Source organism: Polyodon spathula, chromosome 14 (genome assembly GCF_017654505.1).
Source record: "Polyodon spathula isolate WHYD16114869_AA chromosome 14, ASM1765450v1, whole genome shotgun sequence".
NCBI classification, from domain to species: Eukaryota; Metazoa; Chordata; class Actinopteri; order Acipenseriformes; family Polyodontidae; genus Polyodon; species Polyodon spathula.
In genome coordinates this window covers 13701109-13773197 of record NC_054547.1, presented here as the reverse complement: position 1 = coordinate 13773197, position 72089 = coordinate 13701109, and the positions used below count along the sequence as shown (strand labels likewise).

The 72089-nt window shown below is 36.2% G+C and overlaps 3 protein-coding genes, 1 long non-coding RNA gene and 1 pseudogene across 5 annotated transcripts in view; all 5 read left to right on the top strand.

Moving 5' to 3' along the window:
• Window positions 1–10982, top strand: part of LOC121327389 (regulator of G-protein signaling 18-like) — an 11842-nt gene extending 860 nt beyond the window's left edge. The window contains exons 2-6 of one of the 2 annotated variants that reach the window (XM_041271411.1): window positions 1035–1094; window positions 1451–1555; window positions 1960–2021; window positions 3958–4121; window positions 9511–10982. In XM_041271411.1, coding sequence (XP_041127345.1) covers window positions 1467–1555; window positions 1960–2021; window positions 3958–4121; window positions 9511–9765 — 570 coding nt within the window. In that variant the 5' untranslated portion in view covers window positions 1035–1094; window positions 1451–1466 and the 3' untranslated portion in view covers window positions 9766–10982. The remainder of the gene's footprint in view (window positions 1–1034; window positions 1095–1450; window positions 1556–1959; window positions 2022–3957; window positions 4122–9510) is intronic. The other variant, XM_041271410.1, reaches the window with a different exon arrangement.
• An 18026-nt stretch (window positions 10983–29008) lies between these two features.
• Window positions 29009–31002, top strand: LOC121327117 (annotated as a pseudogene).
• Window positions 31003–31714: 712 nt separating this feature from the next.
• On the top strand, window positions 31715–39011 carry LOC121327295. Its single transcript, XR_005951541.1, has 3 exons — window positions 31715–32041; window positions 33337–33407; window positions 38971–39011. It is a non-coding gene; the product is annotated as an uncharacterized LOC121327295 (long non-coding RNA).
• A 981-nt stretch (window positions 39012–39992) lies between these two features.
• Window positions 39993–45441, top strand: LOC121326550 (regulator of G-protein signaling 21-like). The gene is made up of 3 exons (XM_041269887.1): window positions 39993–40387; window positions 42337–42503; window positions 43301–45441. The coding sequence occupies exons 1-3, from the start codon at window positions 40264–40266 to the stop codon at window positions 43472–43474; spliced, it is 465 nt and encodes a 154-aa protein (XP_041125821.1). The 5' UTR covers window positions 39993–40263; the 3' UTR covers window positions 43475–45441.
• Window positions 45442–63157: 17716 nt separating this feature from the next.
• LOC121327400 (regulator of G-protein signaling 21-like) lies at window positions 63158–66814 on the top strand. Its single transcript, XM_041271443.1, has 5 exons — window positions 63158–63349; window positions 64119–64190; window positions 64781–64839; window positions 65170–65336; window positions 66057–66814. The coding sequence occupies exons 1-5, from the start codon at window positions 63261–63263 to the stop codon at window positions 66228–66230; spliced, it is 561 nt and encodes a 186-aa protein (XP_041127377.1). The 5' UTR covers window positions 63158–63260; the 3' UTR covers window positions 66231–66814.
• Window positions 66815–72089: the final 5275 nt, after the last annotated feature.

Genomic DNA, 72089 nt, shown 5'->3' with positions numbered 1-72089 from the left:
GTGCTATCTATTGTCTAAAAGTTTGATCAATAGCTGTTTGCAAGCCTATAAGCTTACAGGACTTAAAATTATGTCATGAGACACACATGAATAATCCATCCACTGCTCTTTAGTTACCTTTTACATACATTATAGTTTCAGGTTGGCCATATAAAAAGTCAATACAATCCAATGAATTCAAAGTCATATCTCTAATACTCATTCCAGTCTATCCTCAACAAAAGATGAACAAATGTAAGTCACCCTGGGTAAGGACATCTGCTAAATAAATAAATCATAATAATAATAATAATAATAATAATAATAATAATAATAATAATAATAATAATAATAATAATAATAATAATAATAATAATAATAATAATAATAATAAAATATTATTATTATTGTTAAAGGCTTTTCCGAAATCAGTACCTGTCATCAATAGTTATTTCTACAAAGATGATTGGGATTAATATGGATTAATATATAATAATATATAATAATATAATATATAATTAATAATAAATTATTATTATTATTATTATTATTAATTAGTAATTTAGCAGATGCTTTTGTCCAAAGTGACTTACAGAGACTTGGGAGTGAACTATGCATCAACAACTGCTGCTGCAGAGTCAACCTCGGTTTGAAGTCTTATCTGAAGAATAGTAATTGTATGGGTTTGTGGATTAAAAAAGTGACAGGGGGTGACATTGACTATTCTTGAGCAGGGTCTGAAACAGTAACCACAAGCTTCTGTAATTCTATCCAGCACTGCAGCTGCACACATTCACCCATGCATTGCCTTCCAACCATAACTACTGGCCACAACGTTTTCCTGTTTGATAGTTTTGATGCTTTATTACTAAGTCATTTACCAAATACGGTTTAGGGCCTTTATTTACAAACATTATATAAATACTGTTTTGAATAGCTAAATAATTACAGTCAGTATGTGTGACTGTTGTTAAATAAGATAATAACAGTCTAGAAAAGTTTCATGAATATCAATGTTTATTTAATTTAGCAAAACACTTTTTTTTTTTTTTAAGTAACTCTTGAGTTGAAGCTTTCTGAAGGCCCTATATACTCCAGTTGGAAGAACAATACAAGTCAGTAGCAACATTCTGTTGGTTGTACAATGTTGAATTTAAAGACAGTTTCTGATGGAAATGTATAGGGTTACCATCGTTAGTATGGCAGTTATGGTTGTTTTGGCAGCTTTTGTGAAATTGTTGATTAAATTGGAGTCTAATAGCCTTTTACTTTTTAATGCATCTTGATAAGGTTTGTGTTGGGTAATTATGCTTCTCCATTTGCGGCAGTAGAACATTTCCTTGGTTAGTTATGTTATATGGGGAAGAATGCTGATGAGCTTAGATTTGTTGTTTTGTTTTTTTCCAGTGTTTATGACGTTAACACAGTAAAAGGGTGGAAAAGTTCAGGATTTTTTTTTTAAATGTTGTAGGGTAAAGGAAAAAGAGATGAAGAACAGACTGAGCCTCCTACTGACGAAATCAGAATCTCATGAAAATGTCAACCCACAATCCATGAAAAGCCTAGCGACTGCAAGGTGAGCATTTCTGAAACAAAGCTGAAGGGAAACCCCCTCGCCATTACAGGTAGTTAGGAGTAGATTTGTGTTTCTCACCTTTGAAATGTCAGAAGTAGAGATTACAGACACAACACGTACTGAGTCGTAGTGTATCATTGAAATATGAACTGTTTGATTTCCAATGATACCTTGGTACATTTGACAGATGTTCCACTTATTTTGTGTTACCTTATATAATAGTACTATATAGTTAGAATTTTCCCATTTTGTGCTTTGATGACACATACAGTATGATACATTTCCCTTTGTTTCCTTGGTTTTGAGTATTCCCAGCTTACATTAAAATATTTTATGCTGTGACAAAATGCAAACACATTGTGATTTGTTTACTTATGTCAATCAATTATCCTTTTTATATGCAGCATATCCCCTGAAGAGGCTTTGAAGTGGAGTGACTCTTTTGAGAAACTGCTTGCTAATAAAGGTGAGTTTGTTTTTCTATAATACTTCTATTTAACACAAGGTAGTGTATTAAGTTTTCCAAGACATACATTTCAATTGTTTATAATGACCTCAATTAAAACTTCATGGGTATCTGCTTTGACTGCTTGCTTCAACTTTAGAAAACACCAAAGATAGTTTCAGAAAGAATTAGTTTAAAACTCTTAAAATTATGTCATGAGACACACATGAATAATCCATCCACTGCTCTTTAGTTACCTTTTACATACACTATAGTTTCAGGTTGGCCATATAAAAAGTCAATACAATCCAATGAATTCAAAGTCATATCTCTAATACTCATTCCAGTCTATCCTCAACAAAAGATGAACAACTGTAAGTCACCCTGGGTAAGGGCGTCTGCTAATAAATAAATAAATAAATACATAATAATAATAATAATAATAAATGTTAAAGGCTTTAACATCATCCGTCCCTGATAACAATCATGTGTTTCTACTAACCTAATTCAATTATTATTATTATTATTATTATTAGTTAGTAGTAGTAGTAGTAGTAGTAGTAGTAGTAGTAGTAGTAGTAGTAGTAGTAGTTTTAGTATTAGTATTAGTATTAGCATTAATGTTTATTTGAGAGCTGTAGATATTTCCCAGCTAATACACCTGGGAAATGTGTTTCTTTAAAGTGCTTTTTAAAACACAAAAAGTAATGACAAAAGCTAAGGTTTACAATTTTAGAAAGGCAAACTATGAAGGTATGAAACAGAGACTAACAGAAGTAGATTGGAGTAAAATAGAGAAAACATCCACAGAAAAAGGATGGCTGTTTTTTAAAAATGTAGTACTAGAGGCGCAAAACAATTACATCCCAAAAGTAGACAAATCTAAATCTAAAACTAAATTGCCAAAATGGTTTAATAGAGCAATTAAAAAATATTCAGCAAAAAAAAGGCACTTTACAGAGCGTTTAAAAGGGACAATATATAAAGTACACAGAAAGAGTACACAGAACTGCAAGCGCAAGTCAAAAAGGAAGTTATAAAGGCCAGGAGAGAAATAGAAATAAACATTGCTAAAGGGGCTAAAACCAGAATATTTTTCCAATATTACAACAGAAAGAGAACATTCATAGGGGAGGTTAAATGTCTAAGATACAAATGGCAAAATCATAGACGAAGAAAAAAAAATAGCAAATATATTAAATGATTACTTTTCACAAATTTTTACAAAGGAGGATATGGACAACATGCCCCACATGTCAACTTGTTCCTATCCACTTTTAAATAACTTTAGCATAACATAAAGAGTAATACTTGGATGTGTACTAGATAAGATATCTCTCCTACAGCGTATGTATACCCTTTTCAACTTGGGGACACATACATGTAGTGTATTAAAATGATCCCCTGGTACAAATGAATAAATGTACAAGCTATGAGCCAGATGATGTGTGCCCAGAGGCTGTCAGCCAAGGTTCTTGAAGGTGGAACACTCGTTCCACCTACTTTAGAAGCAATTTTAAGGGAAATCTACAAAGCTTGAGCGAGTATCATTGACACGGCAGAGAAGGCTTGCTTGATTATTTGGTACCACTTTAGTTTAAGGACTTGTTATAAACTATTAATAATGCATCCATACAATGTGTTATAAATAACATTAGACATTCCATAGCACACATAATTAAGTTATTTATAAGAACCCGTATTACTTTCTAACATTACACAAAGCTTTAAATGAGTAACATTTTTAGTTAGAAACATTTTCTTAAACATTGTTGCAATAAACTGTTTTTTCATGTCAATAATTGTCAAGATATTTAAGAACACATTTCTTGATGTTTTATTAATGAATCTTATTGATTGTTTCTTGGAATCTCATTTGATCTCGAGTGCTCTCACGTCTCCCCTCTTCAGATATATTTGTCTAGCACCTTCAATAACACTTACAACACTATTACAGATGGATTGGACACCTTTACTACATTCTTAAAGAGCCAGTTTAGTGAGGAGAACATTGAATTCTGGTTGGCCTGTGAGGACTTCAAGAAAAACAAATCCACTAAACTGGCCTCCCAGGCTAAGAAGATTTATTCAGTTTACATAGAAACAGCAGCTCCTAAAGAGGTATGTTATGGGTCTTCTTACCAAACAGTGTCCAATTGAGTGGCCATAAGGATACCATTGTTCTTTGTGTGGGATATCTTTCAGGTGAAACTTGTGTTGCACCTTGAAGCCTACATATATTTCTCTTTGAGTAATACATAAAATGTGCATTGAGAGTGACATGAAGAATATTTTGTTACTTGGTTACTAACACTAAAGTAAGACCATGTTTGACTTGGAACTTGCTCAAGTCAAACTGAAGCCTTAATAATTATATTACAGAAGTACATACTTCTTACCAGTTGGACAGTAAGACAAGGTCCAGGAACTGACTTTGTAAAAGAATGAGGTAGCCATCTTAAGCCAAAGTAGTATTAATTAAAATGTAATATTTGTTTCCTCATTTAATCAAACTTCTGACAGCGGAGACGTTTCATCTATCCTGATAAATTTCCAAAGTCAAGTCTTTAATCTTGGGATTTTAAATTACTTATGCCATTTAAATGTTACTCTGCATAAAATATTGCTTAATATTGAAGATTTGGTGCTGTTATATATTAAGCAAATCTAATTTGGGATGTTTTCCAGAACTTTCTTGTTAAAATCTTAAGAGCCTGAGCACAGCTTTGTGTGAACAAAAGCCTTCCTTCAAAGAATCTACTTATTAGATGGAATATATATATATATATATATATATATATATATATACACACACACACACACACACACACACACACACACACACACACACACACACACACAGTGCCTATAGACACACCATACTCCACACTGTTAAGGGGAAAAAGTTTTTTATTGAGAAAAAAATTATATATTAAAAATACAAACTTGAAAGATCTAATTGGATAAGTCTCCACCCCACTGAGTTAATACTTGGTGAAAGCACCTTTGGCAGCAATTACAGCTGTGAGTCTTTTGGGATAGGTCTCTACCAACTTTGCACACCTGAATTTGGCAATATTTGACCATTCTTCTTTACAAAACTGTTCAAGCTCTGTCAAGTTCCCTGGGGAGCGTTGATGAACAGCAATCTTAAAGTCATGCCACAAGTTTTCAATTGGATTTAGGTCAGTTCTCTGACTGGGCCACTCAAAGACATTTACCATTTTGTTTCTTAGCCACTACAGTATAGCTTTGGCTGTGTGCTTTGAGTCGTTGTCACGCTGAAAGGTGAACTTCTGTCCCAGTTTCAGCTTTCTTGCAGATAGCAGCAGGTTTTTCTCAAGGACTTCTCTATACTTAGCTCCATTCATTTTCCCTTCTATCCTGACAAGTGCCCTTGTCCCTGCCGATGAGAAACATCCCCATAAAATGATGCTGCCACCACCATGATTCACAGTAGGGATGGTGTTCTTTGGGTGATGCATTGTGTTTGGTTTGCGCCAAACATAACGCTTTGCATTTATGCCAAAAAGTTCCATTTTAGTTTCGTCAGACCACAAAACTTTTTTCCACATGTCTACAGAATCTCCTGAGTATTATTTTGCATACTTCAAACACGATTCAAGGTGGGCTTTCTTGAGTAATGGCTTCCTTCTTGCTACCCTATGATACAGGTCAGATTTGTAGAGTGCTTGGGATATTATTGTCACATGCATACTTTGACCAGTCTTGGCCATAAACGCCTGTAGCTCTTGCAAAGTTGCCATTGGCCTCTTGGTAGCCTCTCTGATCAGTCTCCTTCTTGCTCGGTCATCCAGTTTGGAGGGATGGCCTGATGTAGGCAGGGTCTTGGTGGTGCCATACACCTTCCACTTCTTAATAATCGTCTTGATCATGCTCCAAGGGATATTCAAGGCCTTTTATATTTTTTATACCCATCCCCTGATCTGTGCCTTTCAACAACTTTGTACCAAGGTGCTTTGAAAGCACCTTGGTACTCATGGTTGAGTCTTTGCTTTGAAATGCAATACACAGCAGAGAGAACCAACAGAAACTGCAGAATTTACTCTGGAATCATGTGAATCACTACAATTTGACACAGGTGGAGGCCACTTAACTTGGTGTGTGATTTTGAAGGTGATTGGTTACACCTGAGCTAATTTAGGATTGCTATTACAAGGGTGGTGGACACTTATCCAACCAAGCTATTTCAGATTTTATTTTTAATTAATTTTCTACAAATTTCTAGAATATTTTTTTCACTTGGAAGTTGTAGGGTAGGGTAGCATGTGTAGATGAAAAAAATATATATTTTAATGCATTTTAATTGCAGGCTATAAGGCAACAAAAGATTTTGAAAGGGGGTGTAGACTTTCTACAGTCACTGTATGTATGTGTGTGTATGTGTGTGTGTGTATATATATATATATATATATATATATATATATATATATATATATATATATAATATACAAATTGACCCCCACAAGGTGGGAGTGTGTGTAAACATTATACATTTAATAGCTCACCCCGTTCTATTTATATATATATATATATATATATATATATATATATATATATATATATATATATATATATATATATATATATATATATATATACAGTGCCGAGAAAGTTTGTGAACCCCTTAGGATTTTCACATATTTCACATATTTTAAAGCTAAAATGTTATTAGATCTTAATGTAAGTCCTAATAATAGATAAAGATAACCTGATTAAACAAATTACACAAAAACATGATACTTTTTCAACATTTATCCACAAATGATTCAACATTCAATATCCATGTGTGAAAAAGTATGTGAACCTTTAGATTCAGTAATTGGTGGCACCCCCTTGAGCAGCAATGACTTCAGCTAAGCGTTTCCTGTAACTATTGGTCAGTCTCTCACATCGGTTTTGAGGAATTTTGGCCCATTCCTCCTTACCAAACTGCTTTGAGGGCTTCCTTGCATGGACAGCTCGCTTCAGGTCCTGCCACAACATTTTGATGGGGTTAAGGGACTAGGCCATTCTAAAATGCGGAATTTCTTCTTCTGCAGCCATTCTTTTGTAGATCTGCTTGTATGTTTAGAATCATTGTTTTGCTGCATGATCAACTTTCGGTTCAGCTTCAGTTTATGGACGGATGACCTGACATTCTCCTCTAGAATCTTCTGATACAATGCAGAATTCATGGTCGTGTAAATGATGGCAAGTGGCAAAGCTGGTAAAGCATCCCCAAACCATTACACTCCCACCACCATTCTTGACGGCTGGGATGAGGTTCTTCTGTTCGAACGCATTGTTTGGTTTTCGCCAGGAGTTTACTTACTTTTTCACGTACCCCGAATCTTAATTACTGGTGCTCATTGTTTGTTTAATTCATACATCATTTTGTTTCAAAAGACATGGAATTGGTTTATATAAACCCTATTGGATAGTAAAGAAAAGAAAACTATGGAATTTTCATGATTATCATTGGGGTGTACAAACTTTTTTTTCAGCACAAACTTTTTTTTCAGCACTGTATATATATATATATATATATATATATATATATATATATATATATATATATATATATATACACACACATACAGTGCCTTGCAAAAGTATTCAGACCCCTGACCAATTCTCTTATATTATTGAATTACAAATGGTACATTGAAATTTCGTTCTGTTCGATATTTTATTTTAAAACACTTAAACTCAAAAGCAATTATTGTAAGGTGACATTGGTTTTATGTTGGGAAATATTTTTAAGAAAAATAAAAAACAGAAATATCTGGCTTGCACAAGTATTCAACCCCCACACATTAATATTTGGTAGAGCCACCTTTCGCTACAATAACAACTTTAAGTCTTTTGGAGTAAGTATGTACCAGCTTTGCACACAGTGTCAGAGTGATTTTGACCCATTCTTCTTGGCAGATTTGCTCCAGGTTGTTCAGGTTGGTTGGACGACGCTTGTGGACCACAATTTTCAAATGGTGCCACAGATTCTCAATGGCATTGAGATCAGGACTTTGACTAGGCCACTGTAGGACATTCACCTTTTTGTTCTTGATCCACTCCAATGTTGCTTTGGCCTTGTGCTTGGAATCATTGTCCTGCTGAAAGGTGAATTTCCTCCCAAGCTTCAGTCTTTTAGTGGACTGAAGCAGATTCTCTTGTTGTATTTTGTTGTATTTTGCTCCATCCGTTCTTTCTTCAATTGTAATAAGATGCCCAGTCCCTGCTGATGAGAAGCATACCTACAGCTCTATCTTGGTCTCATCTGACCACAAAACCTTTTTCCCACATCGCAGCTTGGTCTCTCTCATGCTTTCTGGTAAACTCCAGATGTGCTTTCAGATGGTACTTTTTGAGTAACGGCTTCTTTCTTGCCACCCTCCCATACAGGCCAGTGTTATGCAGAGCTCTTGATATGGTTGACTGGTGCACCATTACTCCACTCCCAGCCACTGAACTCTGTAGCTCCTTCAAAGTGATTGTTGGTCTCTCTGTGGCTTCTCTCACAAGCCTCCTTCTTGTTTGAGCACAGAGTTTTGAGGGACGGCCTTTTCTTGGCAGTGCCTGGGTGGTGTGATGCAGCTTCCACTTCCTGATTATTGATCCAACTGTGCTCACTAGGATATCCAATCACTTGGAAATTACTTTGTACCCTTTCCTTATTCTATGCATTTGTATTACTTTATCTCTAACTTCTGTAGAATGCTCTTTGGTCTTCATTTTCCTTTAGATTCACAGCCTTACCAATGATCCTTCAACAGTGGGGTTTTTATCCAGAAAATGTGACAGCAACTTTAATGGTTCACAAGTGGAGGCCAATGGTAAGGTAATTGTGTTCTCATTAGGGCAATTTCTTTCATCGGTACAAAATGGGAGTTTCCACAGCACAGGTGTTGAATACTTATGCAAGCAAGATATTTCATAACATAAAACCAATGTCACCTTACAATAACTGATTCTGAGTTTCAGAGTTTAAAAATAAAATATCAAACAGAATGAAATTTCAATGTACCATTTGTAATTTGGTAATATGAGAGAATTGGTCAGGGGTCTGAATACTTTTGCAAGGCACTGTGTAATATATATATATATATATATATATATATATATATATATATATATATATATATATATATATATATATATATATATATTATATACAACTGACATTTAAATTTGTTGCATCTTAACTGAAAAGGAGAAGTAAATTATATAAACAAAACCCAGTTTTACCTTGAATGTTGTACAGTATTAAAGGAAACTGCAATGAAAATCAGTAATTACACTACAACAGCAGAATTAACAATGAAACGTGAAGCTTTCTACAATTAATATATTTGTATTGTAATAAACTGTTATTTATATGACACACACAACATACAAACCAAGGTAAAATGTACTTGGTTATTTTGTTCATCCAATACAGTTTTTTGTTTTTTGCAGAACACTGCCCAGTGCTAAAATGATCTTAATTAACATGCTTCTCTTTTTCCAGGTGAACATCGACTTTTCTACACGCCAGATTATTAAACAGAATGTCCGGAATCCTAAGCAATCTTGCTTTGACGCAGCCCAGAGCGTAATCTACAGCTTAATGAAAAAGGACTGTTACCCAAGGTTTCTAAATTCAGACATCTATTTGAATCTGATCCAGAAGAAACCACCCAGCAACATGTTCAGAAGACGGTCACGATCTTGTGTCTTCAATGACCGCACTGAAGCAGAAACTGACTTTGGAATTTGGCTGTAAGAGCTGAAATAGTCACCATATATTTTTACATATACTGGCTGTATTATAGTATACTGGATAAGCACATACTATTTGGAGAATTATTTTGAAACCTTTTCAAAGTACCAACAGTAGTATTTTGAACAGAAGGTTTAACTCTAAAAAGCCATTTCTAAGTACAGTGGGATTGTGCCACTAGAAATAATTTGTTGTAGAAAACTTTGCCTGCACTCAAACTTGCCATATAAAGATTTCCTGTCGTTTTGTGATGTGATTCTGTAAAAAAGAATAGGGTGCAGAGAGGCATTGATGTTCAGGTTCAGTGATGCAGAATATGTTATTCATATGTTATTACCTTAAAAACATCAAAAGTGTTTGCTGTTTTTAGAGTATAGTATTACACGTTCCTTAGGTTTGTTTGAACAATATTTTGGATTGAAATTTGTCAATGAAGGTGAAGATGTGTTTTTACTGAATTTAACTCAAATCGCTGGGAATAGCAAAATTCCTGACAGTTCTGAATATCAATTTGTATTCGGGATCTGCACTACTTACTTTGTAGCACAAATCAATGTGGATGCCAGCAGTGGTCCAACAGATACATTCAGTAATAATCAGAAATAAGATTGTCCATCCAAAAATATACCTCAAGGGTCTATACTTTATGTTAGTTTTTAAAATAAAGGACAAAAACAACAATTATTATTATAACCAACCGGATAAATATGTATGGCGTTTTGAAATACAATTACATGTAGCACGATCTCTGCTTAAATGCGTGCTCTATACATATATTATTATAAATGCTTCATTAATATTAAGTAATATTCAAATTACAAAAGGCATACAGCCAAACAGATATCAGCAAAGCTTTCATAATGAGATCTCATAATGCAATTATTTTTTAACATGTAATTAATGCTAAAATATGTCAATGTTATTAAATAAGACGTATTTTTATTTTATAAAGCTTTCAAAATAATTTATTGCTAATTGTATAAACATTGTAATGTTTTTATTAAATTATTTAAGGGTTGTAAGCAAATCTTTCCATATTTTTCCATTTGTCTTCATATATACTGATTCTAACAAATTATCTTTAAATGCAGATATACTATTTTGTTTTTTGTGTAAGGATAAACATGTCTGATTGATGTGAGTGTGTGGCAGAGTGTCCCGCCCCCCTTTATGTTTATAAGTGTTTTCTGTTATATGTAGTGTGTTTAATGTTGGTGTTTATGTATAAAATACATGGGATATACATATGGGTTAAGAGCACAAGTGTTTAAAATGTATTTTTTTGTATTTAGGCATGAGGATTGCACAGCACTGCACGTGCAAGTAAAATATTATGTGAGTACGGGGAATTGCACTTTTATTAGTTCACGTGCAGTTGTACCACGACTCCAATTGAATGATTGATTAGCAATCGAGTCTCGGTACAGCTGCATAAAAGCTGCATATTTTCAATCACTCGGGGTTGTGTGTTGGTGAGTGGAGAACGGGAGAGAGAAGGAAGTTTTGAAATAACAATTGCTACAGTGTGCTGGAAGTGCCAGCACGGTACTTGTTTGTCTGTTCGTCCTCTGTCTTGTTTAGTGTTGTCTGTTTTGTTTACCTTTTTATTTTGGCCTCAAGTGCCATGTCCTGTTTTGTGTGCTTTGTTTAAATCTTTTTGTTTATTATTTACAATAAAACCCTGGACGCCGTCGTGTCACAGATTCACCACATTCCTAATTGTTGGAGTCTGCATTTCTGGTCTGACGTCACCCCTACAAAGCCATCCTCTTCACAGGGTTATATAACATATAGAGTTATGACTGCTCAAAAATGTATTGCTTAAAATATAAAAATATAAAACACCTGTATAAGATTTGTAATTGTGCAGTCTGAAATCAAACCTCTGGATTACATATAGATTCAATTCAGAGTTCAATATAAGATTGGTTAAAAGCATATTTCAAACATAAAATACATGAATCTAATAATATGACAAGAGCCACTGTCTTGGTGCTTTCATCACACAGACCATGGACCAATATTCAACCTCACAATGATCAATCTAGAATGCATGTCAGTTTGGTATCATTACATTCCCCAGAATGCCACAGGAGTGGGCCAGGACAAGATGCACTTAATTCTGATTGAACATGGGACACCTGCCTGTTATTAGGCATGTGTGTTAATGTGTGTTCAGGGCAGTCTCCAATCTGCATGAGGAGAGAGGCTGTCATGGTAAAGAAACCTGTGTGTATTTTCTGAAAAAGTGTTTTAATCGATAAACAGCTTAGCCAGCTGATTTTAATTAGAAACCAAAAGTAAAACGTTTAGTGTGTGCTCCAAAACAGAGAAGGGCAGGGCTTAAATACTTGTCAGAGAGAGAAATATGTTGCCAAAGCAAGGTAAAATCATCCTCCTCCTTTTTCTCCCAACATATTTTTTACAGACCCCTGGCAATTTTATCCACGCATATGTATATTACAGGACATCTGAGTTTAATGACAATTAACTTGTCAACATGGAAATATACTAGGGAACACACTTATTGTGATGTCTATATAATTTATGCTAGATTATTTATTTCTGTTTTAAAATTGAACATTTGCCTGCATAACACAATCTTTATATAAGTAAAAAAAAAAAAAAAAAGGTGTAGTATACGTGGGATTTAAAACTATAACCTTCAGTTTCTATGCATGTTGTAACTGTCAGTGCTACACGATTAGTTGAGACAAGCAGTATTTTGAAAGATAGTCAGCCAGCTGAGAATTCTCAGGACACACACACTTTTTTTTTCTTTTTTTTTTTTTGAGCCATCATTCATTTTCCTCATTTTGATCTTGAGCTCTGAACATTTTTGGTTTCCTGTGAGTGTAACGCTCTTTGTGGTCTCTATTGGCACAAGGAAGTATGGTTTCCTCTTTCGATACTGGTTAATAAGAGTAATACTATTTGTGGTCCCCACTGGACAAAAAGGAACATTAATTTCTGAGAATTAGCTATGCTGATGTATAGATTATATATTTGGTAAAAGTAAAACATAAATAACTAAATACATTACTATAAATATTGAAGTAAATTAATACAAAAATGAATACATATACATTTATGTATTTATTTCTTCATCTTCATATTTTATTTTATTTTTTTTCACTATCACATAAACATTGCCATTTAAACACCATGAAACGAAAATAAATATTCAACAGTTCATGTTCAATTGTATATTAGTGAAGATTTTTGTACATAAAGGTAGTCATGCTTTTGTATATTTTTACTTTCAAATTAAAAAATAGATTGGAACAACCCGGACAATTGCTTTGTTGCAGGACTTGTTGTCTGTTCAGTTTGTCTCATCTGTCTTTTATATCTGAAACGAGGCAGTTTTCCCAGCGACAGCGAGTGGAAGCGACAGCGAGTGGGAGAAGTACAGGCGTGGAAAAGTACAGACCAGTTTAGAAGCAGTAAGGAGAAATTGCATCTTGAATTGCTTTAATCAGAAAACAGAGGACATTGGGGAAACACAGCAGCAGCTCAAAGTCAAACAGCCGCGTGTGTTTTTCTGATAACAAACAAGCTGAAACTCGGAGCAGCTGATTCAAATTCAGCGCCGTTCTGAGACACGGGCGAGGGGAGGAGCCAACAGCACAGCAGAACAAAGCAGTTAAACGAGGCAGTCTTCCCAGCAACAGCGAGTGGGAGAAGTGCAGGCGTGGAAAAGTACAGAGCAGTTTAGAAGCAGTTTGAAAGCAGGTTAATGGCTGCAGAAGAAACTAAACTTCAAAAAAAAAAACCTCAACATGGTCTTCAAGCCAGTAATCTGTGACACCTGCTTGATGTGGGAAATCCGAGAAAACCCAGCGGAGCTAAACCAAGTGTGCGTAAAGTGCCGCGCGATCCAGGATTTGCATAAACTAGTAAGTATGCTAGAAATGGAGCTGGAAGAAGTGAGACAGCAACAGGATCTTGAGGAACTGGCACACCTACAATTCATGGAAGTCTGCATCACCCCTAACAGACTGAAAGCCACCAGGGAGATAGAAGGTCAGAACAGCTGAGTTCAGGTAGGTAGAAGCAGGGAAACAAAGAAAATTCGTCAAACACAACCACCAGAAATCAAAACAACCAACAAATTTGAGTCACTTCAAAATTTTGATGAGCAGAACCAACAACAAGAGAATGAAAGGAACAACATCCAGGATCCCATTGACAGTGGTGACCAGACAGCAAAAAGAAGGGAGGTCATGATTGTTGGGGACTCCATATTGAGAAACACAGCAAGTTCAATTCGCAGTTTGGACCCCCTTACTACAACAGCGTGCTGCCTTCCGGGAGCCTCGGTCAAGCACATCACTGAGAACGTGGACAGGCTCCTAGAACAAACAGGAGACGACCCGATAGAAGTCGTCCACATCGGTACAAACAACATTGGAAGAGACATACCAAAATCCCTGCAAAACAAATTCAGAGAGCTAGGAAGGAAATTAAAAGAGAAAACCAAAACTGTGGTATTTTCTGGTATACTACCCGCACCTTGCAAAGGACCATATGGACAGCTGGAAATAATTAATCAAAACGCATGGCTGAAGACGTGGTGCACACGGGAAGGCTTCACCTATCTTGATCATTGGACCACATTCTACAATGAGGACTATCTGTATAGACGGGATGGACTGCACTTAAATAACAAGGGAACCAGTCTACTTGGAGAAAAGATCCTCGAGCAGGTTCAGAAGCATTTAAACTAGAAAGGAAGGGAGGAGAAATCAACAAAAAAACAGAACGGAGACCGCATCAAAACAAGAACAACAACTCAGGTAAGACAACCATTAAATGTATTTATCTAAATGCTAGAAGTATCAGAAACAAAATTCTAGAACTTGAAGCTACTGCACTAACAGGTAACTATGATGTGATAGGTGTTACAGAAACGTGGTTGTCTGAGAGTGATGGGGACGAATATAATATTTGTGGGTATACACTGTATAGGAAAGACAGGCAGGACAGAAGAGGAGGAGGGGTAGCGCTATACATAAGAAACAGTCTTGAAGCCCAGGTGTTAAACCTGGACAAAGAAAATAAAACCGAATCAATATGGGTCAGAATAATGGACAAAAATTCAAAGGGCATAATAATAGGAGCATGCTATAGACCGCCAGATTCAGATGGTGAGCACAATAATCTGTTATACAATGACATTAGAAATGCATGTAGCAAAGGAGAAGCCATACTAATGGGGGATTTCAACTTCCCCCAAATAAAATGGGAAAACCCGGTGGGTAGCACGAAGGATGAAATAGAAATGGTGGAAATGACAAATGACTGCTTCCTAACACAATTTGTCAAGGCACCGACTAGAGGGGAGGCATGCCTTGATTTAGTCTTTTCAAATAACGAAGATAGAATAACTAAAACAGAGGTCAGAGAACCACTGGCAAACTCAGACCACAACATGGTCTCATTTGAAGTGTTTTTTAAAACCCCAAAAGTAATGACTAAAGCTAAGGTTTACAATTTTAGAAAAGCAAACTATGAAGGTATGAAACAGAGACTAACAGAAGTAGATTGGAGTAAAATAGAGAAAACACCCACAGAAGAAGGATGGTTGTTCTTCAAAAATGTAGTACTGGAGGCGCAAAACAATTACATCCCTAAAGTAGACAAATCTAAGTGTAAAACTAAATTGCCAAAATGGTTTAATAGATCAATTAAAAAAAATATTCAGCAAAAAAAGGCACTTTACAGAGCATTAAAAAAGGACCAAAAAGAAAGTACGCAGAAAGAGTACACAGAATTGCAAATGCGAGTCAAAAAGGAAGTTAGAAAGGCCAAGCGAGAAATAGAAATGAACATTGCTAAGGGAGCTAAAACCAATTCCAAAATGTTTTTCCAATATTACAACAGCAAGAGAACATTCAAAGAGGAGATTAAATGTTTAAGAGATACAAATGGCAAAATCGTAGATGAAGAAAAAAAAATAGCAAATATATTAAATGATTACTTTTCACAAGTTTTTACAAAGGAAGATATTGACAACATGCCCCACATGTCATCCAGTTCATATCCAGTTTTAAATAACTTTAGCATAACCAAGGCAGAAGTGTTAAAGGGACTGGGAGCTCTTAAAATAAACAAATCCCCTGGGCCAGATGAGATCCTCCCAGTAGTACTCAAAGAAATGAAAGAAGTAATTTACAAACCGCTAACCAAGATCATGCAGCAGTCTCTTGACACAGGGGTGGTACCGACAGACTGGAAAATTGCGAACATAATACCGATCCACAAAAAGGGAAACAAAACTGAACCAGGTAACTACAGACCAGTAAGCCTGACTTCTATTATATGCAAACTTATGGAAACTATAATGAGATCCAAAATGGAAAATTACCTAAATGGTAACAGGGTCCTGGTAGATCCAGTCAACCAGGTTCCAGTCAACATGGTTTTAGGAAAGGGAGATCGTGTCTAACTAACTTGCTTGATTTTTTTGAGGATGCAACATCGATAATGGATAATTGCAAAGCATATGACATGGTTTATTTAGATTTCCAGAAAGCTTTTGACAAAGTCCCGCACAAAAGATTAATTCTCAAACTGAACGCAGTTGGGATTCAAGGAAACACATGTACATGGATTAGGGAGTGGTTAACATGTAGAAAACAGAAAGTACTGATTAGAGGAAAAACCTCAGAATGGAGTGTGGTAACCAGTGGTGTACCATAGGGATCAGTATTAGGTCCTCTGCTATTCCTAATCTACATTAATGATTTAGATTCTGGTATAGTAAGCAAACTTGTTAAATTTGCAGACGACACAAAAGTAGGAGGAGTGGCAAACACTGTTGCAGCAGCAAAGGTCATTCAAAATGATCTAGACAAGATTCAGAACTGGGCAGACACATGGCAAATGACATTTAATAGAGAAAAGTGTAAGGTACTGCATGCAGGAAATAAAAATGTACATTATAAATATCATATGGGAGATATTGAAATTGGAGAAGTAATCTATGAAAAAGACCTAGGAGTTTTTGTCGACTCAGAAATGTCTTCATCTAGACAATGTGGGGAAGCTATAAAAAAGGCTAACAAGATGCTCGGATACATTACGAAAAGTGTTGAATTTAAATCAAGGGAAGTAATGTTAAAACTGTACAATGCACTAGTAAGACCTCATCTTGAATATTGTGTGTTCAGTTTTGGTAATCTCGCTATAAAAAAGATATTGCTGCTCTAGAAAGAGTGTAAAGAAGAGCGACCAGAATTATTCCAGGCTTAAAAGGCATGTCATATGCAGACAGGCTAAAAGAATTGAATCTGTTCAGTTTTGAACAAAGAAGACTACTTGGCGACCTAATTCAAGCATTCAAAATTCTAAAAGGTATTGACAGTGTCGACCCAAGGGACTTTTTCAGCCTGAAAAAAGAAACAAGAACCAGGGGTCACAAATGGAGATTAGACAAAGGGGCATTCAGAACAGAAAATAGGAGGCACTTTTTTACACAGAGAATTGTGAGGGTCTGGAATCCACTCCCCAATAATGTTGTTGAAGCTGACACCCTGGGATCCTTCAAAAAGCTGCTTGATGAGATTTTGGGATCAATAAGCTACTAACAACCAAATGAGCAAGATGGGCCGAATGGCCTCCTCTCGTTTGTAAACTTTCTTATGTTCTTATGTTCTTATGAAACAAAAACACATTGGAACTTTGAAAAAATGATAAGTTATCAAAAGTGCCCAGCCATTTAAAGTGGAGATATCAGAAACACAAGCCAAGTTTCAAAAAACCATTGGGGCAACCTTGTTTAAAGAGATATATTTAGTACAGTACAGTCATTTTCACAGTTTCACAGTCTAACATAATAGGTCTTGAAATTTCTTAGGCACGTGTAATGCCTTTGCAGGACATTTTAGGGAAGCTTTGCAAGTATTGTTCACCGGCTTTTTTGGTTCCATTTTGTTGTTAATTGTTACTTTGTTTCTCAGAACGTCCTTCTAAGTCAATTGACTTCCTTCTATTGACATCCTTTAAATTGTTATAGAAAATTACTCTCTCTGCTTTAGTGATGAGAATACAGTACAGTAGCTTTTGTTTTGAGCACTAAATTTCTCCTGTTGGTAATTGCTGCCTGGGTCATGTCACAGGAAATCAAAGGTTGTGGTTTAGCTTACGGAAGTAGAAATAAACAGATGTCAGACCAAAAAAGAAAGAAGAAAAATAAATAATTTATTATTGTATAATAATTATTATTATAATATAATAATAATTAATAATAATAATAATAATAATAACGAATAATAATAATAATATAATAATATTATTCTCTTTCTCTCTTAAATTTTTGTCGAGATATAGGTTTAGTTCAGCTCGAAACCGATGTCAATATTTGTACACATAAGTATTATTTTTTCATAATAACTATTAGGAAATGATATCCTTTATGAAATTGAATTTTATACTTTTAATTCTTAAAATTTCATTTTATATATTATATATATATATATATATATATATATATATATATATATATATATATATATATATATATATATTATATGCATGATTGCATTGTGTGCATTGAGAGTTATATAATAATAACACATTTATCTTTATATAGCACCTTTCATATTGGACCACCATAACAAAGGGCTTTACAGAGAGTCACTTACAATAGGTTGTTGATTTAACATCTCACCCTCAGTAAATGGAACACAGTGAGGTTAAGTCACTTGCTCAAGGTCACACAGTGAGTCAGTCAGTGGCAGAGGTGGGATTTAAACAGGTGACATTCTGGTTACAAGCCCTGGACTTTAACCACTAGACCACACTGCCTCCTAATAAGTTATACAACGAGTGCAGGTTTGTGTACTGGCTGTGACAAGTTGTCCATTTTTATGGACATCAGATGGGAGCTTGGTGCCTGGTGAGCAGTCACCTGCAGGGCTGGCCTTGATTCTTCAGGAGTCAGCAGTGTCTGGGGAAATTAAGCTTTATCTGTGAATTTGGCCAGAATGCCAGATCAGTAACCCAATATCTGTAAAGTGCCAGGAGAACGTTAATGCACATAATTTCAAGAAAATTACTGAAAATAGAGAGAATTGGCGAGCTTAAGGAACACTGTGTTTGTGTTTGCGTGTGCGTGTGTGTGTGTGCAGAAACAAAACTCAGACTTTCTAACTCACAGCTGTGGTTTCCTGTAAACTGCTAATTTCAAGTTTCTATTTTATGGAGGATGTGGTTATGGCGTTGTTTCCATTCGAGACTGGTAATGACGTAAAACTCCTGGTATATATGTAACATTTCACTTAAAATATGAGCATTTGAGAATCTCTCTTTAAGAGGCTGTACTATTACTGGAATATAATTTAATCATTAATCATTAAACTATTTTTAAATAGTTATTTGAAGTATATTAATATTACTGCCTAATTGTACATTTCTACTACTACTGCTGTTAATTTAACAACTAATAACTATTACACCTGAAAAAAAAAACAATTCAAGCTCCATATTATTTTTTCCTCACTCATAGGACAAGTGACCAGACAGATTGTCAGAAGTCACCTAAAAAGTGTATGTATTTTAGTGGTATGAAAGTCATAGAGTGTGTTATGTAAAGATATTTCAAAGAGCAGTCTACATTTTTTTCTTTTTTTGTTCCACAATGTCTAGCCCAAGCACACCAAAATTCAAGTTCAGCTCATCAATCATTAATCAATACAACCAAAAGCTGCATCAGAAAAATATGGTCAAAAGGTACAGTTATAAATGAAATGATGAAAATCAAGATACTTTAGGTCAAAACTAAGCAAAATTGTAGGTCATATGCTTATAGCAATGTCCTACTCCTTTTGGAAGCAATACTTTATGTGAAACCTTCACAGTGATAAGACATGTTACAAGTATTGTACTGTGGTGAAATACTTGATCAATGTTGCATCATACAGTTTAGCAGAGCCACTGCAGTTAATGATTTTGCACTGTCATTCAGTAACAACAATGTAAAATCGAATTTGAGACCCAACTCGCTTTCATCCAGTAGTGTAAAGTTCAGCCTTGTGTGCCTCAAATGGATTGGTATTTTTGAGAGATATATTTAAACCAGTACTGGAGTCTGACCCTTTTTTTTCAATACTTCTGTGGCAGAGCACAGCTCTACCCTTTAGAAATTGGCAGGGATGGGGTTAAATACCCCTACCTGCCTAGGTTCATTGTGTTCAGGTGGCTGGGGTTGATTAGATGATTAGTTTATTTAATGATCAATCAGTGCCCAGCCACCTGACATAAAAAGAGGCCTCTGCTTCTCATTTGGGAGGAGGGAGTTGAGGAAGCAGGTTGGTGTTGGTGTTGGTGTTGGTGTTGGTGTTGGTGTTGGTGTTGGTGTTGGTGTTGGTGTTGGTGTTGGTGTTGGTGTTGGTGTTGGTGTTGGTGTTGGTGTTGGTGTTGGTGTTGGTGTTGGTGTTGGTGTTGGTGTTGGTGTTGGTGTTGGTGCATTGCCCAGCTTGGAAACCTTATTTTTTTGTAAGTTTTGTTTTTGCTTTATTTGTGTCTAAAGATCTTTGTTTTGCCCTTGTGCACTTTATTTTTGTGTGTTTTTTTATAATAAAATTCGGATTTTTTGAACTGCAGTCTGTCTCTGGGCCTCTTTCCACTCGCCAGCCTGCCACAACTTCATATACAATCTATATTTTCAGAATATGTATTTTCTTTCTTGTTTAATATCCAAGTAGTTGGGTTCTCTATCGTCACCATTGTTTTGTTCTGCTCTTATTGATAATGCTTCAAACTATTCCAGCAAAAAAAAAAAAAAAATATATATATATATATATATATATATATATATATATATATATATATATATATATATATATATATATATATATATATATATATATATATATTTTAATTAAATTATTCATCTGGCAGTAATATCTTTAGAGAACACAGGTTCCTTCTTCTTTTTAATCAGAAACCATTTTCAAATTATTTAGCAGTGCCTTAAACATATCAGCAGCCCAGACTTCATCTCTTATCATGTTATTGTTTCATTACATTTCCCTTTCAATTCGAAAATAACCATCAAGGATGGGATATCGCCCCCATGCAGTAGGATTTAGCTGAGCTTATGTCAAAGCTGCCGATAGGCTGTTGCACGCACTGACTGCCCCCTTGTCGGCTTAGAATACACAGTGCACGCAGCATCACGTTCTCCTTTGCTTTCAGCCAGGTAGGTATAAGCATGTAAGTATTTTTCTCTCTGAGAATTACTTACACCCTTGTATTACACTGTTGTACTCGTTTTAGCTTTAAGCTTGGGAAGCTGTTTACTGCCCCTTCCCTGAGTTGATTCAGTGTTAGCTTGCTGAGTGATTAAAACTTTGTTTTTCACTTTTCAACGCTTGCTCTTCTAGTGTTTCTATCCGAAGTTTGGCCTTCGGCCGGCCGTCTTTTTTACATATTAATATTTTATTAACATTGTATATATTTTGGTTGTTGTGTTTTTTGATCTGTTCGCAAAAAAAAAAAAAAAAAAAAGAATAGATCTTAGCAGGTTACGCTGCGTGTCCTGCTGACTAGGCCACGAATTGCAGCCTCAGTCTTGAGTTTCAAGCAGCCCACAGTTGGAGCTCGCTTGTCAGCCAGCAGGGTGCTATCACCCGCGGCTTATACTAACTCACCGCATAGTAACTATTAGCTTAGCTACGCGTTGTGCATTGGCTATAGTACCCCTGCATTAAAAAAAAAAAAGAAGGCAACCACTACAACCATATTTGTTGTTGTGTATACCTTATTGTATTTGCATTTAAAATTATACAGACGGGTCTGTAGCACCTTACTGAAACATACTATCTGTTCCTCCACAGGACCTCCCAGAATGACACTCTGCGTTCCTTGAGTTGGGTTTAGTTGACCAATTATTGGTCAAACTGGCCCAGTTGAATGCTAGGGAGCAGGATCGGAGTATAGCTTCGTTGGTGGTGTCTAGAAGGCAGCTCTGGATATCGCAAGCGAGAGTTCAAGAGACTGACATGGTTCCCTTGTTAGATGCCCCTATTACACCGGGGTTTGGCCCAGCGGTGGAGGACATGCTCCAACGATCTGCTAAGGCCTGGGAGGCTTCTAAGCAGTTGGTGCAAATGTGGCTGCATCAGCAGCAGCAGCGGTGTAGGACACCACCACACCAGCTGGCTCGCCCAAGGGGTAGAAAGCCCTCACCAGATAATACTGCAACGCGCAGTCAGCCTGTTTTAAAACGGACCGCAGTGGGGCGGTTGGCGTTCTAGAGGAGGCAGTAGACCACGTCCTCGTGGCCCCGTGCAGACCTCTCAGGACCGGCCACAGGTCAAAAAGCCCTGAGACATCCAAGTAGCCTCCAACCCACCCCTACACCCCTCCACAGCTCCAGTTCTGGCAACTATGTACCGACGATATCTGGGTACAAAAAACCGTAACTATCGGTTATAGCCTTCAGTTCCAGTTAACCCCCCCCCCCCCCCCCCCTTTTGTGGAGTGGTGGTGACCGCAGTGTAGGATTTCAACCAGTCTTCAGCCCTGGGTATGGAAATTCAAGCCTTGCTGAGCAAGCAAGCAAGTCTGTCCGGTACGGCGACTTGTTTGCCACCGTGGACTTGAAGGATGCATACTTTCATGTACTCATCTGTCCCAGTCACAGGAAGTACCTGCGTTTCACCTTTCAGGGCAAGGCATATGAGTTTCGTGTTCTTCCAATCGGCCTATCACTCGCTCCTCAAACCTTTTCGAAGTGTATGGATGCCATTCTGGCCCCTTTGCGGGTGCAGGGCATCTGACTGCTGAACTATCTAGATGACTGGCTCATCTGTGCGCAGTCATGGAACCAGTTGGTGGAGCACAGTGTCCAGAGGAGGTCCCCTTGCAGGCGAATGGCGCCTTCACCCTCAAGTGGTAGCGCGCATTTGGGAATGGTTCAGTAGAGCGCAGGTGGATCTCTTTGCGTCGCGAGCATCCACGCACTGCCTGCTGTGGTTCTCGGTGAAGGACCTCAACAGCCCCCTAGGAGTCGACGCACTGGCCCACGTGTGGCCGCCAGGGCTCCTGTATGTCTTTCCCCCAAAATCCAATGCTCCCTACCTTCTTAGAGAAGGTCAGGATAGAGCGAGCGACAGTGATTCTGGTTGCCCCTCGGTGGCCTCAGAGAATATGGTTTTCATGGTCGTCCGAGGGAAGTCCCTCTCTTATCCCAAGCCCAGGAAGGGCTGTGGCATCCGAGCCCGAGCTGATGCAGCTATGGGTTTGGCCCCTGAACGGGAACGCCTGTCCGCCTTAGGACTGTCGACAGTGGTTATTTCGACTATTCAGAGTGCGAGCGCGCCCTCTACTAGGTCCCAGTATACGTACAAGTGGCAATTGTTTCAAGATTGGTGTCTGGCAGGGGGCTATGACCAAATATCGTGCCTGATGGCAGTAATACTACAGTTCCTTCAGAAGCTTTTAGATGAAGGGAAATCTCCCTCTACACTGAAGGTGTATTTAGCCGCCATGTCAGCTTGCCACGTACGTATTGAAGGGTTGTCACCAGGATGCCATTTTTTGGCATCTCGGTTCCTGAGGGGAGCAAGGCATTTGCGACCTCCAAAACGGACCAGCTTACCGTCGTGGAGCCTTGATGTGGTGCTGGAAGCCCTTACTAAGACCCCATTTGAGCCTCTCCACAATGTGGAGTTGAAGCTTCTATCTGTAAAAACCTCATTTTTACTAGTTGAGAGGGTGAGTGAGTTACACACACTATAAGTGCATCCCTCTTGTACTCGCTTCGCAGGAGATGGATCTTCGGGTCTCCATGCGTCCTAATCTGGCTTTCTTGCCGAAGGTTATATCCCCGGCCCATGTGAACCAGTCGGTGGAGTTGATGGTGTTCCATCCTCCCCCTTTCTCTTCCCTACAGGAAGAACGGTTACACATGCTCTACCCAGTGCGGGCATTACAGTGTTTTATTGATCATACATGAGGCGTGAGGCAGACACAGCAGCTGTTTGTGTGTCATTGGCTAGGCGTTATCAAAGAAACGTCTTTCCCATTGGATAGTAGATGCTATTAAGTTAGCATATGAATATGCAGACCTTCTGCCACCAGGGCAGTTGAAGGCGCATTCCATTAGGGGAATGGTGACTTCCTGGGCCCTCTTCAGAGCGGTGCCCGTGTCTGAGATTTGCGCTGCAGACAGTTGGGCTACATCGCATACATTTACGAGGTTCTACAGATTGAATGTGCTGGGTTCCTCTGCTCCATCATTCAGAGCATCTGTTTAAGACTCTCTCATGCTGCACAATACGGACACGTAGAGGGACTAGTACTTTTTGGTGGTGACAATTCTACCTTCAAACAGGTGTCATTTCGAGCATAGACGCTGAGGCTCTTCTCCGCACATGCGTAGATGGACGCCTATGCAGTTGCGTTATGACGTAAAACTGTTCTGCTGCCGCGATTTCTCCCTCGCGACGGCTTGGGTACACTGTTCCAGGCTTAGACATCAGTGTATGCACCAGCCTATCGGCAGCTTTGACATAAGTTCAGCTAAATTCTGCCGCCTGGGGGCAATATCCTATCCTTGATGGTTATTATCTCTTTCAGGGAACCGGGGTTGCATCCGCAACCAATCGATTTTGTTTTTATATCAACACCACCAGCCTGTAATAGATTACAGAGATGTATACTTTGGAGCAAACAAGGCTGTGACTGTAAATGGCTACAAGATGGTCAAAGAGGCTTTAGTCAACCAAGTAGAATCTTTTGCAGATAGTCTATCAATTCCTATGTTTGATGGCCTCAACAAAGGTCTAAGTGAACATATACTTTTTATTACCGGTACTGATTTATAAGTTTATACCCTATATTTGTGAGCTATTTCACCGTGCAGGTATTAATATTCCTCATGTAAAATGTATAGCAGCTTATTATAATGAAATGTAATATTATTTAAATCTGATAAAGATATACTTTATTCACAATATAAGGATCCTGTGAAGATATGTGTACATGGTCATCTTTTCATTTTAAATATTATAATGGGTTGTGAGATAGAGCCCCATAATAGATGGATTAAGCTAGGTTTTGTCGCATTTTAATGTATACGTTTTGGAATTTAGGTGTAGTGGCTTTGAATGGATACATTTGGAAAGAGCAAAGAAGGTTTGCTTTATCAACATTAAGAAAATTTGAGCTTGGCAAGAAGACTATAAAATACTCCATCATTGAGGAGATTAGATACCTTAATGAGGCTATTAAGGAGAAACAGGGTAACTATTTCAAATGTTCCTAAAATGTTCCATTATGGGTTCCTAAATCATGAACCCAAGGTTTAGTAATTTAATATAATAAATATATATATATTAGATATATATATATATATATATATATATATATATATATATATATATATATATATATATATATATATATATATATATATAAACCTACCAGCTTCATGTATGGAACTGCCTTCTGGTTTTCCTGAAGCTGTGTCTTATTATCAGTCATGTCATCTGTGTGATTGATTCTTGCTCATTTCGATTTTGGATCGATTTCATGGAGTGAAGACCAGAAATTGTTGAATGTTATTTGAAGTACTGGTTATTCTGTTGGCTAAACTCTAGTAAAGCAATGCAACCATAGCTGTGCTGCTGTGAAAATCTGGTCGAAATTAATTTCCCAGTTTCTCTGATATACTGGGTGTTGCATATACAGTCGTGCAGCAGACCTGACACACAGTTTGTGGTTTGTCAGTCAAAGAGGTCATTTAGAATTCATTGTACTGTAGCTGCCCTTTCCCATAATTATACTTATGTTGATTTACTTTGTTGTAAATCTCCCTCCCAACCTGTGAGGGTGCTAAGCAGCGAGAATATTGTTCCTTGGGTGGGCTGTTCTGATAGTTCTTTCCCAGGGTTCAAGGGAAGTCAGCCAGCCAGGAAGGGGGTGAGACGCCGTTGCAATAATGCATTGACTCAGAAGGGAAATGACGTGGCAGCCGCAGATTGGGGAGGCGGTTGCACTCGCTTACCAAGGGGTCATGTGTGACAGCATAAAAGGGGATGGAGAACTGTAATCTGTTCCTTTGCATTGGTTTACATAGAGAGAACCAAGAAGGACTGTGAGAGACTCCGTTTAAGAGTATTGTGAAAAGTATCGTGAGTGTTTTTTGTTTGTTTGTCTGTTAGCACTACTTCACTCACCCAGGACTGGTGACTGTGTATGTATAATTGTGGGACAGATACACATGGTTTATTATTATTGTTTGGGTCTGCAAACCCATTATTGTGTATTGTTACTGTTATTGATCACCAGACCTGGATGCAAAAATAAAATACCCATTTTTCAAACTGGATTAAATCTCTCTGTTTCATTACTGCATTGCATCACCCCTGCACCTGCATCCACTCAGCCCCTTTGTTCCTCGTAGCTGGTTTAACTAATTCAGGCTAATCAGAGGTTAGCCAGATTCGATTAACCCGATAATTGAAGTCTGTTGCTCGATGGCGAATACAGGCTAAAAGGGTCTTGTTAACTCCATTCCGACTTAAGAAATCTGGATAATTGCGTGTACTCATGCTACCTCAAAGGGAGAATCGCAGAGCACTGAAACAATGATCTTCACAAAAGATGACGTTGAAAGAGAGAGCAACTTTTTTCAGCCTGACTGAGAAGAGCTTATCATGGAAAGTATTGAAGAATATAAAAGCATTATCACAACTAAATGCAACACTGCTGCTGCTGCCAAGTCCAGAGAAGAAGCTTGGAAAAAAATTGCAGATAAGCTAAATGTGTAAGTTTTTTTTTTTTTTTTTTTAATTTGTGGAGCACCGCACATGTGACAATGATGCTGCAGGATCTGTCACAGATCATCTGAGAATAATTGAGATCAAGTCACGGATACAGTATTATCCAAAGTCTGACACCTACTGTCTAGCACTGGCATTGTATAATTGTCATTAAAATGTTGGATTATTTGCATCATTTGCTGAATTGTAGCTCATTTTTAATTTCATGTAAGTGATAACGTCATGCTGTGAAAGGATTTCCTGTTCACAAAATCTGTCTCATTTGGTCCTGAGGGTGCCTTGATGGGGATCTGACTGCAGTCCACAGCACCAATGACACTGGGGAACTCTGCATAATAATGTAGCCTACTTAATAAACGATAATGATGGAATTACCTATTCATTAAATTGCATATAACCTAGTAAATGACCTACAACTTCATAGAAGCCCTCTTTGATGGTGTTTCCCCTTGTATGACCCAGAAATGTGATGAACACATTAAGAAATATCTTTAGGGCGAGATAGACCCTTCAGACTGCACGGCATGCAGTGGCTTTGCTGATATTTTCAGCATCGCCAACTGAGTATAGAAATGTGCCACTAGCAAAAAAGCACAGCCCTATGCATATAGTCTGTGTTACTGTCAACGCACAGCTGAGCCGGGTGGTATGGGCAATGGCTCAAGTAGATTTATCAGGTAAATGATACCTTGCCAACCAAATCTATAGCGCTCAAATACAAAACATCTGAATGATGTAAAGGATCTTGGTAATCTCTCAATACTCTTTCCCTACGAAAAGCTAATCTAATTAAAATTGCTTAGTGATCAGTGAGATCTCTAAGGAAGGGCGCTGCCATTTTAGAGGGGTGTATAAAGTGCTTTCATTGGGTAGAAGTATAAGTTTTTATACACAGATCCAGCCAACTTTAAGTTAGCCTGCACTAGATCAGGTTTAAGATTAAGGATGTGTTGCTATGGTAACTTAGTCGACTAGACTTTAAGCTTGCTTCGAGGAACGGAAAAAGCCAGACTTCTGTCAAGTTATCCTGAAAGTTATCCGGCTAACTCAGTTAGCCAGCTACGAAGAACAGGGCCCAGGACTGATTCAACGGTGGGGTTTGTTGTATATAAAGGGAATGTGTGGTTGAGGGAGTGCGTCATGCTGGGAAGTCAGTACAGAAGAGAGAAGCCCGGAGTCTAAACAAATTGTAATATAAATTGTGGAAACTAACCTGTTTGGTTTAAACAACAGTGCCTGACTAGTAGCTATGGAAACAGGAGCTTGTGGAAGGGTGCCCAGTGCGTATTTTGTGTTTTGTATTTTATGTTGTCTGTTATGTGTATTATTGTAGTGGTGCACGGAGTGTGGGTTATGTAGCACAGGTGAAGTCAAATGTATATTTGTATTTAGACACGGGGAAAATGCACAACCACTTCACGTGCAGATTAAATTGGGTATTTGTATGGGGGTAAGGGGCTAGGATTCAAGTGAATTAGTTCACACGCCAGGATTCAAGTTAATTAGTAATTGAATCCCAGCATAGATGCACAAATCACTCACTCGGGATTGGGTGTACAGTGAGTGATTGTTACTTGTGCTGGAAGCAACAGAGCTGTACTTGTTGTTTGGTTGAGTGTTCATTTTATTTTGATTGTACAGTGTTTGTTCTCTTTTGTTAAACTTTTTATTTTGTTAATTTATTATTTACAATAAACCAGCGCAACAGCGTATTTACTCATAGTACTGTTGTCATTACTTCCTGGTCTGACGTCACCACCATCCAGCCTGTTCACACAGCTACTTTGGGACTGTTCCGGAACCTGCCGAGTGAACTCGAGGAGAATTCCAACACGTGGCTACCTGCGTCTGGTTTCCTTCACAAAGATAGGATAGCTCGCAAATATACTAAAAGGAAATTGAGATAAGCAATATAGAAGATAGAGAGACAAGTGAACTTTTTGTTGTTGTTTATATTTTTATTTAGCCCTTCCCTGTAAAAGCCCCTTGTTTAAACAGTCACAGACCGAGAATAAAGAAAAGCTGCTTAAAACCACATTTATTTTTGTTGGACTTCCAGTTTGTGTACTTTGTCTCCATCACCGACAGATGCTATCTCCCACGTGCGGTGTCAGAGTGAGATTGTACTGACATAGCACCCTGATGGATACAAATACACTCACCAATTTCATACAGGAGCAGGAAGAGCGAGAGTCCAGCTAACAAGAACAGCTAGCGCAGCTCTTCAGTACCTTGGTTGAAAAAATGGCATCAGCTAACCTCGAAACGGCTATAGCACGGCTGTTTGCCATTCACCCCAAGTTGATGAAGATGACAACTGAAGAGGACCCATTCAAGCAGATTGTTGAAGCTGCGCAGTGACAAAGAATGAAATGAAAATGAAAATTCTACCTGGATGGCACAACACAATGTTTTGTAGCTGGGAGAAGAGTAAAATGTTTATGAAATCAATGATTGCAAAACATAGGGAGGAGTGGGACCTCTCAGCACCCAAAGATTACATTGACTGCTACCTTGGAGAAATTGAAGTATTAACTTTTGCAATGAAAATGCTGAATTGCACTTTTTCAAACTGAACTGCTCCCTTCGGTGTAAAGATGACATGGCAGCTGGATTCCACAAGGAGAATCTGTGTTATTACACTCTTGATCGGTTTGTGGCTGGGACTGAAACAACATGCTACTACTCTGCGCTGGGCTTTGCTCTACATGATTGTACACCTAGAAGTACAGTGTAGGTTATGTAGTTCTGATAGTTTTCAGCTAATGATTAAATTTTTTTAACTCTACCGTATGGTGAACGGCAGCAGAACATTCAGATGCAATTTCTAGCTTAAAAAAAAAATGAAACAAAAGAAAAACAACACAAGATTGAAAAGATAATTAAATGTGTCATTTAAATATGTTATGCTGCAGATATTTTTGGTTCACAATGTGGTTCAAAATAAGCAAAGCAAACCAAAATGAAAGTTAAAAGAAAGTTATGTAATAAATCCTTGAATGACTTTGATCTTTGAAATACATGACCTCATGGCTGAATCCAATTTCACACTTAAATTATGTTTACTAGGTGTTGTGTATTTAACTTAGTTAATTTTACACAAACTATAACTTAGGACTAACACATACAGACCAGTAATTATGGTCATTACTATAGAAATGCATGGTTCACATGAACAAGACATATTTAGTTCAATGTGCCTCCAATTACACATGTTAAATGGAGAGCCTTACACCTGAAAGTAGTGCCTACAACTAATGGCAAGGGGTACATACATTACACCAGGACAGTCCTATACAGTAGTTTTAGTTGTTGTTTTCTAACTGACAGAGAAGGTCCAGGAGGAATTAAATAGAGTGATCGGACAAGCATGGCAACCGTTTATAGAAGATAGGCCTAATATGCCACACACTGACATAGTGATTCATGAGTTTCAGAGAATGAATAATATCGTTCCTCTGAATGTGCCCAGAAAGACCACTAAAGATACAATACTGGGAGGATATTTCCTTCCAAAGGTAATCAGAACATACTGCGAGTGAATGATGAGAGTGGTGTTTCCATAAGATACATTCAAAGGTTGTGTTGCAATCATAACGGTCACTGAACTAGTGTGGTAAATAAAATTAGAAAATATAATACACCCTTTTGTGGCATGAGAATGGTACAGGGTTAGCTGGATAATGTATCAGAGGTAGCTATGAAAGTGGACAAAATTACAACATGAAACTGTTAACTATGTTTTTTTTGGGCAAGGGAATAGAATGTGAATATTAGGGTTAGTTATCAGAGTATGTGTTTATCTAACAATAGTATGCTATTAAACAGTAAAGCTGCATGGCTGTGCTAAATGCCATGTGTATTGGGCTTCAATTTCCAAACACTTGTATATTGGGGATTTTGAAGTTGATACACACAGCTAAATTAACTGTAGATAACAGAACATTGATTTTTATATATTGAACATTAAAATGGTGTAATCAGATATTAAAACACCAACATCATAATGTCTTGAACCATCATGACTTGCTGAAAACCTGCACAACTACAATCTGTGACTAGCATGTATAAAAGGAATGGAGCCTTGCTGTCTGGGCTCCTTGGCCATTTCATCTGTACTCATTTTAAACGCACATCTCAGTCAGCTCCAATTTTTTCCAATGTATCTAATTTATTCAGATCACTAAGATAAGTAGTTGATACTGTATGTATTCAAGAAAATGGTCCTTGTAGATAGATTGTTATGGCACTTTGAGACTATTGATGGTCGCCTTGATTAGGGTACTCAAGTGGTCCCGAATCTAACTTCAGTGCTGTTTGACAAGACTTAGTGGCAGACACCAGACACGTTTAATGCAGGGCACTTTCTGATGGAGATGGGATATTTGTGAAAAGGGATGCATTCCTGCCGTTCTCAGCAGGAGGATTGCATTTTGTGTCCTAATTTAATACGGTACATGTATAATGCAACAGCAATTTATAGCTTAAAGTGAATATTTAGAGGGACCTTTATTGCCATATACGTTGAAATCCGTCAGAGAAGACACTCATAATTTCCACATCATGTTGACGAATATGCACAAGTCTTGATCATTGTTTTGTCTATAGAAATTTTAACAGTTTTATAGATCTGGAGGAATCTGCATGATAACTACCAAAGGAAAAGCACTTAAACAAAATATAACATAATAATATGTCTTAAAGCATGTCATTCATTAAATGAATAGTGGCCTTTGATGCCTACAAGTACTCAAAATGACTAGATAATAAAAAATAGAACCAATTATTTAGGTAATTTCATGTTACTTTCAAACCAAACATTTTTAAAAAGAAGCCGTACGATTACAATAATAGAGACCTACACATGTGCAGTAATAGTTTTGTAATATTTTGAAATATTTTGATTGGAATTCGTTTGTGGACACCTAATGCAAAATCATTTCTCAAAAAACCTCCAGTCTCATTTATTTATTTATTTTTTTCAGCAGAAGTTTTAAACATCCATTTCAAAACTATTGGATTCTTTTAATACATTATTAAAATGACCCAAGACTGTTTTTGCTTCTCTCAAATAATGCAAACTCATTGGTGATTTCACAAGGGAGCTCTCAACTTCTCACAGGAACTAGTTTCAAAGTTTGCTGCTTGTAGGGTGGGGATGTGGTACTTGAGGGTGTTTTGTTTTTCTTATTCTAATAAGGTTCCATTTAACATTTTCTAGGCTGTTTATTATAACCCTAGTAATGACCTTTTGAAGGAGTAAGCTAAGAATACTAAAGGTTCCTTAAGAATTTAGACTTTAAGATCAGGAAACGCTTTTCCTTGAAAAACCGACCTATGCATAATAGAATGTGGTCAATAAGTTGGCCTACATTTCTCGGTTCAGTCTTTTAAATTGGGCACACATTAGGGATTGCTTTGGGATTTTTACACAGGCTGAACTGTATGTGGATGTTTCTTTGGACCTAGAGCTCCACACAGTGGTAAGTTCAAAAACATGCAACAGAATGCATACCTTATTTTTCTGGTTAAAATCTGAAGTTCCAGATATTTTGTTTAAATATTCTGTAATATTAAACAAATATACTATATACTATATCCCAGGAGGGATTTTGCTCATGGGTGTATTGAGTAATTTTGTTGTGGAAAACATCAGAATCTGGAAAGGCACTTTTCTGAATTTCTAAAATCAATCAAATGTCTTTGTTATTTTTCAACAATGGCAGAAAATTGATCAATTGCCTAAAGAAAGTAAGCAATCAAAAGAAAACAACATTCATCCTCTTCTAACCTACCAGACACTGGCATAAACAACACACAGTAATATTCTGTATGTAGTTTAGGGTTTCTTTGCATGCTCTAGGTGCTTCAGTAGTTCAGCTGCAACAAAGTCTATCTCGTCTCATCCAGTCACCCACTGTTAGTCTCTGTTTTCTAATTCAAAGACAGTTCTGGCTGGTGTTATTTTTCCTTAGTTTGATGATGGTGATACCTTGTACTTACATGTCTCTGTTAAACAATTAAAAAGGTTGGATCAGCTAATGAATAAAGCAGCCAGATTTGTATTAGGGTGCCATAATCAGACTCATCCCAGTTACTTACATGCTTAAAGTGGATTTTATTAAATTACAGAAGACAGCTTCACCGGATACTATTGTTGTGTAAAACTGTAATAGGCTTGTCACCAGGATATCTAGGTTTGTTGCTACAGGCAAATATAGCCAAGTATAATTTAATATCTAGCCTTACAATTAATTATCAAGTAACGGGGAGAAGGTCTTGTGTTGGTCAAATGTGCCTATGGAATGGAATTGGCTGGACAAAAATATTAAGGATATGACTGTGCCTCTAACTGGTAGCCAAAATCTACCAGAGAATAATGTCAACGTAGAATAATGAAAAAAGTTTATTTTAAAGGGTAGATATCATTTAACAATTTGTAAATGTTTTTGATGCCTCATTGAATGTTGTTGATGTTTTATTATTCTTAAAGTTGTGTTTTATGTGAATCACTGATGTATGCCTTGTAGACACTTCTTTGTTTTTGATTCTGTAAAATGTTTGCTGTATTTACTGCTGCCTGTTCTGTGGTCATCTTGCCAGGACACCCTCGTAAAAGAGGCTTTGGTCTCAATGGGTTAACTTCCTGGTTAAGGAATGAATAAATAAATAAATAAATAAACTGCGAAATATAAGACCTGGTTTTGTATGCATGTGACGGGGTGTCCACTGTTGTCTATATTTATTTATTTATGTATGTATTTTCGTTGGTCCCTAGAAGAGAGCGGAGAAGAAGTCGGTAAATTGAGAGCGAGAGCGAATGCTATCTGATTTCAGAGATCAAAAAAGGTACTCGTTTTGTGCAACACCGTTAGTTTTTGTTATTGTTTATTTGTTTGGCCAATGTGCCCTTTTCCTTTGTGTTTTATAAAAGTGTTGGTGTTATAATATAATAAATAGGAGCGCAGTAGCACAAAACGTATGTTTTGTCTGTGTATTGCTTCCCTGGTCTGACATCACCCCTGCAGCCATCTCTTCCACAATGCATTAAACAAGGTCACATACTGTATAGTCGGTTGAATTTCCCTGAAGTAAGAACATTAAGAAACCAGCATCTAGATTGTCAACAGTACTATATTTCATAACTATATTCAGTGCAAAAATGTTTAACACATGTCATTACTTACATTATTAAAGCTGCTTGTTTTTTTGTTTTTTTTTTAATAGCTATGTTTGGTACTATGTAATTAAGGATTAATATAGATTTAAGTTAAGATCAACTATATGAATCAAGGGAGGCCAAAGGAGAGTAAAGGCTAAAGTGTCAATGTATATATAATTTTCAAACATGCACAAAATATTTACAGTTTAGATAATACAAAATATAATTGAAAAAGTAGACAATACACTGGACATTTCAAAATGAATAAAAAGGAACTTTACAGGGTGTTTTTTTTTCATTAAAATTAAGAACAACTGTAACCTGGGGGGGGGGGAATATGAGCATAACCTAGACACCATTTGCATAACTCTACCTATGTTTAACCTTAAAGAATCAATCAATCCAGTAAACAAAGGGTTAACTCAAAACTGGTAATAACTTCCCATTTACGTGGCTGTGTAAATTATGCCACTGCAGTCTAAAGAAATCCCTGCAAGTTAATGATGCAATAGTTTAGTTATGTGAAAACAACCCTTTTGCTAACTATTAGTTTCCAAAAGATTGTTTATTTTAATGAGATAAACCCAACTTATACAAAAGTTTTACGCAAAAAAAGTTAATAATATTTAGAATAAGTTCGAAATGTGTGATTTTCTTCATTTTAATTGTGCTTGCTTTTCTTTACAAATGGTCTTTAATAATTCACTTCTCTTTAGTCAGAACATTGATTACCAATAATAATAAATATTGCTGCTGTTTGTTCTTTATTTATTTATTTTTGTCAGGTACACCATTAGAGCATAATTGGGAAATAAACAATTTGGAGCTAATTATATGTCATTCAGTAAATTAGAAAAAACAAAACAAAAAAACCTAAATAATTATTTTGATTAATGTGCTATCCACGTGAGGTCTGTAATTAAAACAGCATCAGTGTTCACGTGTCTAAGAAATTAAGCTACTAAATCCTTTGCCCAAATAATTAATGACTTGATGCCATCGTATTACAGCAACCCGTAATAAAGGCTTTTAACAATCTATGAATCAGCTTGCTGTTCTGTGCTGATTGTACTTCCAAGTGTCCCCAAAGTCAGGTTTAAACTGATCTTTGCTGTTATGCAATGTTAAACAAATGCTATTTTTTGGGGTAGAGCTTGTGTTTTTCTTTGTTTTTTGGGGTTTTTTTTGTTAAAATGGACACAATGTTAAAGAGTGTACTTTACAGTTTGAATTGTTGATGTTATCTGGTGCTATCTGCTGTGCCACTGGCTTGACTGCACAACCCACATGAAACCAGCATACTGTGTGTGAGGGTTCAGTATTGTGTCAATGAAGCCCCCCCCCACGAATAATAACCATAAGAAAATTATTTTAAAAATCAAGACACTTCTCAAAGGCTGCAAAACAGAGATTGCATACTTGTCAGGCTGGTTCTTTAAACATTATCAGCAAATCAGTGATTTGAGTTGCAAATTCAGTGTGCTTCACAGTGTTTGCAGTACCTGTTTTAATTTACATACAGGTTGTGTGCATCAACCTTAGTGATGTGATGTCAAGTGGTGTGATGTGAAATTATGTGATCTTTGAAGAAAGGTACTGGGGCATTCTGTGGTAGTCTCCTGTCAGTCTCCTTTTCTTTTCCTGCATTACAAGGATTTGCATGGTGATCTGAAACAATTGATTTCCATAACAGACATGGCTTCCCCTTTTGCAAAGAATGTGGTTTTTTTTTTTATTTGTCAGGAAATGTGGTCAAATGTAAAAGCATAGATGACAGGAGACTACAGCACACCTTTCACTAGACCTGTACACAGTATATAAGCCTGAGATGTAATTGGGAAAGCGTTATACAAAACATATGGAATTAGGGGGTGTTACCTCAAGTAAATTTAGATAATTCAACAAACCTGTAGCCTAACTCAGGAAGAGATCCTTGTAACAGTGTATGAGGGAAAGCCTGGACAGAGGGATAGGCAATCCTGCCATCTGATCTACACTGTGTAAGTATGCATGCAGATTGTTACAAGACTGCAATAGCCCTGTATTTTTTGTGTTTTTTGAGATACAGATTGTGCAATTTAAAGAACTAAAGAATGGCAAAATGCACACATTATAAAACATACTGTTCAACGTCGTCTATTTTAAATGATCTAAACCACAGCAAATCTTCACAGTGCTACCTAAAACACTGCTCTTTTGCCATAGGATTTCTGATTATTCAACAATCACTCATGGCCACGGGACCCAAGCAGGATTAACATAGAGTTAAAAGGCTGCCGTTTTCTAATTTAATATTACTTGCTAAAAATAATAAATAAATAAATAAAAGATGTTGTAAGTTTATGAGGTAGTTATTGATGTGATCATTTGGTTGAACAGAGAATATCCTTTTGTGATGAGTTACTTTCTTGATGTTTTGAGTGTTTTGATAAAAAAATAATGATGTTATTGATAAGTGAAAGTTAGTTCCAATTGTAGTAATTTTCTACATTTTCATTAGGAGGTCTGGATGTGGTGGATTAGCTTTCACATGTATTAGCTTGATTATAGCACTTTTATATAACTACCTTAATTCCCAAATCACATACACAAATACATATTGAATAATGGTGTTTAATAATATCATTGTATAATATTTGATGTTTCAGTTTTTTTTTTAATTAGTTTTAATATTTCAAATCAAAGGAATTTAGGATAATACATTTGCTAAACCCATGATGCGCTATTCTCCTTTTTTGAATGCTTTTAAATAAATCAGTGTTTAAAATTGGCTTTCAATATCGCTATGAATAAATCTTGGCATTTAATGGCACAACCTAATGTACAAATTAGACCTGGGTACATGTTTATTCTACATATTACAAGTATATGAATTAATATTGTGATGCCACTTGTTTTGCCCATGCTGCTGAGCAAATGCAGGGTTACATGACATTTGTTTAAAAATAATGTCCCAAATGTCTTTTACATTTTTTGTTTATTTTCTGTTTGTTTCAATTTGCAAATACCCTAGCCTGCTATCTTCCCTCCAGCAGAGTAGTGAATTTCTTTGAAGCAATTGGTGGCTGTGACATAGTTTTGCACAGCAACAGCTTTTTTGAAGGCCATCACTCCCATTTAGCTGGGTCTAAAGATCTCAGAGACGAACACACATCACCATTGAATACACTTCCTTTCTGATCATCCATCATTTATTTTTATAAAGTCTATACAGTATGTTAACAGATGACTTTCGCAGGCATTTACCTCTTGTTATCTTTTGCTAAGATGCATTCCTTCCCATGGACTGAATAGCCACATTAACTATCGTGAGATGGGTTCATTTTTTTTCTCCAAAATGTACTGCTGCTTTTTACAATTCAGTTGTGTCTTGCTAGCTGACAATTTATGCTTGCTATGCTTGCTTCATACAAGCAACAAAACTCTGAAAACTGTAGGTTTCATCATTTTTAATTTTCCAGAAAAAGCCTTTTCTTTTAATATATATTAAGCAAAATGAAGTGAATCTAAAATGAAAGGTGCGTTTTTATAAAAGTATCTTAGTTGTTCAAAGAGCTTCTTAAGTTTTGCACCCTGGATCTAGCCAATTTTAAGGGGATTGTCTGGGGATAATAGCTGCTGGTAGACATTTTGTAGCATGTGTGGTTCAGCTGCAGGACAGATGCCAAAGTTCATATCTAAAGTTTATATTGCAGAGACAGGGGAGAGGGGCTTTCAAGTTCTAATCCCCATGTTCACTTGACCTGGTCCCTCATGACAATTTCATGTTAAAAACATTGACATCTGAATGAGGCTGTAGAGGTGCTTGAACTCAGAGTACCTTGGGAATTGTGGACAGGGGTTAGAGTAGGGCTGTGTGTGACCCTGAGCAAGTCACTTAACTTCCTTGTGCTCCGTCCAAGGTCCTATTATACGTGACTGCAGCAGCTGTTGATGCATAGTTCACCCCCTTGTCTCTGCAAGTCACTTTGGATAAAAGTGTCTACTAAATGTCTAATTAATAATAATAGTGAAGGGGAATTCTGTCCATGTTTTTTTTTTTCACATATCCACCCTAGATGACTATATATATATATATATATATATATATATATATATATATATATATATATATATACACACACACAGTCAACTCTCTTTAAGATGAATATCACAGGTTCAGCATAAATAAATTGTCTTATTAGTATTAAAAATATACAAAGTAGTACCCAACATTAATAATATTTAAACAATAGTTATTAGGGTAAATTAAATCTACAGGTGTTTGCTGCAGTTCTCCAAAATTGAGGACATTTTCCTTCATAACAATTACAAATCATGTAGAAAGGGTATTTCTTACATCCAGCTTAATTGGGTATGAGTTGAGGTTTTTAATAGCTGATCTTAAAAATGTTTTTAGACTGTGTTGATTGTTTTTTTTTTGTTTGTTTTTTTTATGTGTGTTAAGCCCTCTGGGGCAGCTTGTCATGAAAGGTGTAATATAATTGCAATGTTATGGTTGTCATGTTCTTACTGTGCTCTGCTGAGTCAAGGACTTGGCGTGTCCTGTAATGAAGGTCAACACTGAATAGCACAGATACCCTCAGAAAAAAGGGTCTCTGAAAAAAAAAAACCTTTACAGGGAAAGGAATGCATTTTATAATTTTTTTTTTTTTTCTTTCTTTTTTTTTGTCAGATCCTGGGAAAGAAATCATTAATGTGGCCCTGTAACTTTTTTGAGGAAGGGTTTAGTAAATTAAAAGTCTAGTAAACAGGTGTGCAAATGTATGCCTTCCAAAATAAAAACTAAATGGTATAACTGAAAAATTTGTTACATCTGAGTTACTAAAACATGTCTTCGTATTAGGCAAGCTATAGTTCCACTATGCTAAAATGGACTTGAGCTTAAAGCTTCCTCCTCTAAGCATTATGAGCACATCTTGTCCAAATACACACCTACATATGCTCATTCAAATGGCGCTACTGCAAAATATGAACCTCACCCATACACACTACAAAAGAATTCAAGGAAACAATCACACACTACTGTTCTGGTACATTATAAGGGGCCCATATCTAGACAAATAGTGATTATTTTTTGTTGTTCTTAGGATACAAATGCACTAAAATTGGACCCCTATTTGTTGTAAATTAATCTGGGAAATTAATAACATAGACATGTTCAAATGGAAAGAGTTAAACACTATGTGGTTAACACATCTATTATATTTTGCATACTAATTTTAATGTTTTTTTTTTTTTCTTTCACAGTGCTAACAGGTTCAGTTCAGTCAGTACTTTTGAATTTTCCAACTTTTCCAGGTCCGTGGTTTGTAGCACATCATTTAATTAAGGAAACAATTCCTTTGTTTTACGGTTAACAAATGCAAATAAAGGTGAGTTTGATATCTGTACTATGAGAATGTAAGTGCACCATCATTATTATTATTATTATTATTATTATTATTATTATTATTATTATTATTATTATTATTATTATTATTATTATTATTATAATAATAATATTATAATCATATAATAATAATAAGATATTAATATAATTATATTCAGAATTAGAATTACTTATGAATATCTTTTTTAGAAAAAACTGTACGTTACCATCATACTTGCATGTCATTATAAAACGGATGTTTAAATACAAGGTGTTTCCAAACGTTTGCAATATTTAAATGAAATGCTGTATGTCTTAATGTACAATTTAAATACTTTATGAAACCAAAGATTTCTAATATCCGTCAAATGAAAAGGTCAAAGTCTGTCATATATATATATATATATATATATATATATATATATATATATATATATATATTATATATAATTATAGATATATATATATATATATGTGTGTACAAATTGTTTGTGTTTTAAATTTTTATACTGTGTACAGTTTTTATTTTGATGAGAACACATCAGTAAGAAAGAAAAAAATGTCCTTTTGGTATTATTTTATGATAAAATTAATAATTAGCTCACTTTAAGCATCATAAACTATAGTTATAGATTTTTATATAATTTAATTTTAAAAGTATAAAGAAAATAACAGTTTATTTACAGTATGTGTAATTATTATTTTTTATTAATTAATGTTAATAAGCCTAATCTTTAAAAAAAAAAACATATTAGCCATTGATATTACAAATTCTACATCAACAGGCAATTGTACAATATAATTAAGCTATAAACAAATGGGTCCCTAAGGGTTATAAGTGTGACAGTTTGAAGCCACTAACCAATTTTACTAGTCTTGAATAAATTTATTTTAGTTAGCATTTCAGAAAAAAGCAACATGCAGCTCATTGCAACATGAAACACAAATAAAACGATAGTACTGCAAAACCAGACTTATTAAATGACTATTACAAAATGTACTACATTTATAATATGTAGTGTAGTTTATTCACTTTCTGACTGCAGGGCCAGCACTATCCCAATAGTGCAAGACCTAACAAAAAGAGAGACCTAAGTAGACCATACTCAGTAAACTACCATCCAGCAAAAATAATTGATATATTGATATACTAAGGTCACAATGTTTTATAAATGAATTCATCTGTAAAAGATGGTGATGCTATTTTCAAGGGTAGTTGTTGTTTTTCATATAGGACGCCACAAGAAGAAGCAACAGCGTGGTCAGAGTCTGTGGACAAAGTTCTGGAAAGTAAAGGTAAGAGCAACTTACATATTTTATTACAGCGTATTTGCAATATAGTTGCAAAGGGTTAATAAAAAAAAAAATTAAGTAATGAAAGGTAGTGACAGTACACTTTTCTAACTGTCAGGGCATTTTATACATAAATATGCACTTCTTATTTTATCATATTAACTTTTACTATTTTTTTTTAATTATTTTGTACATTATTCATTTTGGTTATTCTTACCTGTAAAACGCTTTGAGGCGATTTGTCACGAAAGGTGATATATAAGAAATAAAGATTGATTGATTATAAAATACTTACATACATGTTTTCCTGCAATATTTTATTACAACCGCAGCTCCAGTCACACAAAAAAAAGTATTTTCAGAGTAGTAATTAGATAATTCCAAATAATTGAACAATATCGCAACATTGGATATTTGAATGTTGATGTTTTTGCTGTTGATCTGTATGTTTGCTCATCTCAATGCTGGATTTATCATTGTCCTCCATGTTTGCTTATGAAGTTAATTTCAATTGGAAAGCTGTCTACTACAAGAGTTATACATTGATTAAAAGATGTAATGTAACCAGGACCATCATCACCACTTAGGCTGTATGTATAAATTGCCCTAGAGATCCATTGGGGGGCATATATCAAGATTGACTGATGCAGCGCTAAATTGGAGTGTAAAGTAGTGCTCTGCTGCAGTACACATTTGACCCCATCCCAAATGATTTTTACTAGCCCAAAATTAATCAGGTACTGTGGAAAGTGCCAAATTTAAATGCATAAACTGGAGTACATGCCCTAATTGCCGCCCCCCCCCCCCCCCCCCCCCCCCCGTGCTGCATTTCCATGTTTTTGTAAAACTCGAGTTGATCTCCAATTCGGGCGCGTCCCCAAGTTGTTTGGTACCATTTCACTATGCAGGCTGGCCCGAATTAATTAACTATTGTCCGCATGGACCTCTCAGAACTACATTTCCCATCATCATCCTGCTCACTGGTAAATCCATCTCAGTAACATATGTGAGCAGGAGGATGATGGGAAGTGTAGTTTTCAGAGGTCCATGCTGATACATGTGAAGCCATCTTGAGGCAGGGCATGCAATTTAAAAGATTTAAAAAGTGGTCAGATGTGTAAAATAAAAATAAAAATAAAACACACACACACCTTACGTAAACAGTTGTAGCAACACATGGGAACTTGTAACACAATAAAATAAAAAGGTCCTTATGTACCCTTTAACTTGCCAAAAGTGTCATGATACATACAGGGCAATATTATGGCCGGAGTAAACTCGGTGCTATGCCCTTAATGCCGTTGCAAAAGCTTGGTACATGTCCCCCGTTGTTCTGTGTTTATTGCCAGTGATTTAAATGTTGCCCAGGAGATGTAGTATTGTATGCAAAATACAAGCACATTTCCAGAAAACAGTGCTTGTACTGAGAACAGTGACTGTATATGTAATAATATGAATGACTTAAAAAAAAATTGATGATTTTAAAAAAAAAAACCTTTAGAAAATTACAGCAGTCAGACATTTTGTTGTTCAGAAATGTTAAATGAATGGGGAAAATTGAATGCCTCCACAATTTGTATACTGTTGGTGATGTGTGCACTGGACTCTTATGAACTTCAGAGGGCCTCCTCCACAGTCAGCATACCTTAAAAGATTATGGCTGATGCCATAGAATGATACAACTGTATGTATTGCTAGATAAAGTCATTGGCCTTTGTTTTAGAATTGAAACCCTTCCATGGGGAGCAACCACAGCAACATTCATCAAAGATGACTTTACAGTATTGCAGAAGTCTGAATGAGAACGGACAATTAAAATATAAATTAATGACGGGAAAACATTATAAAAGAAGTCATCTTCCATTAAAAAGATTGTTTTGCTTTGAGTAAAGATTCATTGGCTGTGATTTAATTGAATTGTTCATTTCTTTTTTTTTAATTGTTTGATACAGCTGGCCGAGTTGCCTTCATAGAGTTCTTGAAATCAGAGTTCAGTGAAGAGAACATTTTGTTTTGGCTGGCCTGCGAGGAATACAAGAAAATGAAGTCAACCACTAAAATGATTGAAAGGTCTAAGGAGATCTTCTTAGAATATGTCAAAGTGGGAGCTCCCAAGGAGGTAATTTAATTTAATATATTTTAATATTGGGGCACTATTATCAGGATCTTTACTCCAAAGTGCAATCTTTGTTAAAGGAAAATATGCGATCGTTTTAGAATATGTCAGAGTTGAGTGAGGAACACTTTACAATTATATCAGATTGTACTTACAAGGTCTTATCCAACGATTTGATCAAACTTAGACTAAATCCTAGAAAAGGATGAGAATGAAACCACTTTTAACGTCGAAATCGTATGTCAGATAATATATATATATATATATATATATATATATATCATATATATATATAGTATATATATAATATATATAATATATATGTTTTCTCAATATTTGTTATTGAAGAAATCATGCTGAGTGGCTGAATAGAAAAAAAAAAAAACATCCTCAAATATCACAGCTTCTAGATCACTCCCTGTAATAAGGTCTCTGTATATAGACTAGCTCATAGGGAACCTATTCCATAATATGTGTCAACTTAGTCTTTTAGTATCCAAGAACATGGAGTGATTTGATTTTAACATATCTTTAATTTACTTTCAAATTGTTTGTTCCTCATTTTGTAAAAACATTCAAGTAAAATGATCTCCTTTCAATAAAAGGTTAATTGTTAATTAAGTATAAACGAAAGACTAAACATTCTGGAAAAATAAACTTCTTTCACTTATCAAAACCCTCAAAAACCAAACAAAGCCCAAAAATCCCAACTACCAAATCTCTGTTATCCAGCAAGACATAGTAGGTGTTTAGTGTCATTTCTGTGATTACTTAAAAAGACATATCTTTATCCCCTACAGATAAATATAGACTGCGGAACTCGAGAAAACATTACCAGGCATATTTCAACACCGACCCTCAACTCTTTTGATCATGCACAGAAAATAATCTATAGTCTGTTGGCAAAAGACTGTTATCCCAGGTTTTTGAAATCAGACATCTACATGGCATATTGTCAACAGAATGAAAGGTGACTTTTCCCCAAATAAATGTTCATCAAGGAACACAGAACACCTTACCAGCTGGTTTCTTGTTTTACCTTCAATAATTTATTTAAATATGGTCATGGTATACAATGCTTGTGTCTTCAGGCTGGATCTGAAACCAACATAATCCCATTATCTTGGACAAGAAGTTGAATATAATTAGTTGTATATATATTTAAAAATGTATATTATGTATATGTGTGTGTGTTAGAAAGGGGACTCTTACCAACATTGTGATCACTTAAGAAACATTCTTAAGTAAGCCTTGGGACTTCTTCAAGTTGTCAGTCAAACAGAAAATGAACAACTGATTATTTATTGAAAACACAAACCATGAAAGGTATACCCTTTGGATTGTGGAATTAACCTAAAAACAGTGAATATTCCCAAGACACAAGATATTTTAGTATTTAACATTTTAAAGAGATACAATAGTTTAGAATAAAATATATTATTGCAATAATATTGATCAAGCCATTCACATCAGTACATGCACAGAAACAGCAGAAGTATAGATTATTACCAGTAAACCATTCTTCCATTACTTTAACTGTTTAAAAAAAAAAAAAAAAAAAGTTTTAATGCATGAAACTACAAACATATTTGAAATGCTCTGACCTTTAAACTCATTGTTTGTTTTCTATTTATTTATTTATTTATTTGAAAAAAAAACGGAAGCCTGCTCTGACCTCTCCTTTGACTCTATCCCTCTTTTTCCATCTCCTTATGCTACAAACCTAGGCGTTGCTCTTGACCCCTCCCTCTCCTCCTCTCAACACATTCCCTCCGTCACTTACTTGCCGCTTCTTTCTTGGAGAACATCTACCGAATCTATCCTTTTCTCACAAGTTATTCCACTCAACTCCTGGTCCAAGGTCTTGTACTCTCTAGATCGGACTGCTGTAACTCTCTCCTTGCTGGTCTCACTGCTTTGGTTTTCCGCACCCTTTAGCTCATTCAAAATTCTAACGCTCGTCATTTTTTCTCCCAACCTCGTGACATGCTACCCCTCTGCTTTGCACCCTCCACTGGGCACCTATCTTCGCTTGTATTCAATTCAATACCCTTGTTCTTGTCTGATGCTGTCTTAACCACACTGCCCCCTCCTACCTCCAATCCCTTGTGTCTCCCTACACCCCTTTTCTGGTTCTCCTCTACGACTGGTCATGCCTTCTCTGCATTCTCCATCCTCCCGTGCCAGCTTCTTCTCTTCCCTCACCCCTCTGTGGTAGAATCAGATCTTCAGGACTGCTCAATCTCTCATTGCCTTCTGCCGCTTCCTCAAGATCCACCTAAACTGCAAATGTAGATCTCTTGATCAATCCCTCCTACTATGCACTGGGCTTGCTTGACTTAAGCATCATGTTACTGGATCTTCAGCTAATGCACTATTGCACTACTATGATGTCATTGCAGATAGAAATTTTCTTAAACCTAAATTGTTACTTCTTATCTCATATTGTAATCTAGTAGTGTTTGCACTTATTGTAAACTACACTGTATTCAAATATTGAATACCCTCTGGCATTTTCTGAAATGTCTTGACTAAATGTAATGCCATATTTCCACCTGTGCCATGAAAGCAGTCTGTAAAACACAAATATCACCTCGTTTTAAAATGTTGTAAAATCCAAACTGCAAGGTCAAAGACTGCATGTGTATTATATTTTTGTATTCTTCAAATGTGTAAATCCCTTCCCCAGTATATCCCTATAATTGATTGCCTTTGGTTCTGTAAACCCCTTCAGTCTGAGCATCATTTCCCTTATCTGCTCATGAGTGAGGGCTTGCCAGATTTTGGATTCAAAGCAGTTTGATGTCTATGGTCTGCTCCTGATGTAAAAATATGACTTATTTCAAATTGTTATGAACTAAATGGAAACAAGGCATAAGTAAACACTGTTCAAAAGTATATTGTGGCAAGGGCTCTTTTTTAATGATTTTACTGGAAAGTTCCTTGGTTTTAGAAAATAAATATTTGATTGTTTATGTAATTTGTTAAATTGTATTTTTTTTACAATTGCAGTACTGTATATGTAATGATATTCACCCTATATATTGTTTATTATTGGCTCTTAAATAGTCTGGAATAGTTATTTATTCAAGTTATTTATGTTTAACAGAAAGACAGATGCAATGATACCTTGCACAGATTCTGTTCTCTGGATAGCTAGGTATACGGATGTGTGATCACAGACATTATTGGATTTGATTCTGTCTTATCTGGGGTTAATTAGCTGCGTAATGTAATCTGCTGATTGTGCTACAGTATAACTGCATACCATTGCTCTGTAAATACGGAGCTTAACTTAACGTCTTTTTCTGAATGGAGACAAATTACACTATGTGTAATTTCTAGTTATCTTGAACATTGTTATTCATTAAGTGCTAGAAAATGACTGGAAATGCAATATGTTTTTCAAGATGTGGTACGTTAACAGTAATATGTGAATATAATTTTTAAGAATAAATTGCTGTATTCACACATAAGCCTTGTTGATCAAAAGACAATGACTTGCAGCTTTTTTTTTTTTTATTCAATTAAGCATCATTAAAGACACAAGAGGCATTATTTCCTAAACCTACCATGGCGGTTTTTAAAATGTCCCTCTGTTTATGATTTGAAGAGTGTCCTTATCATTACAAAATCATTTTATATTAAACAAATGAACTAGAAAACTTGTTTTTGTGGGCAGATGAATCACATATGGCCCCTATATAGTATATTATAGTGGCTTGCATGAACAACTTAATTTCATAATACGTTGCTTAAATACTGTATACCTGATCTTTCCCCTACTAAAATGGCATTATGTTCTGTTTATTTGTTCATTATTTATCACAAAATGACAGAGAACAAAAATCTGAAGAAAAAGAGCAACAGAGCTGTCCTCATGGGCATTGTCAACATATGCATACACATCACATACAAAAAATCAACAGCAAAATTAATATTGTGGGTATTTTTTCCACAGCACAGTATGTAAGGTCATTTTCCATCACTAAGCACAGCTTAGATTCTCTCATTTGACTGTCATTGTTTGTTTTTCCACAGTTGTTCCTGGATCTGCAAGCTGTCATTTTGCATGTGATTTGCTTAACATGATTAGCATTTTTCCGTTCCACAGGATTTTCGCAACCATAGTAATGTTGATGTTAATGAGGCATGAGCAAATTAGGTGAAATTCTAAACCAGTCTGACCTTTTCCAGGCTCTCATTGGTCTGTTCTTCTTAAACTGGCATCTCAGGATGATGTACCGGTCACAGCAATTGACCAGCTTTTAATGCAAATACACCTGTTTTCCATTTTATGAATCTCTGGCTATTACTTCAGCAATATGGTTATCCATGGTCTAAGTCCTAATCAATCCACCTGCAGTGTTCCTTCCTGAAGCTTCCTTATTACCTATAGATGTTTGGGCTATTATATGTAGTGATCAAAGTTCCAAGTAGTCATGCAGCCATTATCACACCCCTTCCAAACACTGAACATTTTGTATTCTCTCTCTATTACAGAGCCTTTTATATTGCAAAAGGTTGATTATGCACTACCACTTACCCTAATTTAGCTCCTCTGTGTCCTTGTGATCCTATTTCATATACTTAAAAAGTGATCAGGCAGTCTATTTTTCTTTTTCACAGTGGGCAACTTGACCCACAGTGGAATCTGCAAATAATAACGTAGCTTGCCCTTCTCTATTCCAGCATATGTTTTACATTTAGAAGGTGGTGTATGTATGCCATGTTCACTTCAGAGACAGTGTTAAACTTCATAAATCATAAACTAATATATTTATATTTAGTTTGACTCCAGTGTGTGTATGAGTAATGCATCTATCAATGTTAAATCTTTTTAAATACTACTAACATATACAGCATCATGATTTCGCTCTTGCAGTATCTGTGGTAGCTATGTGAAATTAACCTTCTGGTATATTCTATATTCTGCTGCTATCCTTCATCAGGATACAAAATGTCTGGGAAAATAGATGCCATAATCCTGAAAATCAAAAAGGGGATTTTAAAACAAGTACTTAGATAGATATTTTAATTGCAGATAACAAATGAAAGACAACGAGATATATCCCCCAGTTTACCACTAGATGGCTCTATTATATCCCAATTTGCACTCTGACACAAAATCATTCTTTTGCCCTTGTCTAATTTTAGATTTAGATAAACTACTTTAAAGACAGGGTTAATCATGGTGTTGTGTGATTAGAACTAGGAAATAAAAATGATTAATAACTCTAATATAACTTAGGCAGAAGTGTTAAAGGGACTAGGAGCTTTTAAAATAAACACATCCCCTGGGCTGGATGAGATCCTCCCAATAGTACTCAAAGAAATGAAAGAAGTTATTTACAAACCGCTAACCAAGATCATGCAACAGTCTCTTCACACAGGGGTTGTACCGACAGACTGGAAAATTGCAAACATAATACCGATCCACAAAAAGGGAAAGAAAACTGAACCAGGTAACTACAGACCAATAAGCCTGAATTCTATTATTTGCAAACTTATGGAAACTATAATGAGATCCAAAATGGAAAATTACCTATATGATAACAGTGTCCTGGGAGACAGTCAGCATGGTTTTAGGAAAGGGAGATTGTGTGTACCTAACCTGCTTGATTTTTGTCCGGATGCAACATTGAAAATGGATAATTGCAAAGCATATGACATGGTTTATTTAGATTTCCAGAAAGCTTTTGACAAAGTCCTGCATAAAAGATTAATTCTCAAACTGAATGCAATAGGGATTCAAGGAAACACATGTAGTTGGATTAGGGAGTGGTTAACATGTAGAAAATAGAAAGTACTGATTAGAGGAGAAACCTCAGAATGGAGTGTGGTAACCAGTGGAGTAGCACAGGGATCAGTATTAGGTCATCTGCTATTCCTAATCTACATTAATGATTTAGCTTCTGGTATAGTAAGCAAACTTGTTAAATTTGCAGACGACACAAAAATAGGAGGTGTGGCAAACACTGTTGCAGCAGCAAAGGTCATTCAAAATGATCTAGACAAGATTCATTACTGGGCAGACACATGGCAAATGACATTTAGTAGAGAAAAGTGTAAGATACTGCACAAAGGAACTAAAAATGTGCATTATAAATATCATATGGGAGATACTGAAATTGGAGAAGGAATCTATGAAAAAGACCTAGGAGTTTTTGTTGACTCAGAAATGTCTTCATCTAGACAATGTGGGGAAGCTATAAAAAAAGGCCAACAAGATGCTCGGATACATTGTGAAAAGTGTTGAATTTAAATCAAGGGAAGTAATGTTAACTGACTGGAAATACTGACAGGAAATACTGTACAATGCATTAGTAAGACCTCATCTTGAATACTGTGTTCAGTTCTGGTCACCTCACTACAAAAAGGATATTGCTGCTATAGAAAGAGTGCAAAGAAGAGCGACCAGAATTATTCCAGGTTTAAAAGCCATGTTATATGCAGACAGGCTAAAAGAATTGAATCTATTCAGTCTTGAACAAAGAAGACCTTGTGGCGACCTGATTCAAGCATTCAAAATTCTAATAGGTATTGTCTATGTCGATCCAAGGGACTTTTTCAACCTGAAAAAAGAAACAAGGACCAGGGATCACAAATGGAGATTAGACAAAGGGGCATTCAGAACAGAACATTTTTTAAGCAGCACTTTTTTACCCAGAGAATCGTGAGGGTCTGGAATCAACTCCCCAGTAATGTTGTTGAAGCTGACACCCTGAGATGCTTCAAGAAGCTGCTTGATGAGATTCTGGGATCAATAAGCTACTAACAACCAAACGAGCAAGATGGGCCGAATGGCCTCCTCTCGTTTGTAAACTTTCTTATGTTCTTATGTTCTATAATTTTGAACATAACATTTTAGTTTGAAAACACCTTTGCCGCCAATATAATATTGAATCATAAGTTACTTCAATGACTTTTGTGCACATCTCCAATAATACTGTGACTTCTGTTTTGAGGAACATAGATACCTTCTCTGGTTTCAGGAGCAATACCAGGCAAAACTATTGAGCACAAAATACAGTATGCTTTCTTCTTCTATAATGTGGTGGGACCATTTCATTTAAAATACTATTAGAACAATGACGAATTACATCCATTAAATACAGTTACATATCAAATTTGAATTGTAGTACACCTATATGTATTTGTATATTAAACATGTAATAAATTCAAACTCTGTATTGTTTACCTTGATGTTTCACAGTTCCAACGTACAGGTATGCCTTTTCAGATAAATTTTGTTTTTGCAATTTACAGCCACTGGATGGCAACCCTGTACTATAAGATAGCTTGACATTTTAATAATGCCAACAGTTCTTCAAAAATGAAACTGATCCATTCAAGATATTAAATATTTAATTTCTCAAGAGCTAATACGTTTTGTCATTAGTGTACAATTGTACTGTAGTTTTGATTATGTCTTGTGATAGCTTTGATACATGCTTTTAGCATTAACCGTAGCAGAGAGCTGGTGAAAGAGTGTTGTCAACTGAGAAACCTTGGCCTAATCTTCTTTACACATGTTCTGACCTGCTTAGCCTCAAGAATGTACTCTTCCCCATCCCAGCTTAAGGAGAGGATTGTTTTAAAACAAGCTATAATACTTATAGAAATACCCTCAAATATTCCAGTCCTGCTAGAATTATTTTGCATCAATTGTTTCAGTTTTACCCTTTATACAATACAATTTGCAATGTCCAGTTTGAACGCTGTCTCACCATTGCATCCCTCTTAGCGATTAGGAGGACAGAAGTTCAATGTGCAGCCTTTTTCCAGCTTTCAAGTTAATTGCTTCTTTTCACCTGACAAACCAAATATATAACTAACAGATTCTACCTAGCTTTAATCAACTTGCACCCCCACCCCAACCAATACGAGTCATTGAAACGCAATGAAGTTGGGAAAGGGCAGCTGAGCAGTAAAGCAGATAGTGATCACACGACCAACAAGAAACCTGTTTAAATGGCAAAGCACACTTTTATCACACAAAAACCTCTAAAAAAGTTTAATAAAAAAAAACAAAGTGGCCTTAGCTTGGGCCAAGAAAGAAGCCCCTACAGTACATTTTGTGGGTTTTAAATAACGTATTGTTTGGCTGTTTTTACCAGCAACTGCCTGACACATCTATAGAGGCTCCAGCCTCCATTGCTTTCTCTAATGAAGACTGAGTGCAGCCTTACAACTGCTTTCCAGATGGATAAACATAACTAGCTAATCAGCTGATTGCCTATCTAATTAGCTCCAGTTGGGGGTGGGGGGGGGGATATCAAGAAAGCCTCAGCAAGAATAGTCACAGAAAAATACAATAGTCTGCAAAATATACAATATTTACAGTGCTTTGGGGCTGGCTTCAAACTAGGAACAGGGTTCTGCCACCTTGTCACAGAGGTGAACAATGCCTAGACGATGTTTCCACACCAAAGCTTACACTTCAAAACCGCATGGGTACTACAATTTTAATATCTGTTCCAGGGCATTAAAGGTCATAATTCTTATCCTGATATTATGAGATCATTAATCATGAAGCAGACATGATCTCAGTTTATAGACACCCATAACAGTTATACAGCTTTGGGCAATTTATGATGTATTGTATTAAACATATTTTTTATTATTTACCATGTGGTCCCGGATACAACACATCTCCTTATTATGATGGCAGGAAGCAGACATTGCTCATCATAAGTGAAGAAAACCTCAGTCTAAGGAATATTTATAATGTTAAACAAAAAAAGGAGCTCCAGAAATGTAACCTGCATGCTGATGGAATTATCCAGAATCCTGGTTACCATGTGAATATGTCCTTACAGCCAGCGTTATAGTCCTGAGCCAAAGGTAATCATTTCTAAAAGGAACCTCTTGAAATGTATTGCTGTATTCATATACCAAATCTCACATAGCATTAACTGTTCAAGTTTGTACCAAATCTCACATAGCCTTAACTGTTTAATCTTATACCAAATCTCACATAGCCTAAACTGTTCAATCTTATACCAGATCTCACATAGCATTATATTCTCTTCCACTGAACCAGCATGGTCAGTAAAAAAACAAAAAACCCACACAACCAGCTCCATCAAGTTTAATGTCAGCCATTGTTGGAATTTCTAACAGGGAAATGCCATTCCCATCACATGGAATGAAACTGTGCTTTTCTTTTTTTAGTCGTGTCCAGTGACTGGTCTCACTTCTCTTTCTGCTTTTCGGGTGACAATGCTAGTTGCTAGATTAGCACAGAGCAGACAGTCTAGTGTGATTTTCTCATAGAACCCATGCCTTGTCTTCTATGGACAGGTCATCAACAGACCTGTAGTGACTCAATAATACCCAGCTATAGGCTATGCAATAGTTGTTACAACAATGTGCCTGAGCTCAAAAGTGAATCTTGGTAGCCACTTGCCATTACAGTAGTTTATTTGGCTATTTTATATCATATATTTTCATCACATCATACAGTAGCAGCTGTGCATAGATAACTGACATTTTGTCAAGCAGTGATATTGTTAAGGGACATTTGCCAAGCTATATTTTTCACTGTTGCTCACAATCCAGTTGGGAACACCTTAGTAAGTTTGTATTGGTTCTACACATTATACGGAATGATAATAAAAATAAATACATTAAAAAAAAACATGCAGTAGACCTCTTTAAATATACTTTTTGTTTTTATTGAAATAAATGATTTATGTGCTTGCAGTGCACCCTGTGATTGTGTAAATGGTTGCCTGGGTAACCAGTCAGTATGGTTGAATGCTGATTGGATGAAGAGTGATCTACTATAGTATATAAAACAAAAAAAAAAAAAAAAAAAAAAAAACATAATTACCAATATTTAGCCATGTGAGTCGGTTCATGAAGTTTAGGTTATTTTAAATCAAACATTATGTTTTGGGTTTTTTCCTCCAGTGCAAAGTATGCACCACTTTTCTAAATGTAATAAACACTAAAAATCATATTACATGCTCATGTACGTTTATCTTTCCCATAGAGAAAAGACAAGTAAGTATTTTGCAATGTATTTTGTTAGTTTCGCTTTTAATAAGTGCTACCCTAAAAAGGAGAAATAAAGTTTGTTTATAGCAGAACTAAATGTTCCTTTTGAGCAATATGATCTTACTCAATCGTGTGGCAAACCCAAACTGTTTAATTGAATAGAAGATCCTATCAGCTTTGAACAGCTTTAATACAGTAAATAATAACATTAATGCACAACACTGAAATAGTGTCAAATTTATTCATTAGCTTTCTACATGCAGTGAATTTATGAACTTTGCCACCAAGTACCACATATGTTTTTAAACTTCAGCTGCTCTGCTTCACAGTTTCTGCAGAGCACCAGCTGTGCCCCCATGTACATAGGGGCAGATGTGCTTACCTAGCGGGAACATCCCCACTGTACAAATATGAGGGGCTTACCCAGGGAACTGTCTATGGTGCAGAGTCTGGGTGTGAACCAACGACCACGCAATCCCCTAGCGAGCATCTTAACCACTGTAAGAACCACAAAGCTTGCTTCAAAGAGCAGTTATGGAGCTTGTAACTTCACCTCACCTACCACGGTCATTATCTGAACAGAAGATGCAGGGTCTTCATGTAAATTATCTTTCTGGTTTTTCATATTTTTTTTTTTGTATATAGTATTATTCTGTTGTGTGTTTTTTTGATTCTGCTTACCACTGAAAATAAATGTATTAGGTAAGAATAGGACATATTTGGCAACTAGTTATAAGACTTTACACTTAGGACCTCCGGAAACGTGAACATTTCCATAAACAAATGTGGTTAATGACTTGTGGGGACAAGATGATGAAAGAGATCTGAAAAAGAAGAAATCGAGAAAGGGTGGACGATTACTTTTATTCAGAGTTCACTAAAGAGTCAATAGTTTATCAATTTCCTTTGTCTTGACTTCATCAGGAAGTAACTTGGTTTAACCTATATTGTAGTTGTTTTTCTTTGCTCAGTAGCCATTTCAAGGAAAATGAAACTGGGCTACTGCTTGGCACATGAGCATGTCTTATCAAAGCATAGAAAAGAATTGCATTTTGTGTTTTTGTAGTTTGTAGGGTCACCATAGTTCACACTCTTGATAACACACATGCCTGATTGATTTCAAAAAATCTATCTATCTATCTATCAATCTATATATATATATATATATATATATATATATATATATATATATATATATATATATATATATGGCCCTCATCTTACACTGTACCCCCCACCTCTTCAACTCTGAGTAAGTAAATAGAAAATCTCTATGCAATCCCAAATAGAAATTCGAGTTGCACTCTCCTTGTGATCATATCATCTCACTTCATCTTTTAAATGGTTGAAATAAGAAATTACATTTGAATACAATTATCCATAATACAGAATTTCATAAATATTAGACATTTAATATGTGTCCTGCATCCTTTTAGAGTAGATAGGCAATGTTTTGATCTGATGAGAATTACTGTCTGTCTTTCAAAAGTATAACAATCCCATGCAGGAACATTAGTAGAATTTGAAATTGAAATGTCTGCAAAAGAAGAGGAAATGAGGAAATGCAACTGAGAGCGTGAGAAGCAAGGCGGTAAAGGGATCTAACAAAGTTAAAGTACATTACATATTTACTAACAGCACAGCACATTAGTAAGAACACCACTTATTTCCCTCAGTTAAAAAATTATGTCAAGTCAAACGCTCTGTCTAGACAGCAATACCAATTGCCAAAAAATAAAGTTTCTCAGTCCTTGTGACAGCTTGGCCAAAGCAGTCATCATCGTCTTTTTGACTACAAGTTTAAAGCTTTGGAAATGTCTGTGTTAGATACCTCCAGTGTCTTCCGTTATCACAAATAATGCAAATCATACAGAATGAATGGTTGACTTTTTATTGTTGATCTTATTTCTGGACAAAGATAGTCATGATAGCATATGAGATATATTTCACACTTTGCTGTAGATGCTCTATAATCTGAAAAGCAAATAGCAGCATAAAAGCAAAATGCAAAGCAATTAGAAAAAAATGAGCAAAAATGTATTAATTATGTCTGCTATGGACTTCATTTACAGGAAACACATGTTTATGTTTATTTCAATTGCTATTAGAGTCAAAGATAATCACACCTTTTGTGGATGGAGGGTATTTTTATGGATTTAGTTTCTGTATTTGTTCTGGGGTTCTAATGCGTGACTCATTTTATATCATTTATGTTAGAGCTCTTGTAGAAAACTGAACTACAACATCAGAAGTAGGATGCATTCTGATCTCACTTGTGGTTGCCATTTGTGCACGGTGTCTCAAACTACAAAAAATAAACAAAACGTCAAGTCCTTGTTATTAGAGAATTGCAGTTTGGGTCGTCGTGTACACAGACTTCACAACTTCCTCTTTGAGGTTTACTCTTCTGTTTTTAGTTACCCTTTGGGTGATTGAAAGTGTACAGTCCTGGAGGTATGCATGCTTTTGCAAATTCAGTACACAGACACAGCTCTTCAGAACAACTTATTCAAACGTGTTTAATAAAGCTACATCAACCTATGCATGAAAAATGATATTCACAGTATAGGTAGCTACAAACTGGAATGTGCCCTAGTTCATTATTTAAACACTAACACAAATTAGGAACACAACTGTAAAGAATAAAATGTGGAAGTGAAACTAGCCAACGGCTGCCATCGTACATTGTCTGGTGGGAAGGCAGCTTAATTGCAAAGCCACTCAAGTTTCTGGGGTAAGATATGATCACTTTCTGTTGTGATCAAACTGAACTGTTTCCATAGCAACATAAAAGTGTCACCCTGTGGGTATTTATATTTTGAACTGGGTAAAAGTAGTTTTCGTAAAAGTTTTTTTTTTTTTTTTTTTTTTTTTTATATTGTCTGACTATTTCAATCTATTACACAGAGTGGGTTGCTATAAACTGTACTTAATTTAAATAAATACGAGTTTATCAGTTTATAGCATTGGTGGCTGTCTTAGGTGCTGCCTAACAAACCCCACCTATTGAAGTGTCCATTTAAAAGAATATTTGTAGGACTGATGTCTTTATATACATGGATATAAAATACCTCTGATATTGGTTAATAAGTGTGGTGTGGTATAGCCCCCAAGGCTGGTCTGCCCCCTTGAATTAGTGCCCAGACTACAGTTTAACCCTCCATATTCTGTATAATATTTTATGACTTTTCCTAAGTTCGGGTCATGAACTTATACACAGAAAACAGAACCTTTGAGATGTTTTTTTTTTTCTATTTTTAAAAACAGGTCATGTATACAAATAAGATGTTTCAGGTCACTGTGACCCCAGGCATTTATCTATGTAGATTTGTCTGCAGGAAAAAAACAAACTTCTTTAATTTGTTATTTTATTATTATTATATTTGTATTATTATTTCTGAAAATGGCTGCACCTGTCTGGAGATATTTATAAACAAAAAAACAAACAATATATATCTACAAGGCAGAGCCTAATTTTCTCTGTCAGTATTGCAACAGCGTCTCACTGGTAAAGACATTCCAAAATGAGGAGCTCCCAGGTTGGCAGTCAAAGACGTTTGATCACAGCTCCTGGACTAAAAGAGCATAAAAGAGTAAAACCTTTGCAAATAAAAACATTTAATCAATCTAAGGCTGTTTAAATTAGTTTGAAATTGCATCCGGTCAATATGACCCAAAACGTAACAGATGTACCTAATTTAAGTGCTTTTTTGCACACTTTTTGTATTAACCAAAAGCTTGCACACCCAGCTTTGCCTTAGTGAAATCTTTCTCTTACTCTCTCTCTCTGGGCGAAGCAATCGCCTTCACTGAACCACACCCTTCCTCCAAACAAAGGATGTTGCTTCCCTTTTATACATGTTCCCATTCCTAATTATGTAACCAGGGAATGCCCACAGTCTACATTATACATTTAACCCCATCCCTGCCAAACTTAAACAACAAAACATACATTACTTACAAATAGATATATACAGTTAAAATTAAAATATAAAAAGTCTAATAGTTAAGCTAAAGTAAAGAAGGTTTTTCGACAAAGATGAAAAGTAGCACTAACCTAAACTAGATAGCTGAAGCATAGCATACTGTAGTAGATTACACAACATCTGTTTTTAGTTACTCATTTGTCATTATTGGTCCTTGCCCTCGCCCAGATGTAGCTGCTATATTTCTTTAGGAATAACTGAGTATATATGACAATATAGTATTCCCTCCCTGGTGACAGTACATTTTATTAATAGAGATTAGCACAAAATGGGTGTTTACAACTGCTTCTAGATTCAGTCATGCCCAGGATCAATGGAAAAACGAAAAAGACTTGTTGCATCACACTTTTAACAAAACATAGATTTAATTATTCATTTATTTAAAGATATTTTTTACTAGGTCTGTTTTGACAAATTATATAATATTTTATATCGATGTAAATATACAAGACTGAATAAGGCCCACTGTTTTTATTGAGTCCTGTCCTGCAATGTATTTTTTTTTAAGTGTTTATCAGAACTTTATCTGCATGCATCGAATATCCCTTGAAATTATTTTAACAAACTGGATTTTAACAATTTGTTTGTTTTGTTATTATGTTTTCATACTTTCTTAGTCAGTAGTGTTGCTCCTGAGGGCCATGGTATATACCAGTTGTATTTCTAAGAACATTTAATTTATCAAAGAATGTGTTTAAAAGAAGACAAAGGCTGTATATTTTCCAGTCCTGAGTTATGAGTTTCAGGGTATACTATTCCAGATGTAGTTGACTTCTTTGGTGTCAGGTGTAAGAGGTGGTTTCTTGGCAAGGTTCATAATCGATTTGATGTCTAAGTTTGTTTAAAGCATTTACATTCGGGGCTTCCCACCACGTTATTGCATTAACATGAAATAATAAACAAGGTATTTGCTTCAGGTTGGTTTAGATCACATATTTCCACCTGCTCAGCATATCAATTAATAACACATCTTTAATGGTTTCATTAGTTTTAAGAGCAGGTACATGACCTTTTTTCTACCAAAAATCTGTTTTATTCAGACAGAAAACTTGAGATAAAGCTACGGCCAAAAGTTTTGCATCACCCTATAAAGTCGAATGAAGCCTGCTGAATAACGTTACATTAACATATTGAATTACATACCTCTTTGTAGTTTTCAAAAAACTGACACAAATGTAAAAAGACATTCCTTCCATAGCATGGTGGAAAAATGTTCGAGATGATACCATACATTTTGAAAAAAGTGATGTATTGCAGCAGAGGGAAAAAAGAAAGCTGCAAAAATACAAGGTCAAAGGCAATACATTATTACGCAAACAAAATTGCTTAACATGAAACTATAGGATATTTATTAATTGCTTATACTGTTTTAAGAGGGACTGCTGTTTTAGAAAGTATTTCCTATATGGATTAAAGCTAATGTAAGAAATGTACTTCCATTTCCTACAGCATGCAGGTCCCCCATGCAATTTTACAGGAAGCTAGCGTATTACCGTATATATGACTACAAGCTCCAGTTTGCATAACTTGTTTGCAGGTATGCTGTTACTACTTGCACTTCCTAGTTTGTTTCACCTAAAGAGTAAAATTGTCCTCACCCCTTTGTCTCCTTCCTTGTCACTAACCAGACAGCTGCTTTCCTGACCTACTTATGATATGATGGGACTCTGGAGACACAGCTCAGGTCAAGGGGAACCTAGGGGATTAAAGCTTGTCAGACACGAGAGTCAGGCATGTCAAGTGAGAGCTACATTCGACGTGGCATGCTACAAAATCACCTTCACAAAGAAAATACATGTACAGCATTACATTTGTTCAAAACTGCCTGTTGAAACCCTTCCAGGAAGTGCAGCAATAAAAGGGTATTTGGGAGTTATACCCTTTTATGTGTGACAATGGCTAAACCATATGGGTCTTTCTCATACTTTTAAACTATTTTTATGGGTTTCCTTTATTATGCTGTAATTAATAATACTTTATGATTAGTAAAATTGGGTGGCAGCTCAGCAGATAAGGGTGGAGTGGATTCATTTTTTTGTGGGTTGAAGGTATTAATCATTCATTCATACCATTCTGATTCAGCAGGGAGCCTCCCTAATCAGATGACTGACTGCAAAATGTGACAGAAAGCAAGTCATGTTTAACCCTAAGGTGAAGATAGATAAACTAGACAGTCATGGATTCAGAACCCATCAACCATCTTTGTTTATAATATTTGTTTTTATATTTGTTATTTTGGTTTTTTTTCTTAATTCAAATAAAGTGGTAACTTTTTAATTTAAGTGACACATTTTTTTTTTACTTTACTGTCTGCTAACAACTGTTAACAATTTTTTGTTTTCATGTTAGTAAGCTAGTTGTTAACAGTTCCATACAGACGAGTTATGATTGCCCAGAACTGGCACTGATGAGCATTTTGGTCTGTGCGAATTACCTATACCGTCACACAGCCGTCATAGTTATGCAGTCTCTGAACTACCTCGCAAGGCAGTTCAGAGACACTAGTGAAGCGCCTCCACTCCTGTGTGAAAGGCTATACAGGTGTTACAGGCTAATCCTCACCCCAGTTGAGTTCTGTCCGGGGCTAATCCTCACCCTGTCAGGCCAATTCTCACCCCAGTCTCTGTACATAGCATAATCTTTTACATTGTGCAATAACTAATCTAAGCTAATCAGCAGTAGGACATATATTTGTGAATGTACTGTAAAAGATTCAGGAAAAAAGACTGATGTAGACAAAATAAGCAGTGTTTATTGAACAATAATAGTGTGAACAATAACAGAACAAAAATGTTTCATGCACTACAAACCAATAATTTTGTTTAGCGCAAGCCTGGACAACATACACACACACACACACACACACACACATATATATACATAATATATCTCTGCCACTGCCACGGGCGGCGACAAGGTTTTTGATATACTATAAACAGCAATGTTTTAAATAATAAAGATAACAACTTTTTTTATTCTAAATGAAATATGGAGTGGATCACTTTCCATATAAAAATAAGTTTATGATGAGTGTGGACCTCAGTTTAAAAAACTTGTATAAAATTAGCTGTACATGAATTACATTACATATTCCATGCAAAGACTGACACATCCAAGAAGACTGGAAGTTTTTTGATACAGAGGATATAAAAGGGGTATCATATTCCAATAGAAATACGCAATAAAAAAATGTAATACTGTCCAGATATTTATATTAAATGTACTATTATTTATTAAAATATAATAATTTAAAAGTAACTATAAATAAAACAAATGACACACACACACAAATACAAAGGTGAATCTCACTCCGTGACTAATATTAAGGATAATAAGTCAATTAAATTAAAATAATAAAAATAATAAATCTTAACTGCATTAATGTAACAAAAAAGGTTAACTCACACTAAGGACACATACCCGCTTGTCTTTCTGATTGCTAAAATCTAAAAAAAACTTCACAGCCCTGGGGGTGAAAATTGACCTGATTGGATGAGGATTATCCAAGGACAGACGGGGTGAAATTTAGTCTGGGTGAGAATTAATAGCCTGTAACACCTGCACTCAAGCGCTATAGTGGGCGTGGATTGAGTCAATATCCCACGTGACTATATACCGGACATGTTGGGTATTTGTGTCGTTAGAGTGACGATTCTAGGAGTGGAAGCTGTAACAGATAATCCAGTTAATTCTTGAGAACGAAGAGGAAGCTCAAAGCGAGCAACAGACACATCATGCTGTTAATAACTTGTGTGTGTTGCTCGTTTTGAGTTATATAAACAACGTGTCTGTATTATTTGTAGCTGTTGACAGTATATGCATTAGGTAGAACTTTTTTTTTTGATGGTCGACAAGCCTACAACTGCAGTTAGTGTCCGTCTGCTGAATGAAAATTATATTAATAATGCGGCCCACTTAAATATGTGTATTTAAATTTTTCACATATATACATCTATATTATTAACAGCGAGGACAAAGCGAGCATAGGGAAGTAGTTTATCGACGTTGTTCTGCTTATTTATTTGTTTGTTTCGTTGCCGTTGCCATGAAAACGGTCTGTTGAGTGACAGGTTTAAAAATTCTACTCGCCTTTGGCTGTGTGTTGGGATTATGACGGTATTATACCTGCTTAGATTACGTAATTTCGTGCTGTGTGAATGGTATTTTAAAGGATTTTTAAAAAACGTATCTGTGTGGGAAATAAGTTTTAGGCTAAAGAATGGCCAAATAAAGTTGTTGATCTAAGTAGGCACTTACTGTTAGATGTAATTTCATAATTGTAGAAATAGCACCAATTGTGGGTTACAGTAGGCAATCTGCTTTTCCTTCCTTAACATTCACTACAAGTACAATTTGAATATTGTAGTTGTTATAGCTACTGTTATGGTCAATTTTCACTTTTTTTAGGTGCTTCAGGAGTTTAGCAGATTCAGATAAGCAGTATCACAAAACTTGGCACAATTGGCACCTTTCAGCAGCTGGCCAATCAGTGCCTCATCCCATATCTTTTCGTGCTTTACATGCATAATAGGCGCATGGGCTTACAGTCGGGGTATGGTCTTATACTTAGATATAGGCTGGTTTCCATGAAGAATGTATTTTATCCTGAGTGTTAGTGACCTCACGACTGAAAATTAGTGATAAACAAGTGTGGCCTAATATGTATATGCTGTAGGTATGACAATTGAATAACATGGTGACCTATGATATTACAATTGATAAAGTACCATATTGAAGTCCTGTAGGTGAATTTCTAATAGATGTGAACCCTTTTTAATATCTAACAGTCCTACATACAAGCATATGTACTTAACTATGTGCACACATGATATGCATACATCAAATGATGCATCTAATTGCATGTTTATATAGTTATAAAAGCAAGCCCCAAAAGCTTTCCTTCGCACCTGAAATTACATACAAAGGTTCCTATCAGATAATCAGTAGAACAGCTTTATTTGTTGGTGTTAGGGCCTACACTGTACCAGGTGTTTAACCCTCAGTTTGAAGAGGTTTTCAAAAGGTTAAAGTGTCTGTAAAGTTCAAACTGCTCTTTCCTTCACTTTAGTTAGCAGGTGACACAACTGAATTTCTGTTCTTCTTCCACTGCAGCATATGCTAAACCACACAGCATGCAGTTATTTCTGTCTGAAGTCTAGATATATGATTATTTGTATTTTATAAAAGGTCACTTTTTAATTTAATGCTAGTGAAAGGTAAATTACAAAGGCACTGTGAGCACTGTGGGTAGTCATCACAATTTAAATTATTGGATTAATGGCTGCTTTGTTAGCTGGCTGTATGACTTCAGCTAAATCGCTGCATGTTATTTTTTTACCCCTACATAGAACAGGTGTCAAACCTGAAATAAAGTAGATCGTAACTCACTACTGTATATGCAAACAAAAAGACAGAAAGAATGAACATTTTAATGTGTGGGTGCATGAATACATAGCATACTAAACAAGCATCTGCATTGTAACCTTCAAGAAACCTTTGTGGTTTCCATCCTCCCCTCAGAAAGCACCTAAACTCATCTTCAGACTTGCTTGATAAGATCTGGTTTGAATTTCTTTGCCAGTCACATGAAATACACACTACAAGAGACATGCTAGTGCAGTGGAAAGTTTCAAAAGTTCCATGTCTGACTAGTGCTGCACTACAGTAAAGCCCCATCTCTACACCCATGGGACTTGAGTTCAAAAGGAAAAGGAACTCCCAAACACAGCCATAGCTTAGAGTAAAAAATGAAAATACTGCATGTTGTTAACACAATATGCACAAGTTCATTATATATTTTGATATTGGGTATGTGCACTAGAGCAAAGCATAAAGTATGACTCGATTGGAGGTTCCCAAGTGGCTCACCTGGTAAAATTACAGCCACATGGTGTGCAGGGTAAGTCATACAGCACAGGTTCGTGTCCTGGCTGTATGGATTCCGAAGGGAGTATTGCATTGGCTCTGGCACTCTCTGGGTTAGGGAGGCAAAACTGACAGGACACCTCCAGGGCTGGTCTTTACCTCCAGAGGCTGGTGGCTCGATGGCATCCGCTCTCGAGTTCCCTGGTGTAGAAAAGGAAGCGAGCTTGGTCGTGGGATCGGCGCACACCCACTGAACCTTTAGATCTTCTGAGCTGCGTTGGGAATTGTTTGGTGAGGAGAAAAAAATATTGGACATTCCAAACTGGGGACATTTCAGGCCTAGTTGTCTAAATTCATAAGAAAATTCATCATTTGCAGTAGAACTTTTATCCATCAATTGGGAAGCTTCAGTCGAGGGCACTACCATATGGTAGAGCATTTTAAGAAAAGAAAGCAGAAGAAAAGCAACATTTTATTGAAAAATGAATCTGTATTTTAAAGATTGCATTATTTTCAAATAGTAAAAGCAATGAACTAAAAGCTCTTTAACAGAAGAAAAGGGACATCATTTAAAATCTTGGTTTCATTTACATGTTTTCAAGAGATGTCTGTAATAAAAAAAAAAATAGTTTTTTCTTAATTTCTCTGAGCTGTTTATATTTAAAATTCTAATTCAAAACTGCCACTTGTTTACAGTTTTCTGCGTTCCTCTGACGTCAACATAAACCATAGGGACTTCCTTTGTCTTGTGGTTTATACTGAAGCCTGAATGAACTTGCCTCTGTTCTAGTCATACCCCTGCGTATAAATATAAGGTAGTGCCAGGGTGAGCAGTGAAACACAAAAGAACAGCAGAGTAAGAAGAACTAACCTGTGAACTTATTGTACCTTCATAGATACAAGGATGCCCAAGCTGTATTTCTCTAAGATTTTGTTCAGCCAGCTGAAGGATGATAACTCCAAAAACAGTGAGAAAAAGAAACCAAAAAATGTGTAAGTATTATAATGGTATGATTTAAATGTATGGTGTTAAACAGGCTATTTGTGCTATACTTTCAGGTTGTGTTAAGGATGAAAGATTGCAACTGTGTAAATGTGTTTTAAAAAAGGATGCCTTGTGAAATGCAAAACAATCTCAATATTACATGTACTTATGGAAAAAAAAAAGTTTTAAAAAATGATGTCAGCAGTAGTTGAGCAATATTTATAGCTGGCCAGGGGATAAGCAGAATGGGGATCATAAAGGAATTATTAATATAAATACACTAAATCTGATCCTTAAGAGTGAGATCTTAATGTTTCAAAACTGAAAGTCTCTAAATTGAAAGGGACTGCTCTTAATGGTGTCTTTACGTGAAGTTAGTCATTACAAAAGAGTTTGCTTAAAATTAGTGAGAAGGGTCACAAGGCTATATGAGCAAGCTGATGTTCAAACTGATGAAAATGTCTATGCATTTCTTATAAACACTGGCCAAGGAGAATCACAGACTCGCTTTCCCAATCAATGGACCTAAATTAACCTAATCTGAATATGATAACGGCTGCATACTAGTCAGACATGCTTCCTTCTGCAATATGTTAGGCTTAAAGGGTTAAAGTTTACAGTTGACCCCAACATGGTAATGTACATTATTCACATACTGTGGACATTAGGATTGGTATTAAACGCAAGCCGTATTGATATTTTTATACATTTGAATAAAACTGCTAAAAGAAAAATACGGTGCACTGTACTAAACATTTCCCCTTTCCTCTTCTGCAGCGGAAAGGATCAGAAAGGTTGTTTCCAGTCTAATGTGGTGAACTCAGATAGTTCACTTGCAAAGCCTTCCAAGTGAGTATATACTATTTCTTACAAACAAGTAACATCATCTACGCTACCACACTAGCTATATAACATATGCATTCACAAAAGCCAATTAGGATATGACTCAGACTTGTATCTAGGTTACCTTTACTTAAGTCTACTCTATATAAGGACAACATTTCAGTGAAGTTTTATTTTCACCACTGATAGATAAAAAAAACTGTTTTCATAGAAAGGAGAGCAGTATTTACTTAAGTCAAACCTGTATTTTCTATTGTCAATCACACAATTTTTTATCAGGCAATTCGAAATGTAACAGAAGTGTAAGAATGATGCTGTAAATTCCGAGATCATTTCCCAGCACTGATTACCCCTATCAACAAAAAGTCAACTTTGTTATGTATTTGATTTGAGTCATTAGAGTTAACATTAAATGTAGTCTTGGGGGTTAATTGTTCTTCTGCAGTTGATTTTCATTTCCAACAGGTGGTGCACTATAAGTGAGAAATATGGTGTTGATGTGGGTTTCACAAGTTTTTTGCTGTTGTTATGTGGATGTGTGTGTGACATTAAATATATATATAAAACTTATAATCTGAATGTATTTTCTTTTGTAGATCCTGCAACGAAAAACAGACTCTTCCTCAGTCTTTGGAAAAACTGCTTGCAGATAAATGTAAGCAGTGAACTTATTGTTTTTAATAATTTGTGTTCATTACACACTTTCTGGATGCTAACAAGTAGCAGGGATAGAAATATAATAACATATAAACAAAAAGAAAAACAATTAGAAATATGAATGATCGTTGTTTTATAATGTGACTGTATCATATTGTGACAGTTCAGGAAATTGTGTTAAGGAATGGGCTGATAATAGAGTTAACTGATCATTCTGGGGGCTGTAGGATTTCAGGTCAGTTACCTGGGGCTGGAGGGAGGTCCTGGGGTAGGTACATAATTTAATACCGCAATGACAAGATATTAACAAAATATATGCCTTTTTTAGGTGGTCTTGCTGCATTCAGAGCGTTCCTACGGTCAGAGTTCAGTGAGGAGAACATTGAGTTCTGGATGGCCTGTGAGGACTACAAGAAGGACACATCTTCAGCGAATCTGTCATCCAAAGCTAAAGAGATTTATGAAGAATTTGTTCAGTCACAGGCTCGAAAGGAGGTTAGCATGCTCATTCTAAACAGTGACTAATTGCCTTAATTTGAGAAACAGAAGGAATGTAAAACCATATTTTGGTAAAGTAAAATATAGCATTGAGATTGATGTATTTAAAGTGGCTTAAGTCACAACAGTGTGTATATGTAGTAGTATACTGACAATGTAGCTACTATTGTGTAATTACAGTGCAAATAATGCAATTTAAAAGTGCTGTATAAAAATTAGTACAAGGCAATACGTGGTCTTTTTTATACAGCTGTCTGAGCTAGATCTGATAAGCTAAACTCACTCTTTAAGAGCATAACTCTTAGCATAATTGCTGACCAATCTGTACCCTTTTTTATGAGCAATGAGGCGCTCACATTTATAAGAGAGGAAATGTGATAATCACGGTGATTGATTTCTGGGAAATCTCAGAAGTGAATGAACGACTGAGCATTCTTAGTGTTAAGAAAAAGTTGAACATGAAATAATGAACTAATTCTATAAAAAAAAATATATATTGCATCGACTGGTAACACAACATTGTAATGACACTTGTGTAGTTACTTGTACTATAAGTGTTACCTGTTATTACCAGTATGTTTTATTACAGTGTAACAACAATGTAACTGATACCAGTATAATTACTCATTATCAGAAAAACTCCAAAATGTCTGTATCCTAGTGTCATTTATTTTACCTAAAACTAGAGGTCAAATAAGAATATGTTTTTATTTGCAGATCAACATTGACCATCACACCAGAGAGTCTATTAAAAGGGCCATTCAAGAGCCCAGTCTTTCCTGCTTTGATGAAGCCCAGAAGCAAGTTTACAGTCTAATGGAAAAGGACTCCTGTTCCAGGTTCCTGAAATCTGAAATATATCTAAATCATGCGAATACCACAAAGACGTGATTATGGTGGATGAGACGAAACCTACAAAGGGCATGGAAATCCAGATCTAAAGCTTCTGTCATCCTCGGTCACTCACACAAGAGTGGGCTGGCTGAGGGTTATAAATAAGAGAACACCTTATGTAGAATGGACTCTCCCAAAGGCAGACAGAGACAACTGAAAGACATTACTAATTCCTTACTTCTTAATATCATGCTAAAAGAACAAATGCATTACGTGTGAGAAGTTGTGTGATAATGGAGACTCGTACAGCTGAGTTTGTGTAGGAATGTATGAAGAGTGTTGTATTAACTGTGAAGAGACTGTTCCAAGAATTAGATGTAGGAGGTTATCTGTACCAGTTATGAGAAGACTGGGCAGCTCTTTTTGCCATATTGCAATTTGTATCATTTTTTGTGAAACCAAAATGAAGCTACAGCTTTTAATGTTAACAGGACATAAAAACTCCCAAATGTTTTGTTACCAGAGTCAGTCAGTAAGAAGTGTTTGATTAATGTGAAATGTGCTAAGGAACTGAAGTAAATAAGCTTACATGTTTATTTTTATTATCAAGTCAGATCCAAAGTAAATATTTGCAAACGTTATACTGATGTGTTGTGTTGTTTTCTTGTCTTAATCAATACTGGCTGATGTACAATATTTGATGTTACAAAACATAAGCTATGTAACTTGTTGATTTAAAAAGTTGTTCTAATTAAAATCACTCAAGTGTTATAAATAGCTTGCAGGCTTGTTATCTTCATGCATGGCAGTCTGTTTATAACATTTGTACCATAGCCAAAAAGTTAATTAAAAAAGGCGGTCCATAAATTATTTCCAAAATTAAATGTTTTTCACTGTTCTGGTTGATAAAGAACATAAGAACATAAGAAAAGTGTGAGAGTGATAAAAGGCCATTCTACCCATCAAGGCTTGTCCCTTGTTAGCACAATCTAATCTTTTTTTAAATGTTCCCAGTGTTTTAGCTCCTATTACTTCACCTGGTAGGCTATTCATTTCTAATTCTGTAAAAAAAAAGTGTTTCCTACCTTCTGTCCTAAACTTACTTTTACTCAGCTACCACTTATGTCCTCTTGATCTTCTCTCTGTGTCAAATTGAATTGTGATAATGAGTAGAACCCTTTATTTTCTGTTATCCAGAGCTAGGAAATAAAAAGGTGGTAACAAACAAAAACACAAGGACACGGCACATTCGCCAAAACAAAAGAGATAAACAAAATGGACTATCACTAAACAAAACACAGTGAGCTCTTTAACGATTATTATTTTATTATTTATTCTGTTTACCTCCGTCTCCAATACCGTTCTCCACTCACCGAACACACAACCCCGAGCATGTGAAAACATGTTGCTTTTATGCAGCTGTACCGAGACTCGACCTCTAATCAATCATTCAATTGGAGTCAACTGCATGTGAATTAATAAAGTGCAATTCCCCGTGCTCACGTATTACATTTTACTTGCACTTGAAGTACTGTGCAATCCTCGTGCCTAAATACAAATATACATTTTAAACACTCGTTTTACACAGACCTGTTTATATCCCGTGTACCAATGACTATACACCAACATTTAACACACTACATGCAACATAGAACAGAAAATGCACACAAGGGCTGTCACTTTGTCACATATACCCCCCCCCCCCCCCCCCCGAGTAAAGCACACATGGCCTCAATGGCCACCTCCCCCTTTAAAATCGCCAAAGTCTCGCTCAAAGTCCTGGGCCAAGAACAGGGACTTTAAGGGGTTGATGGGCGGCAACGTTGCCAATAGCCAGGCCGCTGCTGGCCATGCTGTCAGCAGACATGCTGACAGTGGGACAAATCTCTCCTCCCGCTGTACCACTGGCAGCGGAAATGCTGCCAATGGTGCGGCTGTCAGCAGACGTGCTGACAGCTCCCAGGCTGACTCCTTCAGCCGGGGCAAGTCCAGCAGCGGAAAAGCTGCTGGGATTGGTGGTCTCCAGACCTCCCCCAAGATCTCCGGCAGCGAAACTGCTGCGGGGGAAGGTGGTCTCCTGACCTCTCCCCCCTTTATTGCTGGCAGCTCCCTCTGGGGGGACTCCAGACCCCAGAACTCCTGCAGCAAAATTGTTGCAGAGAAGGGTGGTCTCCTGACCTCTCCCCCCTTTTTCATAGCCGGCAGCTCCCTCTAGTGGGGCTCTGGCCACACTGACTCCTGCGGCCAAGCAGAGCTGACTGCAACCCCTGGCGAAGCAGTTCCAGCGACCCCAGGCGATGAGGAGTGGAAAGCAGCCCCAGGCGATGCGGAGCGACTGGCAACCCCAGGCGATGTGGAGCGACTGGCAACCCCAGGCGATGCCAGGCAGGCATCCTTGGGCGAAGAGTGGCCGGCATCCTTGCTGTTCCTGCTCTAGTCTGCGTCTAGGGTGCACTGGTAATCCCGGTTTGACACCACGTGCCACAAAGACGTCCGGAGTGGGTGGCGTCAGACCAGAGCCAGGAAATAAAACAACAAGAGAGAGGTGGAGTTTGGTGGAGCTGAGCGAATGGCTTTGCTCAGCGTTTAATGAGTGAACAGAACAGATAGAAAATAAATGGTGGTAACAAAACAAAAACACAAAGACACGGCACATTCGCCTAAACAAAAGAGATAAACAAAATGTACTATCACTAAACAAAACACAGTGAGCTTCTTTAACGATTATTATTTTATTATTTATTCTCATTACCTCCGTCTCCAATCCCGTTCTCCACTCACCGAACACACAACCACGAGTATGTGAAAACATGTTGCTTTTATGCAGCTGTACCGAGACTCGACCTCTAATCAATCATTCAATTGGAGTCAACTGCATGTGAATTAATAAAGTGCAATTCCCCGTGCTCACATATTACATTTTATTTGCACATGAAGTGCTGTGCAATCCTCGTGCCTAAATACAAATATACATTTTAAACACTCGTGTTACACAGACCTGTTTATATCCCGTGTACCAATCACTATGCACCAACATTTGACACACCACACGCAACATATAACAGAAAATACACACAGGGGCAGGCACTTTGTCACACAGTGCCAACAATCAACAAGTTAGCACGACTGTGGTAGACGACCTTGACTTTCGTTAGTGCCCTTGACTACGACTTGGGACACATAACTCCAGTCACGGTCATCTACCATACTGTAAAGCCTGCATCGACAGGCTCTATCGCTTAATATATGTTATGGACCGATGTCGAAATCGGCCAGTTGCCGAAATGCCCAGGCAGTTTGCGAAGTGCCCAGCTATGGTAAGCAGATGCCGAATTAGCATCAAATTTTATGTCATTTTTTGCATCTGTCCGGACAGTTCATCAATTGCCCACAGCCACCCGGGCTGATGGCGAAGAAAGATTTATGAACTCCTTTTTACATAACTGACCTTACGTATCTTTGCCTGTTTTATAATCTCTCATTCAAACAAAGCAAATATGCACTGAGATCTGTATGTATTACTGCAATAAGAATACAATATCTAATCTAATCTAATCTATGACATAATCTGTGGATTGATATTTTGTTCAGTTACGTTGCTTCAAACCGTATTGTCTGAAAGTATTTAAGCGGTGCGTTTTTGCCAGAGGTGATTCACTCTCTATTAGTAGTGTACTGTATCTTTTAAAAAATTTTCTTCACCATCAATCTGGGTGGCTGTGGGAAGTTGCCGAAATGACATAAAATTCTATGCTAATGCAGCATCTGCCTACGGCTGCCGGGCACTTCGCAAACTGCCTGATTTCGGCACACACACACACACACACACACACACACACACACACACACACACACACACACACACACACACACACATTAATATATGTTGTACAGGCTTGATCTAAACTAAATTATTGGTTTGTAGTGTTTGTTTGTAGTGTGTGTATATATATATATATATATATATATATATATATATATATATATATATATATATATATATATATTTTTTTTTTTTTTTTTTTTGTTCAAAAACATTCACACAAATAAATGTTTGCTCAAAGAGCCCACTTCCCAACGTTTCAGTATGTTTAACTATGTACGGGAAAGTGTGTTTGAGAGTATGTTATTATATCCACTGTAACATTTCAGTGGATTAAAGGTGGACAAAATCTGAAATTGAATTCTTAGACACCTTGGTTAAAGTTGATCAAGGATCTATTACTCAATACCTACTAATATGTATCAGTACCTACATACATCATCTGCACATCCTATCATTACTAAAAGAGCAATTACTAAAAAAAAAAAAAAAAAAAAAAAAGGTTAAAAATATTCTGTTCTGATGCAAATGACTATAAATACAGAGAAAGGAATTAAAAATAAATCTTAAGAAAAGAATCTATAAAGAACAAATTATTGAGAGAGAAACTCAATAGGAGTGAACTATCTGATTATAAGAAAAGGGAAGAGAGGGTTAAGAGAGTACCATTAATAATTACATATTATAAATTATTACCCAACATTTCAAAAATTGTTTGGAAGCATTTACTTATAATTCAGAATTTTTTTTTTTTTTTTAATTATGAAAGCACCGATTTGTATATTTTAGAAAGGATGCAAATTTGGCTGTAAAAGCCCATGTAAAGTGTACAAATATACTGGTAAAGAGAAAAGTGAAATCGCAAATAAAGAAAAAAATATTCAGTTCTAAAGAACTCCGTCGTGCAAGGATAGCAACCTTGTATATGGTATATTTTGCATAAACTGTAATAAAATACAATATGTAGGAGAGACAGGTACATCATTATATAAAAGAAGAACCACATATCAAATATAAGAAATACAAAAGTAAATGAACCAATAGTTCAGGACTCTACACGGAACAAACACACAATGGGTGACCTAAAGTTTGTGGTTTTAGAAAAAATGTAATTTGATAATGTGCAGTATAGAAGGATAAAATAAAATAAACATATACATAGACTAGATACCACGCCTGAAGGTTTAAATAGAAAGGAACAATAGACCGTTTCATTATTACTTATATAGTGAATAGCATCACAAATATATTAGATTTAAAAAGAAATAAATGGCATCAAAAGCCTATAAGTACCTCCACTGTTTTTTTTTTTTTTTTCAAACACACTTTCCCTTGACAAAGGTATGTTAAACATACCGAAACGTTAGGAAGTTGGCCCTTTAAATTGAGACCTGCCATCGTTCTAGGAGCAAAGCTCAGCTCTTTACGCTAATCCCATTGATTCGTCAACCTATATAGTCCAGGCTTACCTTTCAATACTCGTTCTGCAAGTCTTTCTTCTGAATAAGTCACAAGTAGCTACTGAACTGTAAACATGGATAATCTACATGATGATTCTTATGTCTACAACCAACCTCAATCTCTGAATCCTGTCCAGATCACTTCTGCATCTCCAACTGCTTCTGTGTCTTCATTTGCTCCTGCTTTTCAGCTTGAGCAGTCTATTTCAATCGACCCGTTTTCTGATTTTGAAGCTGACAAGCCTCCATTTCCTTCACATTACTCTTGCATCTCAAAGCTCCCTGAACCTCCAGCAGGTTTAGGCTCTCGCAGCCCCCCTTTAACAATATTTTATGCAATGTGAAGCTCTCAAATCGGATTAAAAAACATTCCAAAGGAGATGCATTTCAAAATTGGACCATCTCAAACTGTTTAAATCGTCATCCATCCCGGCCGATCAAGACAGAGTTTCGCTTTTCAAACTAATGTGCAAATCAACTGGAACAATTCCTGTTTTCCCAAGCCGCCATCTTGGATCCAGGTCAAGCCGCTTCTGCAGTGACAGGGCTCTTTTTTGAATATCACAAGGCTTTTTCTTTCAGACCAGCAGCTACCCTATGTCAAGACAACATTGTTATTAATTGGATTCAAAT

Coding starts and splice junctions, on each gene's coding strand:
- LOC121326550 (XM_041269887.1), top strand. CDS start 40,264: ATGAATTCATCTGTAAAAGATGGTGATGCTATTTTCAAGGGTAGTTGT. Junction 40,388..42,336: donor CAAAGTTCTGGAAAGTAAAG/GTAAGAGCAACT, acceptor TGTTTGATACAG/CTGGCCGAGTTGCCTTCATA. Junction 42,504..43,300: donor AAGTGGGAGCTCCCAAGGAG/GTAATTTAATTT, acceptor TATCCCCTACAG/ATAAATATAGACTGCGGAAC.
- LOC121327400 (XM_041271443.1), top strand. CDS start 63,261: ATGCCCAAGCTGTATTTCTCTAAGATTTTGTTCAGCCAGCTGAAGGAT. Junction 64,840..65,169: donor AAAACTGCTTGCAGATAAAT/GTAAGCAGTGAA, acceptor TGCCTTTTTTAG/GTGGTCTTGCTGCATTCAGA. Junction 65,337..66,056: donor AGTCACAGGCTCGAAAGGAG/GTTAGCATGCTC, acceptor TTTTATTTGCAG/ATCAACATTGACCATCACAC.